Raw genomic sequence first — 72,089 nt, 5'->3', positions numbered from 1 at the left:
GCTTAAGCGCGGCATTACATCTTTCCTTCCTCTTGAAATTGTCACTCCGTAATCCCTTGGCAAAGAGTAATGCAGCTAGATTAGTGGGCCAGCCGAGATTTTGGAGCGATCGTCAGAAGGCCCACAATGAGATTGCTGGACCATCTTGCTCACAGCACAAGTCGAAGTGCATTTGTTCATTTGGAGTATGTGTTTTGATGCTATATGTGTGTGATCTTATGGTGGCTTTGAAATGTGTTGATGATTAGAGCACAAAACACTTGGGGATTTAATAACAGTGAACAGGCTCTGTCCATCTGGGACAGCGAGGAGGGGGGCTGATTAATCCGTAGCTCCGTGCTGTATGAGGGATATTAAGAATGGACAGTTGAAAAAGGACCTGTCTAAATCTACAATGAGAGAACCGTTTCTATTTCGCACGAAAACAGCTTACAGCTGGAAATATGATTGATTTGATTGCCTCCCGCCCTTCAAATGGTAATTTCCTCAACCCACATGAGATGCCTTTTCAGAATATAAACAAGATTAGATTAGCTCAACACCTCAGCAGAAAATCTCATTCAAAATACTAACGTAATCGCCTGTTAATTCGCTTTTCAACTGCCTTTATCACCTGTCAGCATCTTTATCAGAGTAAGACAGTCGAGAGGTAAATGATGCTAATGTTTAGTACAAATTAAATATATTATAAAATCGACAGTGGGAATCATTTTGACTGTCATCACTAACTTGCCTGTTAGTCATTGGAACTAATTTCAGCCTGTTTTGATTTCAATGTGATTTGAAAAATTATACATAATGATTTTAACTGCTTTTTAAATAACAGGGTACGTTTTTAACCTGTTCGTCATCTTTAGAACATGCTTACTTTGCATTGTAGCATCTGAACTGTTAAATATGCATGTACAAATTGGGATTTAATTTTCTGTTATTCTTTTAGGTTATTTATTATAACTGTATTATAACTCTATTTTAATCAGTTTTCATATTTTCAAATTTGTTTTCATTTTAAATAAAAAGCCAAAACATTTCAATTATTTTAATTAATAATGATGCATTTTGGTTTAAAGTAAAGGTAATTAAATTAAATAAGCAATAAAATAAAAAGTAAATGTAATAAAAGTAAAAAGGTGCCATAGAATAAACATCTCAATATGCCTAGCATAGCTAAATAATAAGAGTTCAGTACATGGAAATTGCATGCCGTTAGCCTCGAACACAATTGTTTTCTCATTCTCATGTAAATCCCATAAGAGTAAAATCATGGTGGAAAAACCAACCCAGGCTCATTCTGAAAACATACCGCTATACATTTCTGGAGAGTGTCAAATATGTCCCAGGAACTACATTTTTTCCGCTGTGTACACTTTTTGAGATCTTAAATTTCTCTCACAAGTGCCATTCGTGCCTGCTGTTCTCGTGTAAATCCACCAGAGGCTGCTGTCGACCGATTGACTGGCTGACTGACTGACCGAACAATCAACTGACCCGTCCACCCACCAACCGATAGTTTTACAAAGCCCTCGTCTGATTTTTACCAACTTTTCAGATTTTACCACATTCTCACCCTATTATTTACTTGTTTATTTTATGTTTTGGCTTCTGTTTTTGTCTTACCTGCTTTCTGAAACTAGCAGAGTGAAAGATTTCTGAAACTTCGAGTCCGTTCTTCGGACTCAATCCCTGTTATTGTGGCCAACTCCTCTCTGCGTCTCAAGTCCGCCAACATACATGGCAAGCAACTGGACAAACTGGTAACAGCAGGAAAGCCATCCATATGGAGGTAAGCAGTCAGCAGCTAAGCAGGAAAAGTTACGGCGTCATACCGTCCCGTAGTGTTTTTTTAAAGACAACGTACTTCTGGCTACATAAACGTACTTTGTATAGGGCAACATTTTCAGAATGAGCCTATGTTGCGAAAAACAGGACAATTGGAATGGAACAGACAGTGACGTTCCATATGGGGTCTTTAATATGCACATTACAGGCAGCTTGTATTTATGTGGGACTTTCTTTTGAAAACATGACGGATTTTAAGGAAGTGTAAAGGAGCAGTCATGTGAGTGTGAAGCAGGCAACCGTGCATGATTATGTCAGAACGCAAAAACGCAAAATATACAGTCACTCACTATCCTTCGGCTTAGACCCTCATTTATCAGGAGTGATCAATGATATAAATTATATAATGGTAGAGACTTTTACTTAATGCCACCCTGAAGAGGCATGAGATCATTTTAATTGTATCTTTTCTTAGTGTAACGTGTATATTGTGAAATGTGCTGCATAAATTTGTTATGAGGCAACAGACACACATCCACTTTTGTAATACGGCAACAAATACATGTAAACTGCTTAGTATTAGTGTTTAATGCACACTTATGCGCTCTGTCATATCACTCAGCTCTTACTGTGATTTTTATATTCATAGCTCATTAATATTCTCAACCCTTCCAAAAATGGTCAAAACCAATAATATAATTTTAGGGACTAATTCTTAGGGTCTGAAATGGACCTGTAAAATGGTTTCTACGTAATTTTTGTATATTGAACTCCTTCTATGTAGTTTTCAATGCATTCTATGGCACCTTTATTACATTATACTTAATGCATTCATTCATCTATGTTAACAAATTTTTATTATTCCAAAGTTATTTTTGGTCGATTGCATTTAAGAATGCCCAAGCACAAACTTTTACGTCCTTCTTGAACTCTAGAGCCTGTGTTTGTCTCTTTCACTCTTGTTTCCCCATGACAGCAGCCTTATAAATGCAACATGACAAAGTCTATTGAGAAGCACGTCTAATAAATTTTTCCCCCTGCTGTAGTGATGTTGCCCTGGGTCCTGGGGATCTGCTCTCTTGCTGAGGGTGGAAATCACATTCGGCAGTGGCGGAGACGGGTCAAACCCCTGATTCTCCATGCTCAGCAAGAGCACTCGGGACTACTCTTTTAGGCCTCAATGACTCACATTCGGATCCTCAGGGAATAGATACTTTACAGCTCATCTCTTAACTCACCCGCCTTACAGGACATGCAAATAGGACGCCCTTGAAGTTTCAACATTCATTAAAAGAAATTCAGACATTTGCATTCGGAAACATGGAGATGCGAGACTTGGATGTGACAAGAAGTCATCACCATAATTATGAATGTTATACAAACTGCCGTTTGCTCCATGCACATGCTTTTTTTTTTTTTTTTTGAAATGTTGAAGGCATTGCATGACATATCTGGGCTGCTTATTATTTTGCATTGCGCCCATTGCTCCTTGACTCTGTCTTGGGTGGTATAAGGTATAAGCCTGAGCCAATATGCTGTTACTGATTTAAAGCGGATTATCGTTTGCTGTCCTAAGCCTCAGTGAAATCCTTTAAAATATTCATATTGGCAGACCTGGATTAGAAAACGAAACAACAGAACATTTTTTATAGCTTTGTAGATTGGTTATATATATTTTTATTCGATGCATAAAAATTTTCTTGTGAGCTTCCTTACAATCCCTTCATGATTCTTTTTTTGGTTAATGTGTGATGGAGTGTGTGTTGTATTCATGCTAGATTAGATAGTGGTCAACGCACCATAAACATATGCTGAGTAATTGGCTGGTAAAATAGAACATATGTGCTATCCGTTCGTCCTCCGTCACCACATTTATACTCATTTTCATTTTACAGCTATAATCTCTGATAATGGAAATGGCAAAAATGATGTTTTCTATATCTGTCTGGCTTACTGGAGTACATAGAAAGAAGCTTATATCATTGAAATTAAATTAAAAAATCTAAGAATATTTTTGTATTTTATCATTGTTCACAGCAAGAAGGTCGCTGGTTCGAGTCCCGGCTGGGTCAAGTGGCATTTCTGTGTGGAGTTTGCATGTTCTCCCCAATGGTGCCTCCAGAAAATTTTCTTAGGGGTGGCACACAAAAAATAATGAATTCAGGTAGTGCTGTCGCCTCACAGCAAGAAGGTTGCTGGTTCTGGTAGTACCTAGAATAGCAAAGTCGAGTAAAGGAGGTCGAGCCTTCTCATTTATAGCTCCTAAACTCTGGAATAGCCTTCCTGATAACATCCAAGGCTCAGACACACTCTCCCAATTCAAAACTAGATTAAAGACCTATCTGTTTAGTAAAGCATACACTTAGTGCACCACTTAGCGGGTCTCCACACAGGTTTCTGCATCTTGTTTATATACACTATGAACAGCAGCTACGCTAATTGTTCTCTTTATTCTTCATTGCCACCAGGGGATACTCTTCCCAAGTCACTGATTCGATCCAAGACCAACGAAGAGATGATCCCAAGGTTTTCATATCCTGGACCAGGCCGTATCCTGAGCAGCTACTGTGGTGGTCATGGAGGAGTGGAGAACATGAGACTGATTCCTGTGACGCTCCAGGGACAGACGAGTCTTTGCTGAGGCCAGCCTCCAGCCTCCGCCGCTGAGACTGCAGCTCTGCGCATGACGTTGGGCCAGCGGAGAAATTAAAATGGTCGTGCCCAACTGAGTCTGGTTTCTCTCAAGGTTTTTTTTCTTCACTTTCGCCAATTATTGAAGTTTTTTTCCCTCTCCGCTGTCGCCACTGGCTTGCATGATTCGAGATCTGTAGAGCTGCGCATCGTTGGATTTGCTCTTCAGTATTTGGACTCTCAGTAGTGATTTTTAAATCACACTGAACTGAGCTAAACTGAACTGAACTTAAACACTACAAACTGAACTACACTGTTCCTATTTACTGTGACCTTTTATGCGAAGCTGCTTTGACACAATCTACATTGTAAAAGCGCTATACAAATAAAGGTGAATTGAATTGAAAAAAAAAGTTTGCATGTTCTCCCTGTTCGCGTGGGTTTCCTCCGGGTGCTCCGGTTTCCCCCACAGTCCAAAGACATGCGGTACAGGTGAATTGGGTAAGCTAAATTGTTTGTAGTGTACGAGTGGGGGTGAGTGTGTATGGATGTTTCCCAGAGATGGGTTGCAGCTGAAAGGGCATCCGCTGCGTAAAACATGTGCTGGATAAGTTGGCGGTTCATTCCGCTGTGGCAACCCCGGATTATTAAAAGGACCAAAGCCGAAAAGAAAATAAATGAATGTAATGTTATATTTTTGTTATATTTTAAGTTACTTTTTAAAATACTTTTATTGTACAGCATACAGTATATGCCATGTCTAAAATGAATGAAGATTAAGGAATTAATTAATAAAACAAACAAATACAACTCTAGCACACAATAATAACTGTATACACACACACTCACTATACAGATCCTAATAATATTATTAATCCATGTTCCTTTTTGAGCCACATTATTATTAATACTGCTTCTTCTATTGATGTACCTTAAGGTAAGTAATAAATTGCCATTGCTGTCCATTGCTGTCTTATTGGGGAGGGGGAGGGGCAGTGAATCAGCTATGTCAGTGGCACCAATCAATCAACAATATTTTAGTGGCTGCTATTAATATATTTATTTATTGAAATATTGTGAATTTACGTAAGTACATTTAAATTTATAATATCAACAGCAAAATTATATTGGGGTGGTCCAAGGGTAGCCAGAGTTTACACAGCCACCCCTTGGGAACATCCCTGGTTCTCCCCGTGTTCGTGTGGGTTTCCCCCGGGTGCTCCAGTTTCCCCCACAGTCCAAAGACATGCGCTATAGTTAAATTGAATAAACTAAATTGATCGTAGTATATGAGTGTGAATGAGTGTGTATGGATGTTTCCCAGTACAAGGTTGCAGCTGGAGGGGCATCTGCTGTGTAAAACATATGCTGGATAAATTGGCGGTTCATTCCCCTGTAGCAACCCCTGATTAAAAATGGGACTAAGCCGAAAATGAATAAATAAATGAATAAATTTGGTGGTTCATTCCACTGTCGGGTGATCCCTGATGAATAAATGGACTAAGCTGAAAGAAAACCAATGAATGAATGATTGTCCATGCAATATAAAAAAAAAAATGTTGTTAAATTACTCGTAATATACCATCTGAAGCCCATATTGGACATTTTTTGAACCTGTAACCATTGCCTTCCATGGTAAGAAAAACAAATACTATTAAAGTCAATGGTTCCGACATTTTTTAAAATATCTTTTTTTATGTTCAACAGAAGAAAGAAACTCAAACTGGTCTGTAACAAAGTGAAGGTTTATTAAAAGATGACAGAATTTTCAGTGAACTATCCTTTAAGGCAATGGTCTCAATTCCTGGGGGGCCGCAGCTCTGCATAGTTTAGCTCCAACCACCTCCAACTCACACCTGCTTAATAGTCACTAGTAGTCGTGAACACCTTGATTAGTTGGATCAGCTGTGTTTGATTAGAGTTGGAGCAAAACTGTGCAGAGCTGCAGCCCTCCAGGAATTGAGTTTGAGATCTATGCTTTAATGTCTAATGGAGTGAAAGAAACTGATCATCATCATTATTTAACATTATTAATATTTTTAACCCACAGCATTTGCAAATGCTCTTGTGTATTAATTGCCTGTATATTTAGTTGTTGCTGTTTTGACTTTCAACAAGTTCATTTGCATTTTATGAATCATAATGTCTGCTAAAAATATACTGTGCAAAAAAAAAAAGAAAGCTGCATTACGCTTATTGTTTTGAGGTTCAAGAACCCTCTTTTGTTTTTGACCCATGCATCCATGACAAACATTTATTTTTTATCACAAGAACGTATAGCTCTATCTGTGTTTAGCTGAATATTTGCACTTTTCCATTTTTTTATTTCCATTTTTTTCATATTTTTTACACATACTGTATGAGCACTTGTAGATTTATTCACGCTGACTTGAGCAAGACTTTCTGCATTGTCAGCAGTCAACTGGAATGTGCATCAGCCATGTCAAAGAATACATTTAGGTCATGTCAGGATTTCATCAGTTAGTATTCAGCTGCTGGGTGTGTGTATGTGTATAAATGTGTGCCATTTTTAGAGTTCAGCATCATGCCTGTAAGCACACTCATCACATTCCTGCAAATTCAAATTATTAAGTGGTTCTGGTCTCTCTATCTTTTTTTTTTGTCAGTTGTATAGTACATTTTTTGTATTTCCTCTGATGTTGTGAAATGTCTCAGCATCTTGTGAGCAAACCAATAACAATTTCACATCATTCAAGGCTGCTCCTAAACGCTGAGTCATAAATGTGCCTAAACAATAAGTTTATTCGGTCCTCCCACTAACAGGGCCACTAATGAGGCATCATCAGGCCCGAAGGAATTCCTATTGTGTTTGGGGAGTTGTTGGAGTCAACAGGAAGGGGGTTTGCTTTGTTAAAGTGTGACCAGGATTCATGGGGTGCTTGTCTGATGACTGAACGTGGTATGTGGCTTTTGACCTTAGGGCTTGACATTTAATGCATAGCTAACTGTTTTAGGTTATCACAACAGACCTTGTTCACAAGTTCTGTCTAATCCAAAGGCCTCAATCTACTAATTCATCGGGCCCAGTTTGACAGTTTTGTACATGCCCTTAAGTGTTAATAGTTTATAATTAAACACAGCCTGTAATTTTTTTTTCTTTACTTTCTGCATTTAAGCGAAATCTCTGGCCATTAGTCAATGGTCTTAAAACTATTAAACACCCATTGTTGTCTTAGAACAATAAAAAAAACTTCTGTTAAATACAGTGTATACAATTATATACAGTGCACACACACACACACACACACACACATATATATATATATATATATATATATATATATATATATATATATATATATATATATATATATATATATATATATATATATTCATTATTAAAATTTTAAGTAGAAACCATAATAATTGTATTATTATCATTTATTTATTTTATAATTGATTATTTATACTATTATTATTATTTCTTAGTATTACATTAGCATTTACAGTTAACTTTAATAATGATAATAATAAATAATAATAATATTAATAATAATTAATTAATTAATTAATTAATTAATTATGCAATACTGTATATATGCAACCCAAAATCGGTGACTCATTGCAAGCCCTGTACCCTTAAAAAACCCAATAGACAACAAACAAATGTAGCTAACTGTATAAGTGGTCCAATATCCTGGCAGATAATACATTTGTGGTGTTAAACATTTGCTTTTTTGTTTCACAACGTTCAAACCCTGATAAACTGATTCGTTTTTGGAGTTTACTAGTCCTTCCTTGACAGTGGTGTAGTGGTAGAAAATAATTCAACTTGCTGTCCATAATGTAAGGCTCAAATACTCAAGTTTCCCTCCCTGGGATAAATAATTTAATATTCAGTAGACATACTATAAAATAAAGGATGCCAGAGAACAATTGTTATGAGCCTAGCAACTGCTGTCAAGACTAAATAAACATGTTCCTCCCAAACTTTCAGAACTCTTAAATTCAAGCAATAATTAACAATTACAAATAAATTTAAAATAAGAATATTTCTGATGTGCAGACTAACACATTTTCCTTTATTTTGGAATCCATGCTGTTTTTATAACAAGAAGTCATATCTGTAATTCTTTTATCAGTAGTCAAAAAGTGTTAAAGCATCACAGAGCAAAAGAAGTCAGGCAGGGTCTTGAGGGGGTTTTGATTCTCAGCAGAAAAATATACAGACTGTAAAACTTCACTATGAAATGGCAGGCTTCATGCCCACAACATCTACATAAGGGTCAACAGATTTAAGACACAAAGCCAGAGTCTTTGAAACATGAACCAAAAAAGCTTTTTCTCAATCTCACATCACAGGTTCAGGTTTCTGAAGGTTTAAAGGGATAGTTCACCTCCCAAAAAAAGACAGCAAACTGTCATATAGCGAACTCACCCTCATGTTGTTCCAGACCCATATACAGTATGACTGTCTTTGTTCAGCAGGACACAAAAGGAGATGTACGAATGACAGCCTACAGTCACTATTCACTTTCATTGTATGGAGGAAAAAAAAGATGAAAGTGAGCGATGACTAAGGCTTTCTGTCCCTAATATTCTGCCTAACTTGTCTGTTTGAGTTCCTCTGAAAAGAAAGTCATACAAGTTTAAAATAGCAGGCAAGTTTTTGAACTCAGACATTCAATTATATTGTATACGTGGAAAATTAAGTTAATATTGCTGAATTAAGGAATGTATATTTATTTATTTCTTCTTCTTCTTTTTATTATTATTATTATTAGTATTATTATTGTTAGTAGTAGTAGTAGTAGTAGTAGTAGTAGTAGTAGTATTGAACCAACCAATGCTTTAACGCAGTGGTTCTCAAAGTGGGGGTCAGGACCCACCGGGGGGTCACGTGACAATGAGGGGGTTAGTGATTTCCAAAATCAAATTAGTTTCATTAAACCATTAGAATTACTATATTTTATCCATAACCTACAGAAGAAGAAAAAATGTGGGTAATAGTTACATTAATAAAACAACATGCAAGTAAAAAGCCATGATTGTTATTTTTGAGCCTTTCGATTTTTTTGCAAATGCTGGGGTGATTACGTTATATTGAAGACAAAGCAATATAGTGAGATTGATTTTATGGCAGCAGATTGATTTTATGGCACCATGTTAAACTTTCTGACACCTTTAGGATACTAAAGGTACATTAAAAATAAATACAGGTCACAGCTGAAGATGGAGGGTGATCTCCAAATGATTTTCTCCGAAATTAAAAGAAAAATAGACTTGGGCCTATTGTGTGCAAGTTTTATTATAAACACCTCAGAGGATACTGGGGGTTGTGAGTCACTGGCATTGCTATTTTGGGGGTCGCAGGCTAAAAAGTTTGGGAACCTCTGCTTTAAAGTATAATAGGGGAGTGTGGGGCATAAAGTAACGCGGGGTAAAATGTAACGCAGAGTTTTAAGGTATTTGCTCAGGGTTAACCATGGCATGCTTCCGAGGTTTACACCATAGTGTTGGCAGACGTCTTCCTGCCAATTATTGAAAAAGTTTGATGTAATTTGGATGAGAAACAAAGGAGAAACCATTTTTGCAGCATAAAAGTATTTTTATTATAGTCCATTTTTTTTTATTTTAAAAAAATCTGTGAAAGTATGTATGTGAAATCCTATATTGTTGTGATAACAGTCTTCTAGGCTAAAAGATGGAACAATTTTAAAAACACACAGTGACTGCTAGCCAGTTTTGATGAAAACACGACACAGCAGAGCTAGTTGTAACAGGGTGTTACAATTAAGCCACACACTGTTGGACACCAACTAAACTAACAAAATAATTTTTGAATTTTGAGTGTAATGTTAAAAACTTTTTAAATAAAATGTTTTTAATAGACAATATTTTTTAATAGACAAAAATATATATATATATATTATTGCTAATACTACAAATAAATGCATATAATTGTTATGAAGCGGACAGGAGACAGAGGTAAGGAAACGTTAGGGTGTTTATTAAATGACAACAAGGAGCACATGAAGGATAGCCAGGAGGATCAGGAATGATGTTGGGGTCTTTTCCTCCGTGGCTGGGTAACAGGAATACACGAGGATGGACAGCACACACCAGATACAGCTGACAGAGGATGACACAGACTTGGAAGGACTGGAAGACAGGACGATTCGGGAGGACCAGGAAGACTAGGAGGAATACAAAGAGAACAGGTAAGTAAATCGTTTGTTTTAGCTGAGGATGACTACGCTGAGTGGTCGCTCAGTTGTCCGCTTTCGTCGAGACGAGCCCGGACAATGAGCGACTGGAGTGCTGTGCTTTTATCTGGTGCTCGTGAATGTGATGCAGCTGTGTGCTCATTAGAAGTCAGGTGATGGTGATCTTCGTGAGTGGGGGTCGTGAGAGCCTGACCAATCCATGACAGTACCCCCCTCCCCAGGGCCCGCTCCTGAGGGCCGACACCTCCGACGCCGTGGTGGTCTCCCTCTGCCTCTAGGCGCTGGGAACTCAGGGTGGCTCTCATGAAACTCCACCATGAGACTAGGATCGAGAATATCAGCTCTGGGAACCCATGTCCTTTCTTCGGGGCCGTACCCTTCCCAGTCCACCAGGTACTCCAACTGGCCACCACGACGTCGGGAACGCAAGATCTCCTTCACTGCGTAGACGGCTCCTTCTTCTAGGAGCAGTGGAGGAGGGGGTTCCTCTTCGTGGTCAGGCTCTGTGGAGGGAAGAACAGGATCGTGATAGGGTTTCAGGAGTGATACGTGGAATGTAGGGTGAATACGGTAGTGAGAGGGTAATTGTAGTTTGTAGGTGACGGGGTTAACCTGTTCCACGATGGTGAAGGGACCAACAAATCGGGGACTTAACTTGCGAGAGGGCAGTCGCATGCGTATGTCCCGGGTGGATAGCCACACCTTTTGTCCGGGTGTGTATCTGGGTTCTTCAGACCTTCTCCTATCGGCGGTTACCTTGCTTCGACGGACTGCCCTCTGCAGATGTTGATGAGCCTCGTCCCAGACTCTCTCGCTCTCCCGGAACCAGTGATCCACTGCGGGGACATCAGATGGTTCGCCATCCCAGGGAAAGAGCGGTGGTTGGAAGCCCAGGACGCACTGGAATGGCGTGAGTCCGGTGGAGGGTTGCCGCAGTGAATTTTGGGCATATTCTGCCCAGCCCAAATACTGGCTCCAGGAGTTCTGGTGACCACTGCAGAAGGTCCTCAGGAACCGTCCCACCTCCTGAATCTTCCTCTCTGTCTGCCCGTTGGTTTGGGGATGATATCCAGAAGAGAGGCTGACGGCCACACCTAGGAGCTTGAAGAAGGCTTTCCATAGACGTGAGATGAACTGTGGACCTCTGTCCGACACAATATCTTCTGGAATACCAAATGACCTGAAGACTTGATTAAAGATATTGTCGGCAGTTTCAAAGGCTGTGGGAAGACCTTTCAGAGGGATTAGTTTGACAAACTTTGAGAATCTATCTACTATGACTAGAATACAGGTATTACCTTCTGACGAAGGGAGGTCAGTGATAAAGTCCACTCCTAGGTGTGACCAGGGACGGTTCGGAATCGGCAAGGGATGGAGCTTTCCAGCGGGTAGATGACGTGGGCTCTTGGATTGGGCACAGTCCTTACAGCCCTGAACATATTGCCTCACATCCCTTGCCATGTTTGGCCACCAGAATCGTTGGGATACTAGCGAGAGAGTATTGTTGATCCCTGGATGTCCAGTGCCTAGCGAGGTATGTAAGGAGTGGATCAGATCTACCCGGTGTTCAGGTGGTATGAACTGCCGATGAGGAGGGCATCCCGGCGGAGCAGGGGCTTCCGGAGTGGCAACGACTGGAGGAGCGTTCCAGGTGATCGGACAAATGGAGATGTGTTCGGGAAGAATCTTCGTTGGGAGTTCTTCATGATCGTGATGCTCGTGTAAACGAGAGAGAGCGTCTGCTCTTAGATTCTTGGGTCCTGGACGATAGGAAATGGAGAAATCAAAACGTGAGAAGAAAAGTGACCATCTGGCTTGACGTGGACATAGTCTCTTGGCCTCTTTGATGTATTGGAGGTTTTTGTGATCTGTGATCACCTGGAACGGATGTTTGGCTCCCTCCAACCAGTGACGCCACTCCTCCAAGGCTAGCTTGATTGCTAGAAGCTCCCTGTCTCCTATGCTGTAATTCTGCTCCGCCGGGCTCAACTTCCGAGAGAAATAGGCACAGGGATGCAGTCGGGGCGGTGTATCATGATGTTGAGATAATACTGCCCCGACGCCGGTGGTGGATGCGTCCACTTCCACCACGAAAGGAAGATTTGGGTCAGGATGAGTCAGGAGTGGGGCCCTTGTGAACTCCTTCTTAAGAAGGCGGAAGGCTGCGGCTGCTTCTTTGGTCCACTCCAGTCCTTTGGGTTTACCCTTGAGGAGATTAGTGAGAGGTGATGTAATCCTGCTGTAGTCCTTGATAAACCGTCTATAAAAGTTAGCAAACCCAAGAAACCTCTGGAGCTCCTTAATGGAAGTGGGTTCTGACCAGGATAGAACAGCCTCAATTTTCTTCCCATCCATACGTATACCGGTTTGGTCAATGATGTATCCCAAGAAATGAATCGACTTCTGGTGGAATGAGCATTTCTCCGCTTTGAGGTAGAGGTGATGTTCTCTCAATGTGTGTAGGACCTCCGCAACGTGTTGGCGATGTTCGGCCTCACTCCGGGAGTAAATGAGGATGTCATCTATGTACACTATTACACAGTGGTGAAGAAACTCCCGGAGGACTTCATGAATGAAGTTTTGGAATACGGAGGGGGCGTTGACCAGACCGTAAGGCATGACCTCATATTCATAGTGGCCAGTAGGGGTCACGAATGCTGTCTTCCATTGGTCCCCCTCACGTATTCTTATCAGATTATACGCGCTGCGGAGGTCCAATTTAGTGAAGACTTTAGCTTCTCGGAGCTGTTCCAAAGCGGCTGGTACCAGAGGAAGGGGATATCGGTATTTTACTGTACCGTTATTTAGGACCCTGTAGTCGATGCATGGACGCAGCCCTCCGTCCTTCTTGGCCACAAAGAAGAAGCTTGAGGCGGCTGGTGATTTTGAGTGACGTATGTACCCCTGACTCAGAGCCTCCCTTATGTAATCTTCCATTGCCTGATTCTCTGGAAGCGAGAGCGGGTAGATCCTACCTCTTGGCAACTGGGCATCTGGAACTAGGTCGATCGCGCAGTCCCATGGCCGATGCGGCGGTAGCTGGGAAGCTCTCTTGGGGCAGAAGACATCATGAAAGGAGCTGTACTCCTTAGGAATATGGATAGACTGCTTCTCAGGAGGGCTCTCGACCGATGTTGCAAACAAAGAAATGGGGTTCCGACCTTGAAGAGGGAGATTTGGAAAACAGGCAGGTGTACATCCAGATCCCCATTTCTTTATCTCTCCTGTGCCCCAAGAGATGATGGGATCGTGCTTCACCAGCCACGGGCGCCCTAGAATGATGTCCATATTTGCACCCTCCAGAACCAGAAATTGAATCCTCTCTTGATGTAACAACCCCACTTGAAGAAGGATGTCTTCGCATTGTCGATGGATACGGGTCGAAGATCGAGTGCACTGGGTTATCGGTTGTATCTGGTATATATGCGAGGACGCCTCAGTACGGAGGTGGAGTTGACGACAGAGGGATTGGGAGATGAAGTTCCCTGCTGACCCGGAGTCGATGAGGGCTGTGACAAGGAGAGAAATAGAGGCAGTAGTTATTTGTACGGTGGTAGTAAGTGGTTTACATTGTTCAATATTCGTACTGAATACACTCACTGAAGTCCGAATGGGACGAAGGGGACACTCCATACGGGTGTGTCCACTGACACCGCAGTATAGACACAGACCCCGGGTCAGCCTCCTCTGTCGTTCCGCTGATGTCAGTCTTCCAGACTCTATTATCATGGGTTCTGGTTCTGGAGAGGCTGTTGACTCAGGCGATTGGAGGAGTGCAGACGAGGGGGTGATGGTGTCCTGTTGATAGGAACGGAGACGATCGGAACATCGGAGAGAATGTTGGATGAATCTCTCCAGACCCATTGTATCATCTAATGTGGCCAGTTGGATTCGGAGAGTGGGTTCCAAGCCGAGCCGGTACGTGGTCAACAACGATCTCTCATTCCATCCACTTGCAGCTGCTAGAGTGCGAAACCGGAGAGCATATTCCTGTGTAGATAGAGTACCTTGCTTTAGATGATACAGCTGCTCTCCAGCGGCTACTTCCCCATCAGAACGTCCAAACACCTCTTTGAAATACTCCGTGAAGGTAGTGATGGAATTCATGACCGGCCCGGCTTGGTTCCAGATCGTCTCAGCCCATTTAAGTGCAGGTCCAGAGAGTAGAGATACGATGTAGGCGATCTTCGACTTATCTGTGGGATATAGAGAAGGTTGCATTTCGAATATGAGGGAACATTGTAACAGAAAACCATTGCACTCCCCCGCTCCGCCTGAGTAGGGCGCTGGTCGGGCCATGGGACTGGAAGGAAGGGCCGAAGAAGAAACTGTGGAGGCGGAAGTGCTCGGTGCTGGTGGTGCGTTGGAAAGTGGAGCTGGTGGCTGTAGAATCCGCTTCAACTGGTCCACCAGCTCTTGAAGGTGATCGGGGGTGCTCATGTTGTCGTCGTTATGGGTCCGGGCTTCTGTTATGAAGCGGACAGGAGACAGAGGTAAGGAAACGTTAGGGTGTTTATTAAATGACAACAAGGAGCACATGAAGGATAGCCAGGAGGATCAGGAATGATGTTGGGGTCTTTTCCTCCGTGGCTGGGTAACAGGAATACACGAGGATGGACAGCACACACCAGATACAGCTGACAGAGGATGACACAGACTTGGAAGGACTGGAAGACAGGACGATTCGGGAGGACCAGGAAGACTAGGAGGAATACAAAGAGAACAGGTAAGTAAATCGTTTGTTTTAGCTGAGGATGACTACGCTGAGTGGTCGCTCAGTTGTCCGCTTTCGTCGAGACGAGCCCGGACAATGAGCGACTGGAGTGCTGTGCTTTTATCTGGTGCTCGTGAATGTGATGCAGCTGTGTGCTCATTAGAAGTCAGGTGATGGTGATCTTCGTGAGTGGGGGTCGTGAGAGCCTGACCAATCCATGACAATAATAATGGATAATACTGTATATAAATCCAAATGTTTTTATCCAATAAATAAATAAATAAACATACTGTGCTATGTAGAATAAAAAATAAATTGAGCTAAGTACTGGGCAAATATAGCTACGATTCAAAGTAAACTTGATTTTAATTAATTGTGTAAAATCTGCCTTTTCAAGCAACTGTTACTACTAACCGTCTGTCTGTTACAACTTGCCCCGCACGTGGGGTAAATAGTAAAATTTTTACTCCTGGCATTTTTGGCAATACTGCACAGAAACAGTACTGTAGGTCCAACGATCATACAACCAGTGCTCATTTGTAGAAGAGGCTTGTGTGTTGTTGGTAAAAACAAATGGTTTGTCTAACCCCATTACTTTGTTCATTATTTGGCCAAAATCAAAAAGTGTTACTTTGTGCCCCGCTCTCCCCTAACAGATGTACAGTAAACAATTGACAGTGGATTTTATGTTTTATTTTCCAGTATAACAGATGTGATAATGTCTCTGACCAAACACAAAAGACGTACTTTGTACGGCCCGTTTGTTGAATTTAAGTTACATTGCATCTACACGCCAACTAATTCTTATTGGATTATAAGTAGACTGTTAGGTCGGGTTAGGGTTAGTGTAAGTTGACGTACTTGTAAAGTTTCTTATAGTGAGTTAAATGTCTATTGAAGGACTGTTAAATGTCAGTATTAACAGATATTAAGCAGACAGTCTACTAAGACTCAAATGGACCATTTTTTTCATAATCGTATAGCTTTGATATTTTCTTAATGAATCATTGTAAACATAAGCAGCTTCAAGTAAAACAAGCTTGTATTAAGTTGTATTATTTACGTGTTTTTGTTTTCCTATTCTTTCCTTCTTTCCCCAATGGACAAAATAAACTAAAAAAATAAACATTTGATCCTCTTCAGCGCCACGTGAACTCAAAAAGTTCATTTTTTTTTAACTTCATTATTATTTTTAAATCAGCCTTTTCCTCTTCCGCCAAAAATAGATTTGTGACAAACTAAATCAAAGTGAAGAGTTAATAGTACTGACCCAAATCTCCGCACAGACGCGGCGATATCAACTAACGCAGGCTTAATTTTCAAACTACTTTCGCATCCCTTAATGTTTATGATATGATCCCTCTCTGTCACCGGGTGACAGCCAATCAGCGGCTCTGTCGCTCAGACCGCACGAGATTTCAGAGAGAAGGGGTGAGAGAGAGAGAGAGAGAGAGAGAGAGAGAGAGAGAGATGATGATGCTGCGCGCTCAGGGGAGGAGAGAGAGAAAGAGAGAGAGAGACGCAGTCTTCACAGTACAGTGTCTTCACAACGCTCAGCGGATACACATCGACTCCAGGACTACTCTTGACTCCTCATCATTGAGGTGAGTGCGGGAAATTATCCGGGCTTCATTTTTGCGTTTAATTGAACATATCTGTATTGAACGTGCACGCGCTTCATTTGACCCCTAGACTGCGCTTATTTGCCGAAGACTGACTTTTGTGGATGTGCGCGAGGATGAAGGCTGTCACAATTGGCCCGGATACTTTTTTCGTCAACTATTACGCAACATTTTAGTGTTTAATAATGATAAATATTTGTGTAATTTCTACGATATTATATACGTGTTTACGTGATAGTCAGTGCGCATGAGTTTTGTAAAGCTCGTTATAATATTGTTTGCGACAGTTTGTTTATTGTTGTTAATATTCGGATGCAAAACGTTAATATCCTTTGTTGAAGAAAAGTTTGGGCTACTGTGGTTGTCTATTAGCTGCATGCACTACTGTTAAAATTGTCTTTTTATATTTCTGTAGTCTTCATTTAACTTGTCTGAATAATAACTTTTCATTGATTATATTTATCCAGTGCTGTTGTGTGGTTTCAATTTGAATCACCGGTAAATAAATTCAAAGCGGTGAAAGGGCAACGAATGTATCCCTGCGGGTTGTGAAGTGATTGTTTTTTACAGAATTTAGTGTAGCAATTAATTTTTTTTCTTTCAGTTTCAGAGGGTTGACATTTTATGCTGTGTACTCTGTGTCCATCTGTTGTGTGGAGTGGCAGAATGTATCATGTCCTTAGTAATTTCCATTTCAAGGCCTTGTATTTTTCATAGATTATAATACCGAACAGTAGTTGAACTGTATTTTTCTAGAATTGTATTTTTCTGCATGTTTGTGCAGCATGCATATTTTTATGAGAACTTGTTATATCAGAGCTTAAGACAGTGAGGTTCTGGTTTGCTCTGTTGTCCCAGAATACCCCTTATTTAGTCAAAATTGTTAAAAAGAAAATTAAATATGAATAATATAAGTAAGCTTATACACAATTGTGAAAAAATTTATAATTTAATTAAAAAAATTATGTTAGCTAATAAGATTTAAAAATATATATAAATAACCTAAAAAATAATGAATAATAATTGCTAGATATCATTCATTGCATATACAGTCTATATAATACATTATTAAAAAAAATCCTCATTCAAAAATCTCAGATGACAAAAAAAGTAATGCACAAGTCATGGAAATTCAGTGATCAAAAGGTGTGGGAACATGTTCAGACCGTAGCTCTGTTTGAGTCCTTTCATGTTGGGCACCTGTAGATTTCTGGGTGGACTGATTAAAGTTGTTCTATATTATGTAAATTATTCATAAATTCCAGTACATCTCATTCTAATTTTATTCCGAGGAAAAGTCACTAGCAAGCTTTTTTTATTTAAATGTGTGAGATGGTATTTTAATTTGTCTGTGTTATTGTTGTGTTATATGAATACTAAAAGATATTAATATTAGTTCTTTCCAGTCCTCGCAGGGATGCAGTTTTTAATCCTGCAATTTGCTGGATTTGACAGACTGTAATATATCTTAGTCTGATAAATACTGGTTAAACAATGTTTTCTTCTGTAGATACTGCATGGTTGTACTTTGCTTAGATTTTAGGCCATGAATCTTACTTCTTATATATTCTGCTTGTTGATAATTCTAATAATAATGTTAGGACTTTTTTTAAGAAACGATGACAAAACTGATGGATGGCTGGGTTATTCAAGTCGATGTTTGTTAATAGCATACTGGAAGGCAAAATAAGCAAGTTTCAGTTCTTCTTTATGCATTAAATGTGGTTGTTTATGGATTCTGAACACTGAACCCTGATCCATCATTTTCTAACATTGATGCAAAACATGGGCCTTCCAAGAGATAATGGGAAACCAATGTGTCTACTGCATACAAAATGATAAAACGCAAACTTATCACTTGAATGTTAGTGTTTTTGTCAAAAAAATGCTTTAAAATCCATTTCTGCACTGATTGTAAAACCACGCGACCTTTGACTTCCGTTGAAATTTCCTGACAACAAGCACATCACAGCTGCATGGAGAATAAAGTGCATATTTGTTGTTTGTTGTTATTATCATGGGCATTTTAATTAAATCTCAGATACTCTTTTTATTTAGTTATTTAAACAAAAAAGCATTTTAATAGCAGTTGTCTTTGTGATGTTACATTCAAACAAACCACTTTTTAAAATAAGACGTTCCAGCAAACAATAGACTTGCTTTTTTTAATTAAATGTTTTGCACTTTGACTTAATCGTCTTAATAGTTTGAGAGTTCTCTCAGAGTGTGCGGATGCCTGTATGCAAATGTTTCAGTAGGCTCTGTATGATAATTAGATCAGAGCTATCTGTCACCTGACACGACAATGGCCCTGCAAAAAGCTGTGTTTGCTCACAGGAGATGAAGCAGGATAACATTGATTAGCACATGCACGTGATTAATTTGACTCCAGAGTGACTGGTGAATCTCCATTATGCTTCTACAGTACCTCAATAACGGAACACCTCGCTGCAAAATTAGGTGCTTCAAACAAAACATTCACAAAAAGTGCAACTATAGTTTAAGCCTATTTCCCAAGATATGGGCAATTTGCTGTTCTGATGTGCAGAACACTTCCAAAATCAATAGAACAGTGTTTATCTACACCCGCTTTAGTCCAATACGAGGCCATTGATTTTCTTTACCAATTCATCGTCCGCTATCTGTTTTCGGTTTCCTGGCTTGTTCGTGTTTCGTTCTTGTTGTTTGCTAATTCGTACGGATGGGAATGGAGCAGGTGAACAGCGTCTCGAGTGAATCTTTAAATGGGCCCACAAAGGAAAATGTGTTCAGTTTCCTGCCTAAGATAATAAGTTTACGTCTCGCAGCAGGGCGTTGTTATTTTCTTTTCATCTGCACATTCCTATAGGAAACAGCATCGGCGTATGAAAGCCCTGGACATCCTCCATAGCATTACTCCTCACATCAGTCAGTGTGTAAGATGACAGGGCAGATCACAGAGAGTTCGAGTTGGAGGGAATTTGGAGGGAAAAATAGCATTGATGATGAAAAACAAACTTGAAACGGAATTCGCTATGCACAATGAATATTTCTGCCATTCAGGCTGATGCTTTAGAATAAATAAGGATCGCTTGCTGTCTTTGTGCTGAGTGCGGTGTGAAAAAAGAATGCTGATGACAGAGACACCATGCTGGCGGTCCTGCCTGGCCTGCGTTTATGTAAGATGATTTATTTAGTCAGCACATGACTGCTCTGGATGTGACCTGTGACTCTCCTCGTCTTAATCACAGTGACCCTGCTGAATTAGGTTGAATTTAGTTCTACTCGGAATCTTCTGTGTGCAATAAGAAGGGTGTGGCACTTTATGAAGCAAGCATTTACGATGCTTATTTATCCTTCTGGTCATCAACAATAAAGAGATATAGCTCATGCTAATTTATTCTGTTCATTTACTTGCCCTTAGGCCATTCATGATGTAGAACATAAATAATTATAATTAGCTGAAATCGTTGACCTTGATGATTCATTAAATGTACATCAGTGCCTACCACAACTTCCAGAGTCAAAAAGACATGTATGTGGACCTGGACCACAAAGCTAGTCTTATGTTGCACTGGGATGCTAATACCTTATATTGGTCAAAATGATGGATTTTTATTGTGTACTAATTACCAAAAATCATTAGAATATTAAGTAAAGATCATCTTCATAGGGTTATTTTGCAAATGCCCTACAGTAAATATATCAAATCTCATTTTCTGATCAGAAATATGCATCGCTAAGAAATTAATTTAGCCAATTTTCTCAGTATTTAGATTTTTTTGAACCTTTAGTTTCCAGATATTCAAATAGTTGTATCTCAGCCTAAATTTGTTCTATCCTCAAATAGCAATAGAAAGCTTAGTTTTGTATAAATCTCAATTTCAAAAATGGACACTTATGACTGCTTTTGTGAAGGTTCAAATGTACAGCAAACTACTCTAAATCCAACCCAGGCTTATTCTGATTACGTACCTCTATATACATTTCTGGAGAGAGCAAAATACGTTTCAGGAGCTACGTTTTTTTGCAGTTTTTGTTTTCGCGAATCCACCAGAGGCCGATGTGTACGCCTTTTCAGATCTCTAATTTCTCTCGCGAGTGCCATTCGCGCATGCTGTTCTCACGCAAATCCACCAGAGGCCGCCGTTGACTGACTGACTCAGCAACCGACTGATTCCCCCACCCTCCCCTTTCCCTAAACCCAGTGTTTTTAAAAGCAATCCAGAAAAAGAAAAGCCCTTATGGCAGCCTGATTTTTACCACGTTTTTAGAATTTACCACATTCTCACCCTTTTATTTACGTTTATTTATTTTTTTTAATTTTGTTTTTGTTCTTAGCTGCTTTTTTTTTCTTGCTGCTGACTCACAGTCAACTCTGCGTCTCAAGTCCGCCAACGTACTTGTCCAGCAAACAGACAAACTGGTAACAGCAGAAAAGCTGTCCATACGGAGGTAAGCGGTCAGCTGGAAAGCGATAAAAGGAACAGCATCATGCCGCCCAGTAGCGTTCGTTTTAAAAATGAAGTGCAGCCTTACGTAATCTCCAGAAATGTATATAGGGCTACGTTTTCAGAATGAGCCTATGTTGTGTAAATCAGTACCTATTGCTGTTAATGAAATTCAAAGTGTTATGAAGGTGTTACAAAGCAGAAAATTTCTGTGCATGAAAATGAACTACAGCATTTTTACAATTAAAGCGATATTTCACCTACTTACTTACCCTCATATGGTTACAAAACCTTTTTTGTTGTTGTATTTTTCTGTTGAACACAACAAGATATTTAATTCTCTATTAATAAGGTTGTGAATACTGTTCAGTTTCTGGCACACAGTGATCCTGTCATTGCATAAGACCTCAATGTATCATCAGCCATGAGTATTAAGTTTGTATATGTTTTTGACTCTCAGATTGCCAGTACTTTTAAGAAATTGGAAGAACCACTGTTTCAGCTAAAAACATCTTTAATGTTCTACTGTAGAAAAGTCACCTACATTTTTGGGTGGCCTGAGGGTGATTAAATTAACAGTTAATTTAAATTTCTGGGTGAACTATCCCTTTTAAGATTCCAATATGAAGGCTTTGATTAGAAACATGCCTATTACCACTGAAACACACCAAAGGCTCTATTTTTGGAAATCGTCCTCTTAGTTTTGGCGTGTGTTTGAAGTGACTTTTCATTCATGTTTGCAGTCACTTGCTCAGCTCGGCTGTCTCTACTGATGTGATTTGCTCTGGCTTGTACATGTCGAAGCAGAGTTTCTCCACCTACTGTATCTCGTCAAACCCGTTCCATCATTTTTATATATTTAAGACATCTCTAACTGTCTCCAGATGTCTACCATGTTGCTCTAGAAGGGAACAAGTCCCATGTGGATGGAAATTTGTGTGCGGCTAATTATCTAGTGGCTTGTGTTTGAAATACAGCCCATTGAGCGCTACACAGCTCTCTGTGTATTGATGTATCTCCTTCAGCATAGCCTCTTGTAATAGTCTAGATTTGCATAACTGAGGAGCTTCCTCCCTTTGGAAGTTGAAGTTGTGTCCACAATATGTGGCGGTACCTAATTACTCACTAGAGCTGAGTTGTCAAAAATTGGCTATCTGCGCGGCCAGCATCCAATCACGTAGTCCACTTTCAGGCACAATAATAGGCCTAATGTCATTAATGTTCCTCTCAGTTGTCATGGTTCTTCCAATTGATTGCTTTCTCTTATTACGTTCGAGTCAGTCCAAAATGAGGCAGAATGTGCTACAGCTCTCCAATTTTCAAACCCGCCCTGGACGTGTGTGATATGAATTACACCAGCACCGAAAATGTCCATTCTGTTGAGGAATCACAGTTGTCTCGGAGCTAGATTGGTCAGACAATCTAGCCTGGATATTTTCCGCTGTTGACATCTCGCACTGAAACTGCGATACTGATATATTTACCCTTGGAAAAACAAACTATCACACAAGCAGCACGGCCCAAAAGCAAATAGTTATTACCTGGAAGACGACACAGTCAGAATGTGGTCACAGAAAGGGCACAAGCCCCAAGAGCAGGGTGCAAGAAATACAAATTACACGGATTACTGTATTGATGATGTATTTTATGGCAAATGAGGAATTGGTTGTTAGGAAAAGGATAAAAAAAAAGTGCAAGAAGGTGATGTATCTTGGTGCTGTAGTTTTAAATTGATAATAATTACCTGACTTTAACAAACAATGGACAGTCTTTATTAGCTGACGTTAATAAACAGTAATAAATATTGCATTAAAGCGCGTTGATGTTGATAAATAAATAGTAATTAATTATTGGAATTAAAGGTTTATACATTAAAGCGTATATACATTTTTCACATTACTTTTACTTTTTAATATTACTTTTACCATCATAATTCCCTCAAAGTTAATAAACTGTTAAATGTAATCTTGTTCTTTTTCATATATACAATATTCACACATTCACTTGTACCAGATTGCAGTTTAGACAAACTTTTGGATTTCAATATCACCAGTGGTGGAAAGACTACTGAAAAGTCTTACTCAAGTAAAAGTACCATTACCCCCTCAAAATGTAGTGCATGTAGAGTAAAAGTATCTGTTGCGAATATTACTCAAAGTTTGAGTAAAAAGTAGCACTTTTAAAAGTACTCAAGAGTTGTGTGTAGTGAGTATTATACTGTGAAATTATGATGCGTTTACATGCAATTTATGTGTGTATGTGTGTGAAAACGTAACATTCTGTAGTGCATTTAGTGATTGTGTAAGGCCATTTCAGACATCATACATCCGTCATCCAGTTTAAACAGTCTCTGGATCATTGCATGTGATGATTTAGAATGTCTTCTTGGACACTTTTAATGCATACAAATGGTTAGCAGCATTTACATAGTGCCCATGTCTTGAGGTATTTCAGTATAATGAAATTTAGTTTTTATGTTTGCTTTGATTTGACAGGAATCACAGGACTGATTGTTCTACTTTAGCCAATCCTATAGACAAGAAAAAATACAGTAGTGACTGCAGGTTGAAGGAAAATAATGGAGTAAAAGTACTGATACAGCACTAAAAATGTACTCAATGGAAAGTAAAAGTACACATTTTTAAAACTGCACTGTAAATTACAATTTCTGAGAACAACTACTCAATCACAAATTTGAGTATTTTTAATTTGTTACTTTACACCACTGAATATCACCCATTTGTTGCTTAGTGCCTCTACAATAAAAACAAATAAATGAATAATAAAGTAAACAAATAAAATAAAAATGACTTATATACGCGGTGACAAATCCAGTGCTGTCAGAGCTTTTCTGATCAACATCCAGGAAAAGAAAATACAAAAAGAAAAATCTGTTTTTTAATCAACATTCTTTAACCTTTGTTCGCTGCTTGCCTTCGGCATACAGTATACGGTGGCTTTTAATTCAAAGAGTTTTCTGCTTGCCTCAATGGACTTATTTATTTGTGGTCACAGAGCGCTGGTATAGTTAATGTCAATAAATGTCATTATCGATTATTTCCGTTGATATATGTTTTTTTCCCCCTTCCTTGTCATGCGGGGGCCTGAACTATAATATCAACAAAGATGCAGAATCAAATGTCAGAGTATTCTGTGATTGCAATCAAGATGACATGGTGTGACCTTTTAAAATGGAAGCATTGTTACCGTGATTGTAAAAATCCTGTCTTTAAGGCGTCTTCAACAAAGGGTTATAAGCAAAAAAAACAACAACAGCAACACAATGAATTACGACCCAGTCAGGAACTGTTCCATTTAGATACCTTCATGTAAATCCCGGCCGTAAATTGAAATGCTGTCTGGGGGTTAAACAACACAACTCTCCTGTGTTTACCAAGGTAAAGGTGCCACACTTACGAGATATTGTGAGTCTGAGGATGAGTTAATGTCATTGTCAGGCTGTAAAAGGGCCTTCAGGGTAGAACGCGCAATAAATATCAACTATGATCCGAGAAACAGTCTCTTCGACTTTGACAGCCTCTGCAAACTCTATTAGCGCAGTGTTTGTGATTTGCGTATTTGTCAGTCGTGGAAGTGACAAGTAAACAAGCACGCACGTAAACGCGCACGCACAAAAGCATCCAGACGCGGAGACATTTGCATTGCAATGGGAGCTGCATTCCGGGGTTGAATCACAATGCTGAAGGGAGGCTGCTGTCTCGTAGGCTCCCGCCGAGCTCTTTAAACAGGCCGTAAAAACTGCGGTTCCCACAGCTTCTCCTCTGCCTCATGAGGGGGACCCTAAACAAACACCCCACAATGCTGTTACGGGATTACAGGGGAAGCTTTCCAGCTCCACTGTAAACGCCAGGGCCACACTGACACAAAGGTTAACAGGTGTTTTGTGCTATCTATTTGAACAGTCGCACCAAATTGACAAAGGAAGGGCAAGCTGCAGTCTATCACGCGACGCTCTCATGAGCAAATGAATGCTGTGCGGCTAAATAGAGATTTGAGGCACATTTGATTTTAGCAGGTTTGCCTAAATTGCTTTAATTCACCACACAGTACGGTCTGCTCTAGGCAATTTGTGTGGCGGAAAAAAAAGAAAACACACGCTTTCACCATCATTATGGCCGACCAGGAAAAGCAGATTCTAAGTCAGTGGCACAACATTGCTTCCAGATCACATTATGGCTTCTCTCGTTACGTAATTAAGAGGACCCATCTGGTACGGGCAGCGCTCCCTGACACTAATTGTGTTGGTGTGCACATGGCCGTCCCATTGAGCAAAAAAAAGACCTCCAACATTTGAATCCATTATCTCCTACTGTTCAGATTAAGGAGCACATGTTGGTGGGGAGATTATGGTGGAGGGTCGGTGGGCGCTCGTGTCTTGTCGGGTTATGGCTTGAGGATTAGGTCTACGGTTTGGTTAAGCACTTCCAGCAATCTAGTCACATGCTGGGAATATGTTACAATATGCTGTGTGTTAACAAGTCACTGCTTTTGTATTCGTGTGCTTTGGGATAATCGGTTTTGACTGATATACTGTACATGTTTTTCATACTTTTTTTTACTTAATCAGTAAGGGGTTCTTTAACAAAGGGTCTATTTAGCAAGTCACAGCTGTTGGCATGCAGCTTAAAGTGTGATTTGGATAAATTGTCAGCTTTTTATAAAAAGAAAAGCTATTTATTCTGAAAAAGAGAAAATGAAAATAAAATATCATTAGTGATATGACTAGACACATATACTACCAAAACTACTAGTATTTTTATTACTAATATTGAAAAATATTATTGTTATACTATGACACTACTACTACTACTACTAATAATAATAATAATAATAATAATGATGATGATGATGATCATGAAAATAATAATATTTATTATTATTATTATTATTATTGCAGATTATTAATATGCAGTGTATTTTAAATATGATAATAATAATTAATAACAATAACAATAATAATAGTTACTCTGAAAATATATTTTATTATAAATACAATGAAAATAAAGCAGTGATTAATATTATTATTATTATTATTATTATTAATATTATTATTATTATTATTATTATTATTATTATGTTTTAGATTATTGATATGCAATGTACTTTAAATATGATAATAATAAAAATGATAATAGTTACACTGAAAATAGATTTTATTATACATAAAATGAAATTAAAGCAGTAATACAGATTATTATTATTATTATTATTATTATTATTATTATTATTATTATTATTATTATTTTATACTTTCGGATCAAGTCTACCTAAGAAATCTTTCAAAAAATGCTCCTAGATGGGCGTGGAACACAGTTGGCTCACAAAATGAGATACAAACCATGAGGAGACCCATAATCTTATAGTTTACAAAGTTAAAATGCAAAAAAAAACACATTAATTTAATGCCATGCTACATATGTTATTCGTAATTTAATATACACATAACCACAATTTGTTCTACATGTTTATTTCAACCACTAGCCCTGCCGGTAATTCAGAGAATTTTAAACATGTGCGAACACAGCAGCAGGGATATAGATGATGTATGATGTAAGATTTCTGAATGGTAACAAACTCAACTGATAAAAGACAAAGTCCGCCATCCTCCAATTGTCGTACAGCTCTCTTGACAAAAATGCTTGCTCCAAACCAACAGCTTTGCTGTATCGCCTGACATTTTCGCGAGGAAAAACATGCAACAAACCCTGTGAATCATGGAAACTAACACATAACATTACGACCTTTCATGAACAGCTAAATACTACTTGCCATGCGCGGAACCTGCGGTCTCACCCAGTCATTGCGTCTTACAGCTTGGCAGGTCTGCCTTGCCTTCGAAAAGCATGTGCATGCAGTCATGAATGATTAAGAAGCAGGGTCTTCTCATATAAGAAAACTCCGCTATAAATAATAATGAGAAATAGATTCGTGCTACGTCTTCGATTTTGATCCCGCCCCCAAAATGATTTTAAACCCGGAAGATGAAATTAGCTGAATAAGCTCAAAATTATCCAGTTTTCCCCACAATTAAAGGTGACAGATGCTAACATTGTCTTAACTGACACACACAAATCTGTTAAAATTTCAAAAAAGTACTCCAGGATGTCTAGAACTTTTAATAATAATAATAATAATAAATAAAAAGAATAAATGCATATGAAAATCGCAAAAATGAAACTGATTAAATTTTATTTTTGACTTTCTGTCATCGGATACTTCTATAAGCATTAATCAATCAATCAGTATTGATTATCTGGTGCTTTCATTTGAAAAAACAGCCCACAATTTACCTCCTGCTCATTGATTTATTTCACATCTTAGCCTTTTTTGCCATCAGGTAAACGAGTTGCTGCATTTAAACCTCGAGTGATGTGTATAAATAGCCTTGGCAAATGTAGGGTAGGTCAGATATGGGAAAAAACGTGTGTCTAAAATGAATAAATCAATCATCGCTTACAGCCGAGCTTGAGTGTTGCAGGATAAGTGATACCTTAGCATTCGAAAACCCAGCTGTCTAGACAGCCCTTTTCCCCCCAAACAGACAAATCGATATATATTGATTACCCACTATGCCCTGGGGAATGACACGGATACGCTGCTTGGCAGGCAAGTGCACTGAACGGACCGAAGAGGAGCTCGAATGTGTTTAAGTGTGCCACCCTGACTGAATTTGTGTTCACCTGATCTCGACTTTACCTCTCATGCACTGTTGCTCGGTGCTAGCAAGAGAACCGCAATCAAACATGGCACATGTCTCCTACCATTTGCTCGAGCAAGATGAGTACTAGCTGGAGAGTTTTCTTCTTAGCGGGGAAAAAAAAAGAAATAAATAGAAAACACTAAGATGTGATGTAGCCAGAAGCTACATGAGGATTTCTTCTGCGACCACCGGATATAAATAAATAAAGGAAGAAATAAACATACACAACGACAGATTTGCACGTCTCAAATATTTCATGAGATGCGATATATCATGTACCTCCGCTATGCAAACAAGAGTGACCTATTTAAGAGCCATGGCGTCTAGTCTTTCTAGTTAATGGGTGGTGGTCCGGTGCCTTATTCATTTTAATAGAGAGCCCGGAGACAGTGTGTGGCATTAGCCAGCTCTGTTTCTCTCTGCTCTGCTGGTCTGTGTTCCTGCAGCAAGACTTGTTACCTGTCGCCTCCCTCCTCGCTGCCCGTGGCTGACATTCTCCTTCTCTCACTCCTAATTGCCCCTGTGGGACTTATCAGGGCTGCTGTGGCTGTCTGCAGTGTGGCGGAGCTTTCAGCGAGGGGCCGCGTTTGGGGCCCCGCCTTTCTCTCTCTTTTTCTCTCTCTCTCTCTATGTCGTCTGAGCGAGCGACTGACTCCCCGCGTCCTCCACAGGTGTCGCCGGTCTTCCTCTGCCTCCTTCACCTGTCAGCCTCCGCCTCGCTGGCACTCCCAAAGGGCTGCTTTAAGGGGACTGTGTCTTTGAAAGAAAAATAAAAACAAAAAAAGAAAAAAAAATGGGACATCTGATGTCTCAAGGTCAGACTGCATGGTATATTGGCTGATCTGAAAATAACAATGGATAACGTTCAGACAGACGCGAAGTGAGGTGCCATCGAGGTTAATTTGTTTTGTCTGTGTTTCTGGATGGCAGACAACTGTGGCGCTGTTTGTGGCAGGTACCCCGGTGAGTTAATTACTTTATCGTTGCATTAATTGAAACATGAAAAATGTAAACATGCTAGTGTAGCAGTGGAGGTTTAAAGGTGAGCTGTGTAATTTATTCCATGTCAGTTGATTTTGCTGGAAATTGTGAAGTTACGCTGCGGCAGTATCAAAACAAAGCCACAAGTGCTTGATGCTGTATAGTAACATTGAATAAACCAGAAGGAGAGTTTAGGGGCTGGACTGTGTGTGTTGTGACCAATCACTGACAGTGAGAGTGTTCATTTGGTAGTTGGGTTAGGTAGTGCAGATGTCACAAAAATTTCTTGACACACTTATAGACTATTTTGAGGGATGTAAACAAACACAACGGTCCCAAGGTATTTCCTGTTTTACATTTTCAATTTCTATAGCTTCCGAGAGTCCAGAAAGAGCCAAATATTGATAAATAACTTTATGACAGCTGTAAGTTTTGATTGAAACATTAAGTTATGATTGAATTGCCTTCTTGTTAAGAAGGTTGCTGATTCGAGCCCCGGTTGGGTCAGTTGGCATTTCTGTGTGGAGTTTGCATGTTCTCCCCGTGGGTTTCGTCCAGGTGCTCCAGTTTCCCCCACAGTCCAAAGTCATCTGTAGGTCAGGGCTAGGTGAATTGGATAGATGTATCCCAGTGATGGGCTGCAGCTTGAAGGGCATCCACTTCGTAAAAACATATGCTGGATAAGTTGGTGGTCCATTCCACTGTGGCGACCCCAGATTAATAAAGGGACTAAGCCAAAAAGAAAATGAATGAATGAAATGTTCATGGGCCAATTATATGACCACATTGAAATGGTCTATAACATATATTGTTTTTCCCCATATTTCCACATGATAAGATTATATGAGGAGAATATATCACATTTCTTATGTTATCACATTACATTTTTTTTTTACAAAACCAATGCTTTACGAACCAAAACCTTTCATTTTTTATAATTTATTTGAATATTTAATTATCATACACTACAGTTCAAATGTTATGGGTCAATAGGATTTTAAAATAATTTAAAATAAGCTTCTCCTGCTCACCAAAGCTGCATTTATTTCATAAAAAATACAGTACAAATTGTGAAATGTTATTGCACTATAAAATAACTGATCAAAAGTAGTTTATAATTTAATTTAATAATTTATTCTAGGGATTTTAAAGATGATTTTTTTTAGCTTCAGTACTCCAGTCTTCAGAAATCACTCTAATATTAATTTATTTCTCATTCTCTGCATATTTTGTTAATTTGTTGATATCAATATATTACATATTTTGTACATCTAAAATGCTTTGGCAATACTGTACAAAATGTCATGCCAATAAAGCAACCTGAACTTGAATAAGAGATAGAGAAGATGAAGACATGAGCACATGAGGGCTCCTGAATAGCATAAAAGAGAAATAGTGGACTTTTTTTTATTTCAACAGTCTTTTTTTAGCTTTAACTCATTAAAAAGAAAAAAAATGAAAACACATAATAAATAATAATAATAATAAAATAATTAAAGTAATAATAAAGTGTTGAAATTGTATGTGCTGTGGATAAAAGCTGTGTTTCTTTCCAGCCACCACCGCAAGTATTTCATACCTGTGAAAAGCACTATATATTTAATATTACCATAATAGACCATAATAAATTAAAAGTGTAACTAGACGTACACCTCTATTCTGCATATACAGAGTTATAAAAATGTATTTAGACTTTTAGTTACACTTATATAATGACTAATTATGATTAATACCAATAAAAATGATTTTATAAAAACAATGGAGGTGTGTACGGTAAACAAAGACAGAGTTTTGTGTATGTGTGTGTGTGTGTGTGTGTGTGTGTGTAAGTGACCCATTTTCAGCTCCAATCATGACTTTTCAAAGTACAAGACCGATACAGAGAGTCTGCAGTGTTGTGGTTCAGTTTGTATCAAAATGACACAACGGTGAGCCTGTAAAATGAAGTGCTGTGTGAAACCATAGTGTCCCATTGAGTTCTCTTAGGTTTGTGCTTATATTTAAAGACAGCGGGGGAATTTTCATCCTTCACTATCCATCTCCCTCCCAGCAGGATGGACTTGTAAATGAACGAGCAGACATTTTGTGCTGGAAACTGTGTCTGTTCACTCTGACACACCATGTAACAAAACTGCTTTAGATCCAGCTGAGTTCCCCCGGCAGGACTGTGTCAAGGGATTTGCCAGGTCACAGAGCTGAGCAAAATGGCTGCCTGAGTTTGACTAATGTGCTCCAGGAGCCCGCTCTCTTTGCCCAGGAGTTTTGGCCAGCTGAAATTCATTAAAGAGCAGCATCCATAAACTACAATTGCTGGACCCATAACGGGATCGCATCCGTTTGTCCTAAAATACACACGCAATATCATGCACACACTTATATTTATACATACGTAGAGCTCCCATGATAATTTCAAGCTCATTGACTTTGACAGCAAATCAATATCCTGCGCTATCTATTGTTACTTAATTCAATTAAGCCAATTCATAAAGCCGAACATAATGGAGCTAATGGAAAGCGCAATTAGGGGAATAGCGGCACCATTTAAGTCACGCATGGAACTACCAAAGTCAATTCAGCATAGCAATTGTGCATACCCATCTAAATCGCTGGCCCTCGACCGGATGAAGGGTGATGTTGACCTGATGCATTTTTACACTGACAGAGAGAGCTGCGCGAACGTCGCAAGTAATATTGTAAATCAAAAAAACCAGAGGTACTTAAATGCAATTCATTGAGAGGCCCGCGTTTCCCCTTCGCCACTTTGCGCAATCACATTTGCAATCTGCTTGATAAAGTGCGAGAGGGAGCGAGGGCAGGCGTTCAGTCGCAGACAAAGCCGCAGATTGATGTGGAAACAGGAAACGTGCTGATTGCTGATTATTATGTGGTGGCAGGATGCTTTTGTCTCTCAGACTGTCATTCCAGCAGGTCAGTTCAGAGCCAGCAGGCTATTGTGACCGCGCATGCTGATAAAAACCCAACACTCTTTGGTTGTCGAAATTTTTTTTTTTTTTGGTGTTGGGGCTGAATTCAATAGCGCCGTGAGTGTTTAGATCTTTAAAGTGAGGCATTTAGAGAGCATGCGTATTGATTCATTGATTACAGATTTGTGAGCGCTCGCCCATTGGCCTGCTTTGCAGTATTTTAAGAGCTGGAGGTTAATGGTTTGGTGGAAAAAAAAAGCCTCTCTGCCTTTTTCTTTTCTTTTCTTTTTTCGAGACCGCTACAGCACTTCCAATGGCCTCTGGTTTTATACTTCGTGAATGTGGGACGCCAATTATATAGATATCAGAGCTTGGGCCTCAAGACTTGCAGTTGAATTGGTATCTTATGGAGAATGTTTCAGAGATATCTTTAATAAGGGGATGGCTGTCGTATGATACGGCTGCTCAAGTTGCCTTTAATTAGGAAGGGAAGCATTCCCAGCAGCCCTGGGATAACACTCTGAGACTTTGCCCAATAACTGATTGTTTTTCAATTTCTTTCTCTCTCTTATTACAGGTAGTGTGTGGCTCGCTGGCAGCAGGAAGGGACTATGAGGGTGGCTGCCGCCTGCTCTGCAGAGCTCTGTAACTTTGGCAGATAGGATCATTATCCCCCTGTAAGACACCCTAAGAGCGGAAAAGATGAGGACTTGGATTGTACTTCTTCTGTGGGCATGTGCACACATCAGTGTGAATGCAATTGCCCTTTCAAGAGGGCCGGTTCGAAGGAAAAGCAAAGAAATTGAAGGACGGCAAGACAAAGGGTTGCTGAGACGTTCAAAGCGAGGATGGATGTGGAAACAGTTTTTTCTGCAGGAGGAATACACCGGATCCGAGCACCAGTATATTGGCAAGGTAAGAGATTATGCTTCTATTCCAGGTTTCGTGTGCAATGCTGGAGCAATGCTGAAGGAGTCGATTGCAGAGATAGATTTGGTTTCATCACTCCTCCTGATTCTGTCTTCGGAGGTTAATAAATAGAGAATGATCAAAACTGTGGCTGTGTCATATGTAGAGATCTCCAGCGCAGAGCCTGCTGGATTTGAGATAAGGAGCAGGGTGAAATCTGACCTCCCCGGTATACCTCACACTTCATCTGAATCTCTGAGTTGAAGAGGATCAAAGATTAGAATAAAATATAACAGCTGGATGCTGTTGCTTATAGCCAAGGATCTCAAACTGCGGCCCTCTGGTAAAGACACGACTCTGAATTTACAATGCTGAAAGACAGACAGAGATACATACTTTACAGGCGACACGGTGGCGCAGTGGGTTGCACATTCGCCTCACAGCAAGTTGGTCGCTGATTCGAGCCTCCACTGGGTCCGTTAGCGTTTCTATGTGGAATTTGTATGTTCTCCCCGTGTTCGTGTGGGTGCTCCGGTTTCCCCCACAAGTCCAAAGACATGCGCTATAGGTGAATTGGGTAAACTAAATTGTACGTAGTGTGTGTGTGTGTGTGTGTGTGTGTGTGTGTGTGTGTGTGTGTGTGTGTGTGTGTGTGTGTGTGTGTGTGTGTGTGTGTGTGTGTGTGAATGAGTGTGTGAATGAGTGTGTATGGATGTCTCCCAGTGATAGGTTGCAGCTGGAAGGGCATCCGCTGTGTAAAACATGTGCTGGATGAGTTAGCGGTTCATTTTGCTGTGGCAAAGATTAATAAACGGACTAAGCCAAAAAAAATTAATGAATGACATACTTTACAATTTACATGCAATGATAAATATTACATTCAAAATTGTCATTATTAGTTTAGTAATGTATAACAAATAATGGGCTTTATTTTAATGATCTAGGCGCAAAGTCTAAAGTGCAGGGCATGTCAGAATCCACTTTTGATATTTTAAGGATGGAAAAATACGGTTTGCGCTGCGGCGCATGGTCTAACAGGGTTGTGCTTATTTTCTTAATGAGTTCTGGGTGTGTTTTAAACATTAAACCAATCAGTCTCATCTTCCATTCCCTTCAAGAGTCAGTTGTGCCGTGCCATGGTGCATTTGCTATTTTCATGGCGGACTTTGTAAGTGGAAAAACTGAACGCTTCACTAGCGAGTTAAGCAGACCATCTGCAGCTCATAAAGAATGAGCCTTCTCCATTCACATACGTTTACTCTTTACTTTACTTGTTTACTTTCGTGGATAAGAAAACGGTGAAAACTCACTCCAATGAAGACATCCGTTAGCCTACATATTTAATTTAATTTGTTAAGCGCAAAGATTTGATTCAAAACTAATTCTAAATTCAGTTCTAATTTCCAGCAAACTAAAAAATAAACAACAATAACGAAGTGTCATCAAACAACTGAGATATATCTAAAAACCCATCCTATTCTTAATTGGTCTTCAAAACCCGACATGTGGACAAATCTAAACTAGTTTTTATTCAAAAAATATAAATATCCATATAATGAGTAGTATTGATAATAATAATATTATACAAAAGCAAATTGTCATGAATAAACTGAAAAAAGCCCCCCGAGATGAAGAAGGCATGGAGACAGTAGTTTTTATAATTATTTTAAAAATAATATTTTTGAAATATTTGAATCCTTTAATTTTTTTTATATTTGTAAAGATATTTGTGTATTGCTGTATATCCTGTGTCTATTAAGCAGTGTATATGCATTTAAGCCACACAAGTAACACGCTCTGCGCTGGACTTTTAACCTGCTTTCAGCTGGTCAGTTTTGCAGTCTACTTTATTTCCTCAAAATAGCAATGCGCCAATAATGTGCCTTAACACACCTCCATTCTCGACCGGAACACCTATGAGTTCATAATGTGGCGCAAATGGATTTGCTATTTAATCAACGTGGTGCAAAACATGAAAACTAGAGTTGCGCTGGTCTGAAAATAGCAACAAATCGCACCAAACACGTCTTGTACCTTATTGCGCAGGGTGTATGATAGGACCCATAATCTAAATGCTTTAAAAATGGCAAAATACTGTAAACATAAAAACTATCAAATCCACCAATATACCCATATAGTACAGCTATTTGTATTGTTGATTATTGCATTCATTTATTTAATTAATTAAAGAGCGAAAACCAATTATGTAAAGAATGCTGAAAAGTACAGTGGTTTTACACACACAAAAAAAACACTGTAATAGCAAATCTCTCTCAGAAAATATTTCACATCAGTACTGTTTTTAGTATATTTCATAATATTCCCCAAAGTGATGTTTAATGGACTGATAATTTGTTAACAAAATTTTAAACATAATAATTTTAATAACTAATTTCTTATGACTAATTTCTTATTTGGCAGGACAATAGTTTTCAGCTTAAAGTGTAATTTAAAAGCTTGACTAGGTTAAACAGATTTACTAGACAATAGGGCATTGAACATCAATGGTTTGTTCTGTAGCCAATCAAAAAAAGCATCAGTTAAGCATCAGTTGGAAAATATTTGAAAGAGAATTACAGTTTTGCAGGACGGCTATAATTTTGCCTTGAACTACCTTACCAATCCCAAAGTGAACATTATTTTTCACTATACTTTTACTGTATAATTCAAAACAGTATTAAAATCGCTCATGATTAAATTGTAAAATATGTACATTAATAACTGCGGTGACATTGAACTACTATCGATGCTGTTCTGCATAAAGTTAGTCGAGGGACCATTAAGGAGTCTTAATAAAATATGACTTTTATTTACACAGTTGCACGCTAGAGAAGGGAATTCATCAGGTGAAACAGTATGTTCTGATTTGATCAAATGTGATACTTGGCTTGAAAAGTCTGAAACCCCACTGGCTTAGAGACTCGAAAGCTTTGCAAAGGATCACCAACTAGTGGATTATTCATGTGGGATGTTGTAAGCGCAGAATTCACAAAGCCCTCATTGTTGTTATGGACATTTTGTGTCTGGATCATGTAGCAGTCAATGTGGAGTAGAATCTGCCATTTCGAAAATGTTCAGAGGGAAAAATCACGAAGAGCAAAAGAGCCATTGTGTTTGAATGGTCTTTTGTGTTTTACTACTCTATTTTACTGTAACAAAGCGGCTCATTCAAGTGGAAAGAAGTGTCAAATCACTCACTCGCTCCTCTATCAGATGTCATTGTGGAAGCTAATCACATCACACCTTCAGCTTTAAAATGCGATGTTCCTATCAGTCAATTCAATCGCTTTTCATAACAATATCACAAATTCAGAACTGCACATACAAGCAGTACAAAAGTTTGCTTTACCTGAAAAAAAAAAATCTTTAAAAAAACATGTGGCAGCATCACAGATCGTAATAGACAAGCTTTTACCTTGATTGCACATTCAGCGTGTTGTACTTTCCTCTGATATGCCATCAGAATTCAATTCCACGAGGACTCATTTTCACATATTTACCATGGAGTACCTGCCTATTGCTGCATTCCCCTGTAGTATTTCTTCATTGTTTTATTCCTTTAAAATCAAGGGATATTGAATACATTGAGAACGCAATACATATTCATGAGCCCTATCAGAGCGGAGGTGCTGATGAAATGCTTGAATTGCTTCCTCTCAACAGCTTCACTCAGATATGGATAGAGGAGATGGCACGGTGATGTACGTCCTCACAGGTGAAGGCGCCGGCACCATCTTTGTCATTGACGCCAACTCAGGAGATCTACACGCTACCAGGAGCCTGGACAGAGAGGAGAAGCCTTCCTACTCGCTCAGAGCTCAGGCTGTCAACAGGAAGACCGGCATCCCGCTGGAGCCAGAGACAGAGTTCATTGTGAAGCTGCATGACATCAATGACAATGAGCCCAAGTTTGACAAGGAGGTCTATACAGCGTCCGTACCTGAGGGGTCTCACATTGGTAAGATTTGAAAAGCTTCTGGAATAAGCTTTAAAGGTCTTGTGAGGACCAGTGAATTTAGAAATGTTATAAAACAATATTTGTTTAATGTAGAATTACAGTTGTTTTTACTGCATCATGTTTTTTTAGGAATAGAGTTACAAGTCTGATTTGTTTGCTCTTCCTCATGGCATCCTAAAACTGTGTTATTTATTTTCCACAAAAATAATGTTTCCTTGCCATTGAGTTAGTTGATACTGCAACTTTGAAGCTTCAGAAAGAGGCAAATTATGTATTTTACACTGTAAACACTGACTTTCAGAATCTATAGTAACTTACTGACAGCAGTTCGCCAGTAACTTACTGTAAATAAATGACAGCAAAATACTGTATTTACATTTACAGCACAGTTTATCTTGCATTATATATATATATATATATATATATATATATATATATATATATATATATATATATATATATATATATACAATTATTAGTATTATCCCCCCTAAAATATTAGCCCCCCTGTTTATTTTTTCCCCCAATTTCTGTTTTATGGATTTTCTTCAACACATTTCTAAACATAATAGTTTTAATAACTAATAATTCTATTAACTGATTTATTTTATCTTTACCATGATGACAGAAAATAATATTTGACTAGATATTTTTCAAGACACTTCTATACAGCTTAAAGTGACATTTAAAAGCTTAACTAAGTTAATTAGGTTAACTAGGCAGGTTTAGGGTAACCAGGCAAGTTAGACTAATTAGACTATCAGAAAAAAAATGAAATCTAGCTTAAAGGGGCTAATAATTTTGACCTTAAAATGTTCTTTAAAAAAGTAAAAACTGCTTTTATTCTAGCCAAAATAAAACAAATAACACATTCTCCAGTAGAAAAAATATTATCAGACATACTGTGAAAATTTCCTTGCTCTGTTAAACTTATTGGGAAATATTTAAAAAAGAAAAAACTTCTAAAAAGGAGGGGCTAATAATTCTGACTTCAACTGTATATACATATATATATATATATAGAGAGAGAGAGAGAGAGAGAGAGAGAGAGATTTACAGTATTGTACTTTATATAATATAATGTAAAATAATATACAGTAATTTTCACAATGCAACTTTAAAATACGGTAATATACTGCATAACTGTTTTACAGTAAATTTCAAGTTCATATTACAGTTAAATTCTGTGTAATTTACAAAAAATGTTAACAGTGTAACAAAAATATTACAAAAGTGCATTGTTGGGGTGGGGGCTAAAATTAGTCATTTTATTATGATTTTTGTAGTCATGTTTTATATATTTTTTCAGATATCTGTAAAATAAAAATGAAACATTTACAAACCGTAATTTCCTCTTCCAACTCTCTTTTAATTAAAAGGTCTAAAATCAATAGTTATAATATCAAAGCAAAGAAAGTCTATTTAGAAAGTTGTGACATTTAATGTTACATGCACCAAAAAAGGGAAGCATTTTCTTTCTCGGTAGGTTTATTCACTAGTACAAATTTCTAAATATCCAAAAATCAAGACACAATTGAGATTGAGTCTTGTTAAGTTCATGTTTAGAATAAGAACAATTGTCTTTTATGAAAATGACTTAATTTCTGTTTAATGCAGTTGATTTTTCTGAGCCCGTTGGCAGACATTTGTTGTTTTAGTTAGTTATTTCTGTATTCTGTCTTTTAAACCTCAAGCTATGTTTGATAAAATGAACTAAAAGCAAATAGATCAGTAAGACGTTGTATTCTAAAACGTTCAATTGTTACTTAGTTTTTATCCCTTTACATTTACAAGTATAGATATATTGTTTTCCCTTTAAAATATGTAAAAAAATATATATTTCAGTCTTTAAAGGGCCATGAACCCCATCCTCCCCCCGCCCCCCTGGGTCAGCAGGGTATCTCAGGGTGCCTCTAGTTTGAAAAAGTCAGGAAAGGGGGTGAGCCAGCTTTGGGAGTTTCGAGTGGTGAAAAAGGGAAGGATTTGCATGAAAAGGGGAGTTTCATTACATGCACAACAGCTAATTTTCACACCAGCAACACAAACACAGATTCAGGGGAGATAGACAGTGATTCAGAGAGCAGCATTTACACTGGATCTGAGAGCTGTGTGGAAGTGGAGGATTTTCAGTCCATAATATTGTAGTGATATTACTGTAAACAAAGTAAATTATTTTGACTAAGGTCTCTATTCAGAAACTGAAAGAGTACTGCTGACGATACTACCTAACTTTGATCATACATTTACCAAATCCGTAGAGACAGGACAGTCAACACCAACTGGAACCGCGTCTTTATTTAAAAGAAGATGAGTGGCAAATCCGGATTTCACCGTTCCCAAATTCGAAAAGCTCTCGGGTTAAAAATGTTCCTTACAAACATATTTTGTCGCATGCTAGTAGACCACTGTAATCCACACATGTGAGTCCACACTCTAGCTGTGCTCTCATCGCCGGAAAATGGAAACAACACCTTCATTGCGGCACATTTATAAACGCAACACTGACAACCCATGTGCCTGAACAATTCTTCTACTACTTGTTTGAGTTATGGTTGCAACATAACATGGCGTCTCTCTGAACACTGTAACAGGTAAAAAGAGTCTTCGAAGCTATATCATGCATATTAATTAAGTTGCATCTTGTTCACAATAGAGCGCGTTGATTGGTTCAAACCAAGTATTTCTCATGAATTAATGAACAGATGTGCTGAAAACTCAATGACGTCACTTTGTACTGGCCGGTACAGACAGCCAATCTCCACACTGGATATTAAACAATGATCAACGTGACGTTGCTTTTAAAAATCTATTCATACCAGAAAAAAACAATGCAAAAACAACTAGATTTCACTTGTTAGCTAAATATATGTGTCCTAATAGTGTTTTTAGCAACATGGGACATATATATGACTGTCAACATCTCAAAAAAATGTGTTTTGGTGTTTCGTGACCCTTTAAAAAGTCATACAATTGCCCATATATAAACTTTAAAAACTATGAAATATTTTAAACATGATTTATTAGCATGTTTTAAATATAAGAGTTATAAGAACAGAAATAATAATAATAAGTATATAAAACTAATTGAAAATGAGTCTGAAAGTCTTTCGGTGTTGCTTCTAGTTTCTTTGTAATTAAGTGAAATGTTTCTAAGCCACTTTTTCCCCAGTACAGTCATTATTGAATCAGCATGTTGAACTTATAACTTAGTCCAATTTGTGAATGAATCATTCAGACATTCACCTTTTTGCTAACTGAAATGAGGTCAGCTGTCTTTCTTTTAGTCTTTTTTTTTCTTCTGTACTTTCATTAGCCATGGGCAAGAGCAAATAAGCACATACTTCATATTTCCTCAGTTTGTTTTGAGTGTAAATTGAAAGTCATAACACGCTGTCATATTTTTTGGTTAAGCAATTGAACTCTTCCTTGAACTAACTTCTTGTTTTTCAGGCACCTTTGTCACTCAAGTTACCGCCCAGGATGCAGATGATGAAATGTTCGGCTACAGTGCTAAGCTAGCATACAGCATCAAAGAGGGCCATCCATACTTCTCAGTAGAGCCAAATACAGGTCAGTCCATGCTAAACGCTTACAGTATATCACAGACAGAGATGGCGAAACAGACGGAGAGAGCGTTTGCATCTATATAATTTGATATGGGCCGAGGTTTGCACTGCAGCTCTGTCGTTCAAGCATTTTAGCCGAGTAAATTCGCCCAGTGAGTTTAATCATTGCTAATGTGTGCGCTGGAACATTTCCCGCAGAGGTCTTTGTTTAAACAAAAGAGAAATAGAAACACAAAAGCTCCCATGGCAGATTAGTGTCCAGCTTAACACTGATATGCTTTAGCCCAGATGGGACACGAACGATGATGTCCATGAGCACATGAAATCCTAAGACCGAAAAAAGGGATATTCATTAGAGGTGGGGGTTAATCGGGGAGCAGTTGTGCCATTCGGTGCAGCACAGCAGCAGCAGCAGGGTCAGGATTCTTCTCTATGTGATTTACTGGGTTTATCTTTTAGCCTTTTTTTGGGTGTAAACAAGACATCAGGCATAGTCGTGTTGAAAGTGGATGTGAATCACTGGTTGTAAACCTCTTTTCTTCCGTAATGTGACGTAACAAGATGTTCCGTGAGGAAAAGTGTAGGATGGGATTTGATTTTTTATGCAGGGCAAATTTAATGGGTCATGAAAAGTAGGTGGTGTAATCAGAAAGTGAGTTTTATATCACATAATTGGTCAACCTTACCAATTACATTAGCTTATATATTCTGTTGATGTTAGAGGAAAAAGTTAAAAGTATAATAACAATAATAACAACAACAACAACAACAATAATAATAATAATAATAATAATTATTATTATTGTAATTATTATAATAATAATAATAATTATTATTATTATTATTATTAATAATAATAATAATTAATAGTTAATAGTTTATAATTAATTGATAAACACTCAGAATGATTGGTCAGATATACTTTTTTTATTATGCACAATGGTGTGTGTGAGTGTAATGCATTTACCGGTTGTTTTAATATTTGTATATTATGCATATATAAATATAATATAATATAATATAAAAATGTAATTATTTGTAATAAAAGACTTCATTACATATTAAACATACTAAAATGCATTTTAAAAAATATGTAATCAAATATTCATTGACTTTTTAGATTTATTTAAGGCTGGATTGAATTTCAAATTGTTATTAATTTTTAAGATGGTATTAAATATTGATTATTAATCATTTATTACAATTTCAAAGTTGAATATCATTTAAAATGCATGTTTTGCATACGCATATATGTTATTAATTTAGAAGATGTTATTAATGATTGATTATTACTTATTACGGTTTTAAAAATGAACATAATTTAAAAGGTATATTCTGCATATGTATGTCATTATGTATATTACATCCCTTGATGTGGAAAAAAAGTAGTAGCAAGCCAAGCAAGTCCAATACCGCCTTTCTCAGAAATTGCTTTATATCACATTTCCAATTGCTTTAGCTTGTAAAACACCAGTTTTAATAATCCAAGGTCTTGTTTCTTCTGAACCTGCAGCGATCTCTCAATCAGCAGCTGCCGCCTGTAATAATCTCTGCGGCAAAATGTCAGTCTCAATGCATGTACGCAATTAGTTCTGCACTGTTCAAACACAACAGAGACTCAGCTGCCACTGCACTCTGCTGTCGTCCATTTCCTAGAGTAAAGAACTTGGCCGGACTGAATGTTAACGAATTAAAATAAGGCATCTTTCCCCCAGGAATAATCCGGACTGCTTTGGGACCTACCGATATGGATAGAGAGCAAAGGGAGCACTACCAAGTGGTGATCGAAGCCAAGGACATGGCCGGCCAGAAGGGAGGCTTAATAGGCTCCACCACAGTCAACATTAGCCTCAGTGATATCAACGATAACGCCCCACACTTCAAGCAGGGTGAGCATGCATTCAGTAGATACTAATATAAATACTGTATGTAAATATCACCAGACTGATGTTTGCACAAGACTTTGGTTCTATAATTCCAATAGTTTCCCATTAAGCTCAGTTGTATAATGAATAACATTAATACAAAGACTTCAAATAACAATGAAAGATACACGTTTTTATCATTGTGCGAAGCAAAAATGGTTTGGGGCAAAGCTTAAGCAACTGCGTGAGGTCTGTGTGTTAATCCTGATTAAATGGACAGAGTGGGCTCAGCTCACTTACTCTTTTGTGTTTCCGCTAATATAATCTATTCTTTTAGCCTGCATGCAAATAGAAAACGCTCAGAGTTTCTGCCATGTCTATGTGAGTAATGCAGAATACAAGCACAGAGTGGATTTATAGCAGGCAGTACAATATCATTCTAGCTCCCGCATTTATTACAGTAAAGAGAACACCTAGAGCATCTGAAAAAAGCTCTAAAAGCCATTTTAATTGGCTACTGTGTTAGATGCAGGGATCAGATATGCATATTTACCAATGCAAATTGTAGTAATAATAATAAAAAAAGAAGATTTGAATGCTGCAAACTCTTCTTTTAGGTTCATTTGAAAGTGTAAATCATCTCCAGTTGTGGTATACCTGAGGCCACAATTCAATGGGCAATTTGTAATGAATATACATGTTTATAGTAATGGCAACCTCTTAAAGCCACAGTATGTAATTTTCACCGCTTGAGGGCACATATTCAAAATATATACCACAGTTCCAGTGTTTGTTGTATATTTTGATGAAAAAACTAACATATTGTGCCTTCAGGTATAACCTCTTGGGTAGACATTATGAAAATAAAGTATTTATCCTCAATCTTCATCCATTCAAAATTTTGGTCAAGTCATGGGTAGTGTGTCCTGATTTCTCAGAGTGGAAAACAGGACGGGTATTCGGGACAATTTTACATATCATTTGCCATTTTTTTGGATGCTCAATTGCTCTCTTGGGTAAAATGCAAAGTGTTATGTGACATATACTGTAATTTATTCACGTATAGCAGATAAAATACTGCTTCAGTGATTATTTGAGATGTGAAACTTTTCTGGAAGTTTTAGTTTCTTCAAAACTTGTGATGTTTAGTCATGTTTATATCCTGCTATTGCTTTTGCGCTTTTTTTTGTCATGGACACTCATGGGAGATGGTGCAGGTCCTGACTTCATTAACTACAACTTCATAAACTGGACTTGCACAGTTTTATTTTACCAGAACTTGTATATTAAGCTGCTTTGAAGCAATCTGCATTGTAAAAGTGCCACAGAAATAAAGATGAATTAAATTAAATTAAATTAAATTAAATTAAATTTAATTTAATTTAATTTAATTTAATTTAATTTAATTTAATTTAATTTAATTTAATTTAATTTAATTTAATTTAATTTAATTTAATTTAATTTAATTTAATTTAATTTAATTTAATTTAATTAACTACAACCTAATCAATATAGAAATGCAACTGGATACTAATTTTGCTCTTCAAAATATGACACGATTGGATAACATTGATTCAAGTACTACTAGCACTGAGTAATAAAGAAGTTTTAGGACAACTGAAATACGGGATAAAACATGACTTTTCAATATAAGGCAGGATATACGGGACCAACCCAGGAAATGTTAAAAACTTGGTCACCCTAGTCATGAAGATTTTGACTAGCGCATTGGACAAAGGGAAGAACCAGTGGTGTACTGCAGATCTTCTCTCAAATAAAAAGGAGATTGCGGATATATCGAGAATTCACTGTTACTGGCACAAACACTGACATTAACATTATGTTCTCCAGGAATATATCAGTTCAGCGTTCCAGAACTCACCAAGGTAGGATCATCAGTTGGCAGGATCGAGGCTGAAGATGCCGACATCGGCAGAAATGCAGAGATGTCCTACAGCATTACTGGCGGAGACAGTCTGGATGTGTTTGACATCAGCACTGACAGGAACACCCAAGAAGGCATACTAACTGTAAAGAAGGTACATATGATTTTTCTGTTGTGCACTGAATTTGAAAATAGAATTTTCACCCATGCAAGGCTGAAACGCTTGTTTTTTGAATTAAACTAGAATGAAATCCAAAGTATACTTTAGTTTTTTGGGCATACACTAGGGTATGCAAACAGTGAGCGTGATGCAAATTTCATTATCAGCTCAGTATGTGTGTACGGTACACGCACAGCCTGATGTTTATAAACACACATACAATATTCATGCAACTCACACATTTGCTTGGAACTGTTTTAGCCTCTCTTAGTTTGTCCACACTGTGTAAACACAAAACCAAGCTGTTGTTTCACAGCTGGAAAAGAAATGTACTGTAGGAGATTAAAAAGTAATGGCAAAAACTGTGAGTGTGAAGGCATTAAAACACATCCCCAGCTGTTTTTAAACAAGTATGAAAAGATGTTTTACAAATCTAACTATTTTATAGCAGTACAAAGGCCTTTTAGGATGTTTTTAAATGGATTATTGTCACATTCTGGTCAGAATTTTTTTTTTTCACAAGCTGAACCCACATGAAAGTCTGTATAAAGTTGTCATTATTTAAAAACCAAAAAACTTTCAGTGAGAAATCGTGTTGGATGCAATGGATCTGTATTTTCTTTTCACTTACAGTAGTTGCATCTACAGTTAGATATAACAGCACAAATAAGATAATATATTTAGTATTGTTGTATAGTATACAACAATGTATATCAGAGGTGTGTATATCAGGGGTGCCCAAACTTTTATTATGATGGACCAGAATCCAAGCTTGTTTGAGAGCTGTGAGCCGAAAGTAAATATACTGTATTACATTATATAATATACTGTATTTCCATGGCTAATTGCCTAATTTATTTCATAATATTTTAACTAATATAACATAATATTTACTAATACATTAAAATTAATGAACTTGAATTAACAAATTTCCATTTTTAAAACAATGGAGTTCAATTCCAAATACACTAGTAATGCTGAACCTGCATTTGCCTTGATTTGCACACTGATGTCTTCTGCTTTGTCCCCAATTTATTAAGTGACAGTATGTACCTTTTTTAAAATCTTCATCTTCATTCATTTACAACATTTAATTGAAACTTTTAATTTCAGTTAGATTTTTTGTAGCTCAATAATAAAACAAACAAACAAAAGGTTACATTAAAATAGAAATGAGAATCTCTGTTAAAGGCTTTGTCCAATCCTTCCCAATCATTTTCCCTTCTGCTGGCCAAATCAAAGCACACAAATGGCCAACTTTGGCCCACAGCCCTAGTTTGGGCATCTCTGTTCTATACAGTATATATACTAGGGATGCATATGTTTTCAACATTGCAAAATAAACACAAAAACACAAGTTGTGACCTCTTTTTCATTATAAACCTTTGCATAGCATCGCATATACCTTGATTCAGAACAAATAAAATAATAATTCAACAGCAAAATTAAATTTTTTATAGATTTTGTATGTAGAAAAAAGTTAATCAGCTCCAAACCATAGACTGTGAAAGATATGGACGTAGTATGCGCTTAGTATGTGTTCTGACCATGTGCTTGACTGTTTACTATATTAATAAAGTGTTTAGTCTTTTAAAAACACTGTTGTAATACATTTAGCCACTAAGCATTGTTCTTATGATGCTTTTCTACAGGAGGAAAACGCTAATAACTTAAAAATACTTTAAATATAGTCTGTGTTAGTAAATGCAAGGCTATTGATAAAATCCAGGTATAACACAGTATGACAACGTTTCAGATGACTGTTCTAGAGCCTACAGCTAATCAATCTGTCAGATTCAGGAGTGATTCAAATTCTAAAGAAAATTATGAATGATAAATAATTATAAGTAAAACAAATACATTTATAGATATGATATATAAGTATATAATTTTATTCACCTGGGAAATGGAGGCCACGTGAATGTTTGTGAGCACAATTAGGTGCACACAGAATGCCATATTATCTGATAATTGTGGGAAATAATTCCAAAAGGCAACTGACTGTAAAGTCACATAAAACAAAACAAAAATACGACGTATATGCCGAGTTCAGCGGCTAATAAGCCGGAATCAGCTGAGGTGACAAGACAGCGACCAGTGAAACCCAGCTGTCACTCAAGTGGTCACGCCCTTAAATATGCAGACTTAATATAACTTAAAATAAATTAAACGGATGAGTTATAAAAAAAAAAAATTCACCCCCTCACGGTTGTTGTGAAGGGTAATATTAACTATATGCACCAAAACCATCTTTTGTACCAGGCTGTAAACATGTTTTTATCAGCTGTAAAACTAGACAATTTAGCATTGCAGTCAGTGAACATCTGAATTTCCTGGAGCCGGCCCCCAAAAGCGAGTCGATGAATTGCAGTTTCAGTTACTTCAATATTGGCTTCACGAGGGAGAGCGGGAGGTTGCCGCTTGCTCCAAACACAGTGACTTTAAGGCACCTGCTAATGTAATTCTCCAATTCTATAATTCGACAACTTATAAATACAGCACATACTTTTCAGGAGGACTTGAACACTATTTATAATTTGAACATGTATTGTAGGCATAAATCTAAATGAACACATTTAAGTTCATTTACAATGCATTGGCCTAAGTGTGTATTTTAATTCCTGTGAATGTTTTTCATTGCAGCATTTGGACTATGAGAAGAAGAAATCATACACTCTTCAGATTGAGGTTAAAAACACACACCCATACTCGCACTATATGAGCCAGGACACCAAAGACAAGGCGACCATCAGGATCAGTGTTGAGGATGTGGATGAGCCCCCTCAGTTTGAGAAAATCAGCTATATTTTGGAGGTGAAAGAGGACGCGGCCGTGGGCACCATGATCGGATCAGTTAGTGCCGTGGATCCTGACATGCGCCGCAGCCCGGTCAAGTAAGAGCTTTGCTTTAAAATTATCCCGTCACAATGTTTCCATCATCTATTGCCATAAATCTCTTTAAACGCACATTGCCCACAATAGCTAGGCTGGAGCTTGCAAACATCTGCCCGCTTTCTCCGGTGACCTTTTGTTATCTATAAAACCCTGATTAATCTGCCTGAAGCTCTGCCGATATGAGCTCAGATGATGTTTCTAACCACACACATATGACATATTCACATATCGCATGTGTGTTTTGAATTGTTTTTGAGTAACACTTTCAAATAATGGTCTATTAATTAATGCCGGAGCATGTATTTACTAGTGTGAACCAAGCATGAACAATCTTTTTAATCATAGTTCAACATTTACTAATACATTATTAAAGTAATAACTATCTATCACAATCTAACACAACTATCCAAAGTTGTGCTTGTTAACATTAGTCACAAGAACTAACAATTTTAACCTCATTTCAACTTTAATTTCATAAATTAAACGTGAAGAAAGACTAATAAATATTGTAATAAATGTATTCTTCATTGTTTGTTATTAAATATATTATCTAACATTAATCAATTTACCACTATTTGAAAGTGTTACCTGTTTTTTGCACTACTTGATATGTCCACAGGGTGTAAAAAGGAAACCCCAGGCCATCGTATTACAGTTAGAAAAAAAATGTAGAATTAGAAACAACAACGAATTACTGAACACAGCAAAAACAAAGCAGAGCTGTGTGTGTGAGGGCATTAATACACTGTAAAACAATTATATGATAAATTAGTCATGACAGCATATGTTTTCAGTTTCTTAGTATTATTGTAACTTATTAAACTAAGTTAATCATGTTTTACTTTAATCTTATAAGTTACGCAAGCTGTGTTAAGTCAGTTTAACATCATAAAAGTTCAATGGACTCTGAAGGTTCATTTGATTGAGCTTAAAATTTTAAGGCAACCAGGATTTTTACGATGTAGATATTCACAACCCTTAAAAAATGATTACACTTTATTTTAAGGTACAATTTATTAACAAATACAAGACTTTTAGCTTAATAAACTACTAATTTGCTACTTAATAGTTAGTAAGGTAGTAGTTTGATTTAGGTTTTGGGTTGGATTAGGGATTAGTAAGGTCATACTTATTAGTTTAAGTACTAATAAACTAATAGAGAGGTAATAAGCCAATATAATTGGGAATTGGTATAATATTATACAATTATATCCCAATAAAATTGGGAATTGGTACCTTAACTACAGTGTTAAAAAAAAGATAGACATTAAATACATTTTCATCACTCACACTATCATGTGATGTCAGAAAAATTATATTTATGAGCTGATTGTACATTAACCACCCCAATAAATTGTGGAAAATATTTAGCTTTCAGTGCAAAACATCTTCCATATCTGCATTTTAAATGTATTCAAATATTATTTTGGTTTACACTTTATTTTGAGGTCTTCTCATTACACGTTGCATCTACTTACTATAGTAATTACAGTTAGGGTGTTTTCACACCTAGACTTTTCCGGAACCTAGTGCGTTTCCCCAGTTAGCGTGGTTCCTTTGGCAAATGTGAAACCAGCAATTGCTCTTAGTTCCACGCCAAAACAATCGGTCCGAGATCGCCTGAATGAGGTGGTCTCGGCTCAATTGAAACAAACTGTGGAGCAGATCAATTGTAGTGAGAAAGCTATACGATCTGAACCAGGCTACTGTATGTCACAGTGTATTATGGATATGTAGTAGGCATACATGGCTAAATGAAGAGAGAGTTATGAGTAGGGTGGGATGTCTTTCCTACCGGTAAATGTGAGTTTCATGTTAAATACGACAGTGAAAGCATGCTACTATTAACAAGAGCTTTTTCATTAGGAAAATTGACAGAACTGCTGTCTTGGTCTATCTGTTATTTCTCTCTATAATGTAAAGCTTGTAATCCATGATTCTAGCCAATGGCTATGTATGAGAAAGTCTTAATTGGTGACTATGTCTGTGGGTGTCACCATTCAAAATCAAAGTGCAGCTTTTCACTTATAATGTATTATAATTATGACCAATGTGAGGAGAGTTTACTCACACGTGACTTCTTTTAGCTATTTTGGTTCATTTAGAAACTTTGAAAAAAATTATCACTTTTAACTAGGTGCTCAGCCAAAACGCAAAAAGTGCAAAGTATATATTCTATATAAATATATTGGTGTTGCCACCTTTTGAATTTACCATTTAGAAACTTTGCCATGTGAAAGTGATCCACACCAATAACAAAGAGCAACATAGTAACAATTTAAATCCCCATTTCTGAACAAAACAATCGATCTACAGGTGTAAAAACACCCTTAATCAATTAATAACATATCCTAATCCACATTTTAACCCTAATCATGTAGTAAGTACATGTCAATAATAAATACTAAGCAGTAGCTAAAATAATAGTTACACTGTAACAACACTCAAAACATATTTTTGCTGTTTGTTCAAAGTACTTATTTAAAATGAGGTAAAACAACACAATTTTAGAGATTTTTTTTAGGGAAACTTAATTGTATTATGTTCAATCTACTTATAATCTCCACTTGTTATGTCAATCCACTTAAATATGTATAACCTGATTGATTTGTATCTGGACACCCCTGCATTGACCATGAACTACGACCATTATTTTTCATCATTTACAATAAAATAAAGTTGAATCTCCAAAATGTGTTACCATTATACAATTAGGACGGCTTGCAAACATCTGCCCGCTTCTCAAGGTGACCTTTTTGTTATCCGCAGAAACCTTGATTAATCTTTCCAAAGCTCTGGCGATGTGAGCTCAGATGGACTGCTTCCTTAGAGCGTGCTTATTAAATTCACATTTAATTCAAGAGGTCCTTCAATCGCAGCATCTTTATGAGATAATTGTAATAAACTACAATTATGAGAATAAATGAGCATATTATCACTGTCCAAAGCGCCCTAATGATAAAGCTGATGCGGCAGGCTCAGGAGGACAATAAATGGATGTTTTTCCCTCCGGAGACCACAGTAAATAAGGACGCCGAATGGAAGCGCAATTAAAAAGCCCTCCGCAGCAGAGAACAGGACTTCAGGGCTGGTAATTATCAGGGACATCAGAAGCACGAGCAACACTGTCGCTCTGAACATCAGGAGGCTAATTAGGAAATTGAACAATCCCACTGATTGATTGCATTTGAAAGAGCAATATTGTGATCTTCTGGTGAAAGAAGAACAAATGGGAGAGCTGGCCATGTGTGGGCTTTGGGCAGTGAGATTTCATGCAGCGCATCAAGCCTTCTCGAGTGTCTCGTGCTTTAAAGGATCAGTTGTATTAGCGTTTGTGCGAGCCAGTCATAGGGAGGCGCTTTTGTTACATGTTACAAGCTAATTAGAATTTGAAATTGTTAAAGTAGTCAATGCGATGCTTTGGGAAAAGTATGCTATGCTACAAAAAGAAAGAAAGCTCTTTGTATGATTCAGATGATGTCTTTTATATTTAATTTGACCAGATCTGTGTTTGGTTTTAAAATAACGAGCGCTTTTGAATAAAATACAGTGTGTACAAAAACACAGATTAATTCAGTTGCTTGTACTCTTACTGTAAAGAACTTTTTGAAACCCTTTTAAGAGATAGTTTACCCAAAAAAATGGAAATTTCATCACCATTTTCTCACACTCATTCATTCATTCATTCATTTTCCTTCAGATTAGTCCCTTATTTATCAGGGGCCGCCACAGCGGAATAAACCGCCAACTATTAAGGCATATGCCCTGCCATCCGCAACCCAGTACTGGGAAACACCCATACACTCCCCATTCATACACATACTCATAGACTACGGCCAATTTCATTCATTCATTCATTCATTCATTCATTCATTCATTCATTCGTTCATTCGTTCATTCATTCAGTTTCTTTTCGGCTTAGTCCCTTTGTTCATCAGGGGTCACCACATCGGAATGAACCACCAACTTACCGCCAGCATATGTTTCACGCAGCAGATGCCCTTTCAACCACAACCCATCACTGGGAGACACCCATACACTCTCATTCACACACACACACACTTTAGCCTACCCAATTCACCTATACAGCATGTCTTTGGACTTGTGGGGGAAACCGGAGCACCCGGAGGAAACCCACGTGAACAGGGAGAGAACATGCACGCAGAAATGCCAACTGGACAAGCCAGGACTCAAACAGTGACCTTCTCACTGTTAAGTGACAGTGCTAGCCATTGGGCCACCATGCTGCCCTTTCTCACACTCATGGTTTTATAATTGTATGATTTTCTTTCTTCTAAAATAAAAGAGATGTTCTGAAGAATGTTGGAAACTTCCAGCTTTGACATACTATGGAAGTCAAAAGCTTCTGGTTTTCCAACATTCTTCAAGGTATCTTCTTTGTGTTAAATGGAAGAAAGAAACTCGAACAGGTTTGGAACAAGAAGAATGATGAGTGAGCAAATTATTTAATAGAGATTTGAATCACAAAATGCAATTGCTATTCAATTTATTATCAAATAATAAAATTAACGTTTTTTTTTTTGTAAAATTTTATTTGCAAACAGCATTTTAAAATGACAGTGGAATCTGGAATAAAGCCCTTTTCACAATTTCAGTTTTTTTTCTGATGATAAACAAAAAAAAGAGGGTGATGTGGTAGCGCAGCGGGTAGCACGTTCGCCTCACAGCAAGAAGGTTGCTGGTTCAAGCCTCGGCTAGGTCAGTTAGGCCGATTTTTCTGCGTGGAGTTTGCATGTTCTCCCCGTGTTCACGTGGGTTTCCTCCAAGTCCAAATAAAAAGCTAAAATTGATCGTAGTGTGTGTAAATGAATGTGTATGGATGTTTTCCAGTGATGGGTTGAGGCTGGTAGGGCATCCACTGCATAAATATGCTGGATAAGTTGGCGGTTCATTCTGCTGTGGCGACACCAGATTAATAAAGGGACTAAGCCGAAAAGAAAATTAATGAACGAATAAACAAAAGAAACATTCGTTCATTTATTTTTCTTTGGCTTAGTCCCTTTATTCATCCGGGGTCACTACAGCGGAATGAACCACCAACTTATCCAGCATATGTTTTACACAGCGGATGCCCTTCCAGCTGCATGCAACCCAGTACTGGGAAACACAAAAGAAACATTGATCAGAATACAATCCTGCTTTAAACAGAGTGAACATTGCGCAAGTTTATTATAAACAGAATTGTACCATCTGCTGGTGTGGATGCAATTAGTTATTATTGAATAAATAAACAAATAGAGTTATTGTTATAGTCTTATTTCTTTATTTTTAAATTTTTGTTGTGAATGTGCCTTAAATCCTAATTTGATAGATTAGACAACTGACATGGAACAACTAGAAACTAGTTATAATCAACTAAAAAATTCCAAAGATTTTTGCTCAGCCGCTCGATTTAGTTTGATGAGGAACCATCTGAACAATTCACTAGAATAAATTAGACTTTTGAGAGTGAAAGGGGCAAGTATAGCAGCGTCGATCTGATTATTCTTCCCTACAAAGACAAAACAAAAGAGTGTCTATTTTTCCCTCTGCATTTATAATGATTTTCACACCCAATTTTCTCTTAGAATACAGTAGTCATGGGAGCCAAACTTTTAAGCCAAAGCAATTTCAATCAAAATATGTAAATACTTTGTTTTCCATTTTGACACATCACATGAAAACCAGCCATGTATTGTTGTGTCATTCCAAACACTGCTTAGTTTGGTTCACTCAAAAAAAAGAAAATTTGCCATTCATTTACTCAGCCTCAGGGGCTCCAAGGTGACTTTTTTGTTTTCAGTATTGAAGAAGATTTTTTTAGCTAAAACTTTGGTCCTTGGTGATTCATAATGCAATTCAATGGCTACCGGCACATAGTCAAAACAACGTACAGGCGAATTTTTTTAAATAAAAAAATATGAAGAAGAAAGATCAGCACATGAAAAGAGAAAAGACTGCTTGAAAGTTATTCTAATTGGTTCTTCGGATTCTCAATTAATATGCACTTTCATTTAAATGTTCATTTGTGCATTTGTTTATTCAGCCATAGTATTGCCTATATTACTATATTATATTATGCCTGTATTACATTTTTAAATAAATGTTAAGATTTTTATGAACTATGAATTATGAACATGCTCATGCCAGTAAGCTTGTTTGTGGCCTCATATTATTTGTAACACTGTAAGCTATGACATCGACTTGCTTTTGAATACAAAGATGCCATTTTCGACCGTAAGTAACATAGTAAACAATGTAAACAGCAGGTCTCCGGAAGAAACGGTGACATAAACAAGTGAATAACCATTCATAATTCAACACTATTGTGTCGGTGGACTAAATATTTTCGATGGGATGTTGTTCTGAGGACTCTTGCCTTTCAAAATAAACCCTGATGTACAGCAATGAATGCATGTGTCTCCTGTTACGATGATATGTACTCCTTATCTAATAGGTGTTTTCTGTACAACTTACACACGTTTAGCAAATACACTCTTTATAAGCTTCCCATTGAAAAACTACTAGCTACAATGGCTGATTGAGGGTTGTGGCTTTAGACTGATGTGTAGTGTGTGAAGATTACGCATGTTCTTTTTGATGTGATCTATTCCTAAACACTGAAATGTAAAAAAAAAAAAAAAAACATCCATGCATTCATGTCCTGACATTGGCTAAGAGGTTTCAAAGGTAATAATACTGTAAACATTGTAAAATGTTCTTGCACGGACCGATTATTTCATCATCATCACCATTTAGTTTGTTTATTTCATTCAATCATCCATTCATCCATTCAATCATTCATTAATATTTTCGCTCTCAAAGTTCCACTGCGGATTTTGGATGACCAGAGGTTAAAACATCAACAATTATGTTTACACTAGAATATTACCATTATTACCAAAAATTAACAGTGTTGCAAAAGGACTTTAAGTGCAGCAAGCTGAGCTGAATGCTTTGAATTGCAGGTATTCTATCGACCGCCACACAGACGTGGACCGTATTTTTGGGATCTACGCTGGGAATGGCTCTATATTCCTGCAGAAACCTCTGGATCGAGAGGAATTTGCCTGGCACAACATCTCGGTGATCGCCAGCGAGTTCAGTAAGTAACTCCAGCCGCAGCACATTTGGAGCAAATTTACTTTGCTAAGCTCAAGTCATCCAGCATTAAATTTCCCCAGTAGATTTCCACATTTTCATTTAGCGTGACAGCTCATATTGACTAAATATATTAGTTTACTTTTTTTAAATTAGAGAGCCAGTTTCCTCCTGTGACTCCAATAATATGAGCTTCTATCATCTCAAATAGTCAACTGCCATCATCTGCCACATCTTTTTAAGGGCACTTAGACAATCCGGAGCAGACCAGCCGTGTGCCTGTGTATATCCGTGTGCTGGATGTTAATGATAACCCACCTGTGCTGGCATCTTTCTATGAGACCTTCGTCTGTGAAAACGCCAAAGCCGGTCAGGTAAGGAGCATTTTTTTGTAAAACTAGTCAAAAGTTTGGGATCCGTAAGATTGTTTGAAGGTTACTGAATGAAGCATAGGCGGCACAGTGGCTCAGTGGTTAGCACTGTCGCCTCACAGCAAGAAGGTCGCTGGTTTGAGTCCCGACTGGCTCCGTTGGCATTTCTGTGTGAAGTTTGCATGTTCTTCCCATGCTTGCGTGGGTTTCCCACAGGTGCTCCGGTTTCCCTCACAGTCCAAAGACATGCAGTACAGGTGAATTAAATTAACTAAATTGGCCAGATTATGTGTGTATGTCAGAGTGTATGGGGGTTTCCCAGTACTGGGTTGCAGCTGGAAGGGCATCCGCTGTGTAAAACATATCCTGGATAAGTTGGTGGTTCATTCCACTGTGGCGACCCCTAATGGATAAAGGGACTAAGCTGAAAGAAAGTGAATGAATGAAGCATCTTCTGTTAACCAATGCTGCATTCATTTGATAATAATAATAATAATAATAATAATAATAATAAAAACATAAAGTAATATTATGAAATATATGGTGAGATAGTGTGTTATATTTATGTTAATATATTTTAAAGTGTAAGTTATTCCTATTATAAAAAGCTTTTTAGCATCATTAACCCCCTTAGACCCCTTTTTTAACCCTGAATTATGTTCCAAGTAATCAAGTAAGTCCAAATGTAAAAGTATGTTTTCACAGTTCTTGAGGCTTCTATAAATGAGACCAAATTATAATATTAAAAATTCAAAACCCTGCAAATATATATTTATATTTTGTCCATTTCAATGGACATCAGGCCAGAACAGTTCTTCCTGAACATTATACCAACACAAAATACAAAAAAAAAAAAAAACCATACATGATTGCTGGTATATTCTTAAATTTTATTTTCAAACTCATTAAGATTGTAACATTTTTACTTTAATTTTGAGGTTTTTGTTGTATAGATTGCACCTTGTTTATAAAAACTTTATCTTCATCTTCCTCTTCACTCCACATAATGTCCACATCTGAGATATTTCCAACTGCCATATGCTCAGGAACTTTGAAATCTGCATAATCTGCATATGAAATTGTTTCAGCAACTGAATTAGTACGTCGATATATATCCCTCCTTTTTACATACGATCTATGAAATATTGGCAAACATATCAATAAATCTGAATTAAAATCTGAGTTGTGGCAAATTTGCCCTTTTCGGCTTATTTGAGTAGAAAGTTTCTAATAACTTTTTTTAATCAGGCCTTGATTAATTGCTAACTCTTTTTTAATAATATTAAATGTAAATATATCACTGTTTATGCAAAAAATATGAAGCAGAAAAACAGATTTCAACATTGATAATCAGAAACAGAACTCTTGTGACACTGAATAAATAAATGAATGCATGCATGAATGAATGAATGAATGGAACTCTCTTTCAAAACTCAGGAATCAGTTACATTTAAAAGATATTCATACAACTTACTTATTTTGATTTGAAATAACATTTCACAATACTAGTTTTTATTGCATTTTTTTTCCATTCAAACCAATGCAGCCATGGCAAACAGAAGATACTTTCAAAAACATCCAAAAAAAGTTGATTCCAAACATTTGACCAATACTGTATAGCTTTCCTATTTTATCTGCCACATTGTCAATGTCGATGTAAGATAAGCGAAAAGAAGTGTGGATTTAAAGCAGGGGCGTCTGTTAAACAGTGTGTGACCTCTGCCGGACTGAGATAGAGATCGGTGATGAGTATTTCTCCTTCATGGATTAGACGGCAGAGCCTTTTTCTGTCAGGCTTGATGAGATTATGTGTCATGGTGGATGACAGGAGCTGTCACATATCACAGGCACTTCATAATAACTGTCCACCTCTCCTCCATTTCCCTGACTCTTCAGTGTCCGTCATCACCCACATCACTGACCAGCCCACCCGCTCTTCAACCCGCTGTTTGCCAGAGGCTTTAGCTAGTTGCCGCTAAAAGATGTTAATGATGGACATGGGTTTATATTTTTGGCCATTTATACAAAAAATTGAATAGGATTTTAAAAGTGAGTTTATTGAGTATATACTGTAGTCTATTAGTTTATGTTGGAGAAGTCTTGCAGGTTCAAAAATGGAATATAATTAATTTAGGGAGGATTGCTGTTAAAAAAAGAACTGCTTTAAAAAATAATAAATTATGGTACCGACAGGTCATGGAATTTCTGGAATATTGTGGAATTTTAAAAGGTATATTTGAAACCATTTAAAGTCTGCATTTCTGTTCATCATAGGGCATAGAACTTTAGCTTTTCAGTCAGTGAAAGTCAGGAAGAGTCAGAGAGTTTGACATTTGGCTAAGCGTGGGAACCCCGAATAATACAAATTAAAAGTTTTAGTTGAATAAAACAAACAATATATATTGCTAAGCATACTGTATATGAGTACACCCCTTCACAAATCTCTCAGTTAAATGTATATTTTCGATAGGATGCTTTACAATATTATATTTGTGCATATACATGAAGCCAAACTGAAGCCAAATCTTATCTAACAAAATAACTTTCAAAAATTAGTAGCCAAAATTAAATAAAAAATCAACAGTAGCAAAATTTAGTAGCAAAAATTAAATCAAAAATCAAGAGAAACTAAAAATATATACAATTTTGTTGAAATTATTATTACATATATTTTTGCAATATTTTACACGAGTTTAAATGTAAAGATTTTTTTTTGTAATCTTTCCATTTCTAAAGATGCTCTGTGACTAAATATTATATTTTAAGAAATGTATCTGTTTAATAAATCTGTTTTGTTCAAATGCACCAATATATATTACCCATATTCACTGAGAAATGGACCAAAATGTTCATTTTAAAAATGGGGTGTACTCAGTTATGCTAAGCACTGTATATACATTATCTGTAACATTTACTTACACATTTGTATATTTACATTTAGTGTATTCCATGTATTAAAATAACTAAAATTATATTAAAATAAAAATAACAATTGCCATTGCTCAAAAATTTTATTGAAAATAATTTAATATAGATTTAAATATAGATTTAAATTTAATATAGAAAATAAAATGAAATGAAAAATGCAACAAAAAAATGTGTTGAAAATATATAATATAAGTGATAAAAACATAAAATTACTAGAACAAGCTAATGAGTTAATGAAAACAGAAATGATTGTGACTTGAGATACTATTATTAAAACTAAAACCAAAATTTGTTGTAAAATTTAATCTCAAAAAAAAAAAAAATTCAATAGCTTTAAGAAACGTTACCATTACTATTGCTTTAATAGGATACTTGGTCTACTAAAATAGATATTTAAAAAAAATGATATAGATATATTTAACAATAACTAACCAAAAATCCAATTACCAATATTTAAACTAGTGATATTCCAACACATTTTTATAAAAATTTGAAGAAATATTCTCTGAAAACAGCATATTTAATCTTCCACAATTTTTACTGGAACAAGTGCATGTGTCATCTGCTACATCTATCAAGCATCCACCCATATCTACGAACTGATTACATCTATATAAAAGAAAAATGACGAAAACAAAATGTGTAACAGAGCTATTTCTTGCAAGGTGAAACCAAGCAACTCTTAAATAGAATTTCATTTATTAGCTAATCTTTCCACGACGGTAGTATGAGATGAGTCTGGGATTCTGGTTCTGTTCAGCAGTTCTATTCTAACAGACTGCAGTAAAGCCCAGAGGAAAGGGCAGGCAGCCAGAAACACACGAAATCTGGCTGGTCCGCAAGCCTGGTAAAGAAAAAAAAAAAAACATGAAGCACACAATAGATGATTACATTTTTGTCACAGCGTGTTGCCAGCACACCCTTGAGAGTTGCATTTAAACTAAAATTGCCCTTGGTGACAACTAAAGATAACCATGAGCCTCTATCACTGAGCCAACATCTTCCCTCGCTGTAAACATGCTTATAGTGTTTACATGTAAACACTTGTAGGGCCTGTAAGGTGATATTGCGATTGTGTCTGTTCTGTTACACAGTTCTGTCTCTGTATTTTCAATAAAATAGATGAATATGCTTTGGTGATGTAATAAGGAATGGAAAGAATATATACTGTGAATTTTAATGTTTTAGATAATAACTTAATCACATAATTACTGTAATGTTAAAACAGCAATGTGACTCTTGAGATATATACTGTATAGAAAAAGTAACATGGAATGAATGAATGAATGAATGAATCCAACCAATTAGAATGTCATCACTCGATTGAATGGGCTATATCAGTGGATATCACCTGATAGCTATGGGCCAGTAGGGGTCTTCTGCACCAACTGGTAGACTCAGAAGGCTGTCCACATGGTTAATCAGCTAAGATCACATTCGGCTGTAGCCGGAAGTTAACGAGAATTATTTAAATTATTTATTAAATTTCCCATTAAAAGTATTTTATTAACATCTACCCCAACCCCATCCCTAAACCCAACCGTCACAGTAATGTAAAACAGTTATGTAAAAACAGATCTGGACCTGGAGTCTTCTATATTAGTATAGCTGATTAACCATGTGGATGGGTGATAACAGCCTTTTGAGCCTACCAGTAGGCGCAGAAGGCCTCTACTGGCCCATATCGATCAGCTGATAACCACAGAAAATGCACATTCAATTGAGTGATAAAACTGAAAGTGGGTGATGAATGAATGAATCCATCAATCAATCAATCAATCAATCAATCAATCAATCAATCAAATCAATCAATCAATCAATGGAGTGAATGATCCTATTTCCATGTAACTAATTACTGCTTATGTAATTAATTTTTGAACTGAAATGCACTTCAATCTGACTATCGTAGGAGCTTTTTGTTGTTTTATACATACCATTACTTTGAGTTTGGCCAAAAATTTGATAAAAAAAAATAATAATAAAGTGATTTAATAGAATAAGTGTTTTAAAAATGTCAGGTTTTGATCATTAAAGTTGACAAAAATGGCAACTTCATCTTAAAAAATTAAAAATATAAAATATAAAAAACTTGTTAAATATATAGCAATGATATTAGAAACAAATACGATTTTAATATAATATAATATAATATAATATAATATAATATAATATAATATAATGTAATATACATTAATTTTCCTTTGGCTTAGTCCCTTTGATCATCATGGGTCGCCATAGCGGAATGAACCACCACATTATCTGTGTGCTTTACGCAGCGGGTGCCCTTCCAGCCACAACCCAGTACTGGGAAACATTCATACAGACTAATTCACACACATACAGTACACTTCAGCCAATTTAGTTTATTCAATTCACCTATAGCGCATGTCTTTGGACTGTGGGGGAAACCGGAGCAAACTCCACATGGAAATGGCAACTGGCCCAGCTGGGACTTGAACCAGATACCTTTTTGGTGTGAGGTGACACTGCTAACCACTAAGCCACCATGTCGCCCATAATATAATATAATATAATATAATATAATATAATATAATATAATATAATATAATATAATATAATATAATATAATATAATATAATATAATATAATATAATATAATATAATATAAATGTATATATAAAAAGTATATATATATATATATATATATATATATATATATATATATATATATATATATATATCAATTTGTGTAAGCGAACTGCTATTTTATTTATTAACTACTAAATTATTAATATTTATTTATTTATTTTGATGATGCATTTGAATAAGTTCATAGAAATGTCATTTGATATATGTGTCTGTCATCATAACTCCCTCTCTTCTTTTGCCACAGAAAATCCAGACAATAAGTGCGGTGGATCCAGACGAGCCGGTCGGTGGTCATCGCTTCTTGTTCTCCTTAGCGCCAGAGAGCTCAGTGCGAGCAAACTTCTCGGTGCGAGATAATGGAGGTGGGTGAACTCTCACATCGTCTGGCCTTCTAACTAGCCCACTGTCTCTCTTCATGAAAACAGACCAATCAAAGTGCACAGATCTGTAGGACACATGGCCTCTTTGTGTCTGCCTGTTTAAACCGAGCCGCCTCGTCCTCCAATATCCGTAGCTTTAGGTCAGCCGAGAGGCCAGTTTTCCTCCATTCCTAATAAACTGAGCGCTCCACTCTCCACAGATAACACTGCTGGGATCTTCACCCGCCGCAGCGGTTTTGGCCGAATGCACAAGAGCACTCATCTGGTGGCTGTGGTGATCTCAGATGGACACTTTCCAATGCAGAGCAGCACCGGGACGCTTACAATTCGGGTGTGCACGTGCGACCGGGATGGCAATATGGAAATGTGCAATGCTGAAGCGCTGACCAGCTCCGCGGGGCTCAGCACAGGGGCGCTGGTGGCCATCTTGCTCTGCATTCTCATCCTGCTTTGTAAGTAGCCTTTCACTTTTGTCATTTGACTTGAAATGTCCTTTAAAATGGCCTGACATGTGCAGCTTAGGCATAATTTTAACTGAAACATAAAGATAGAGCAGAGCGTATGATACAGCTCTCCTTTATTTTAACAGCCAATAGCGTTTTGTTGTTAAAGCACATGCAACTCATGACAGACACAAAGCAGTGGTGAGTTTAGGTGCTTTCAACTTGAACTACGGCTGCAGCCAGTGAGCAATGAGATTAGCCGAGAGCAGGTGGGGTGGAGTTGAAAACGGAGCCGTCAAGCTGGACACTTCTGGGCTTAAAGTTGCAGCAGTCATGATGACTGATCACATGGCATCATCATCATTTATTTATTTTTTATTTATAACAACAAAAGATTAACAGTATAAATAATACAGAATACAATCTCTACAAACTAGTTCATTTTCAAACAACAAGGGAATTATGAATTAAATATATTACAAACTAAAATATATAAAAAATGAGAGAAATAAGGGGAAACGAGAGGGTAATATAAACATAAAAACGAATAGGCCCATTAAATAGAATGTAAAATAAACAAGGGGTTTTGATTAAGTCTTAAACGGAAGATTATTTTGGATAATGAAAGCATTTTAATAAAAGCACTTTAATCTAAAATGATTGAACAAAAGGACCAAAATAAATGAGCTACATTTTGAGTAGAGATTTCCCAGAAAGAGCAAGATAAATTAATGGCACTTTTAAAATGTGTGCATAAACGGCTAGACAGGAAATAAAATATTTTATAATCATAAATAATTTTATAATTATTCATTAAAATAGTTCTTTAACTTAATTTGTCAAGAGACTTTTAGGGTGGCAGAATCAATGATGATCATCATTTTATTACAAGTCTGTAAGACTTATTTGAGTTAATATTTAGGTTATTCACTAAAATATATCATTTAAATCGTTCATGGAGCTGAATGCAGTAAATAGTCTGTATAAAATGGTAAGAAATAAACCTATGCAAATAATATAATGCCTTTATAAACAAGTTATTTAACAAAAGATGATTACTGCACTAAAATATTTGTAGTATTTTAATAAGCATGATATACAAGATAGAGATGCCACAAAAAGTTAATTGTTTGATTTGAAATTTGTGAGAGGGAATTTGTCCAATAATAAACCTGAAACACCTTTTTCAGCTGTGAGCTGACATGTAGTAAAGTAAGGATTGCATTCAGAAAGATCAGGAAATGGGTTTTAGTTTTAATACAATCTAACAGACACCTCCGGCTCACTCTTTCTGTTTGTTGTCAAAACTGACAGTTGGAGGGGTGTGGTTAAGTATGTTGGCCACGCCCAATTTAACTGAAAAAAACAGCATTTTCAGATTTTAATTTTAAATTACAAGGGTAAACTTTTTTTTAAAGACGTATACTGATGAATTTTTCACCCCAAAACTTGCAATGTGAGCTAACAAAATAATATGGTTAGTTTCTTTTGTACTTTAAAGGTGCCATAGAATGCATTGATACAATATGTTTCTAACAGTATGTGTCTTAGGTACTGTAAGTTCAACAGTTCTACAGAAATGGTTTTACAGGTCCATTTTCAACTCTAGGAATTAACCCTAATATGATTTGATTGATTTTGGTACCCTATTTGAAAGGGTCATGATTATTAATGAGCTCTGCTATGTCAGTGCCTGATGGTCACAGGCATATACAAGCACATACAGCGTGATGTACTCACCTGCTGAATAAACATACTTATTTTAACAACTTTTAATCGTACTATATTTTAACAACTTAAGTAGTTGTTAAAAAGTGAAGTTAATTTCCCTGCAATTGTAAGTTTTTTTTGTAGTTATGACATATGTGATCTTTTTAACTTAATATGTTATAATTATGACTTAGCTTTGTTAGTGTTTTAAATTAGAGTTCCAACCTATGTCTTACTTTTGTCTTACTTTTCTCTAAATTTGTTTTTACCTCTTAACTAAGACTACAAACATTTCTAGACTAGTATTTTAAAATGTCAGCATTTTCAACTATTGTCATAATTTAGACCACCAAAATAATGGCTACATGGATATTCTGAATTTCTAATTTCAGAATTGTACATTGTTTATCATAATAATGATCACAATTATGACTTTAATATAGTTTATCTCATTGTGGCTTTCCCCTTATTTATATGTAAATTTCAAATTTTGATATAAGAATAATTAACTTTAACTTCATAATTTTAAGTTTGACTTAGTAATTTTGCCCTTTACCCTAGAAGGTATCTAATCTATATTTATGTCACCAGAAAAACTATTTTGAAATATGGACCCTTTTCACATTTCCAGGTTTCTCAGTAGCGATAGTCATCGTAGTTGCGTAAACTAGAGTGCAGTGAATGGGCAAAAGGGAAATGGGAAAAAATAAGTTTTTTACAATCCTATTTGCTGAAGTAATAAAAGAAATACTCCACAATGGTGTTATCAAGACATGAATAAGCAAATAAAACGGTGTGAGAATAATAACGGCAGCCAGAAAAGAAAACAAATCAAATTTACTGTCCTGCCCATAGATGCTGCATTACAAACACCTCATACAAGCAGTAATTCGTTTTTTGTAATTTGATGCAAATATGATGAAATATATACATAAATACATATCGTCGCCTTGGAATTATAAGGTTCTATCTGCGTTGTAAATAATTTTGAGATATTGAGCTTCAAAGTTTTTGCATTCCATATAGCTAACAGTATGTGTGTAACAGTTTTCTTTCAAACATCAACATGACAGAGACCCTAAATGTACTCTGAAAGTAAATGATCAAAATTATCTTTTTATTTGCAAATGGGGTTAAAAAGCAGGGCAAATGCACATAGAACCTGCTTAAAAAGTCATTTTCTACTTGGAATTATGAGGTTCTATCTGGCAGATCATTAATTGAAACATTACTTTTCAAGAAATACAATCAGTCTGCTTATTAATTTAATAATAAAAAAAATGGTGTAACTATGTTGATGTTTGAGAAAGTAAAATGTTTGTTTTCTATAACAATTATTTAATGATTTAGGTTGAATAGTTTTTCTTGTTCAAATTAAGCACACAGTACAAGGCTGTGCTAAATATTTTGTCCAGTGCAGATGTTAATTGTATGTAATTCATATGGTAATATTTATTGTTGTAAATAAGACTCCACAAATTAAATTCATTATTTGCCCTTCAAATTTAAAGACCTTTACATTCTACAAATTTAAAGAAGAAAACAATGAGCAAATGAGTTGTTTGACAAAGTTTAATAAACACTGAAACATGTTTCACTGACTATATATACACAAATATAAATATTTCCCATTTAATATACGACTTCTTTTTTAACATTATATTTGTTTTATTTGGGCTAGAATAAAAGCAGTTTTAAATTTTTAAAAACCATTTTAAGGTCAAAATTATTAATCCCTTTAAACTATTTTTTTTCCGATAGTCTACAGAACAAACAATCGTTATACAATAACTTGCCTAATTACCCTAACCCCCCTAGTTAACCTAATTAACCTAGTTAAGCCTTTAAATGTCACGTTGAGCTGTACAGAAGTGTCTTGAAAAAGAGCTAGTAAAATATTATTTACTGTCATCATGGCAAAGATAAAATAAATCAGTGATTAGAAATGAGTTATTAAAGCAATTGTGTTGAGAAATGTGTTAAAAAAATCTTCTCTCCGTTAAGCAGAAATTATGTGCTGTATAAATTAATAAGTACTAAATTAATATGTTTACATATGTTTGTTACCTAATTACACAATTTTTACAATATACATGTTAGACTAACAAAAGAAACATTTAAACCGACTTTATGCCTCTTTAGATTGAATCTGAAGAAATATTTATCCGTATATCCTGCATTTTGCATTCTGACATGCTGTGAACCGATGAGGCATTTGTTGTCATGCATGCCTGCTTGAGAATGGAGTATACGCACACAGACTTGCAGTTTTCAGTCAGCCAGCTCAAGCGCTTCCGGTGAACTGTCATGCCATTACAAATTCACCATGTTTAAAATCTTGTTTCACTGGTTGACCGAGATACGATATAAAGTGGTTATCAGACCTGACTAGAAGCACTGCATTAAATTACATTGTTCTGTACCATGTTTTTAAAATATGGAAATTTATTTTATCCCAGTATTTTCAGTGGAGTTTCTGTGCTAGACTGCGGCTACTGATGGCGCCTGCATTTAAACGGTCTTTCATCTCGTTTTTTACACTTGAACATCTAAACGAACGCTTAAATCTATTTAACTGATTATATTTTAATGACATTACAACATTGATGCTATAAAAGAAACCTTATGAAATTCAAAATAGTCTCATTAACCTTTCACTGGAAGTTTATCAGTGGCTGAAAAACTGTGTATATATAGCCCATTGCTTACTCTTCCTTAAAGACTGACCCCTTTTTAAAATAAGAGTCCCACATACATAGTAAGTAAAATACAAACTTAAAAATAAGGGGAACATAAATTCTATTACAACTCACAATCGTAAGCTTGCAACAATATACATTTAGTTTATTTTGAGAGGAGATTTCTGAGGGAAATACAAGCTTTATGTTCATCTTTGCATCATGTCACAATTGGATGAAGAAGGGCTTATGACTAGTAGATGGTGAACCATTTATAGCCTTTTCTCACACTAGCTGGAATAATGTTTACTTAAATGCTTCTTTATATGAAATTTGCATGGTTTGACAATTAGAGATGAGATTGGACAAATTGAAATCTGCAGTTAACACTAATACACACTAAATAAAAGTAGTCATGCACTGCTAAAGATAGCTATCAGCCTCTATCACTAAGCCTACATCTTAGTTTCCTGTAAAAATGCTAACAATTTTAGAAGAATATTAAAATGCAATAATAATTTGTTATATAAGATATAGAATTAGCAATATATAATATATATATATATCTGCTAAACAATCATTGAATTTAATTACCTCTGGAAGCTCAGTGTGGTTTATTTTTAAATGTATCCCGCAAATCTGAGTGCTTGATTAAAATGTTGTTCCAGGAACATGTTTACTTCGTTAAACCAAGTTCTGTCGGTGACTGACAGCCACTCACACTCATTAAAACATCAGATTCATCCATGAGGAGCAATAACGATGGACAAGCAATGTAAAAATAATCATTCTGCAAAAAACTACTGTCGTTGGTTTCAAACAAAGAAGGTGACCAAGAGGCAATGCAGCTTTAACAATCAAATTACATCTCCTGCGTCCATCTGTCTGATGACGGCTTCCTCCATCTGTCCGTCCACTGTGAATCTGACTGTTTGCCTTTCAAGCCCTTTGTTTGTGAGACTTTTCACTTCATTTTCCCACCTGTCTTCCTGTCAGTTAGCGCTTTTGTCTGCACTGCCATTTGATTAATTACGATTCCAGTGGTCTGAAGTGTGCCTGCCTGATCTGCATGTCAAATCATTTGCAATTAAAGGGGGGAAAAGGAAAATAAAGGAAAAACAATTTCTGACAAGCTCAGATGGCTGAACTGATAAACCTCACGTGTTGGTTCTGCAATCAGAAACTGAGTAACAAGGGCTAGATTTCAATTAAACTCAATTAGTTTCCAGCCTTGATTTAATTCAACAAGAAAAACTCCAGTTCTAGACTTATATTTAATTGAAACACTTGTGTCTTTGTATAACTAACATGCTTGCGTAATTGATCACATTATTATTATTCGAACTGCATTCGAAAAGCTTGGTCATTTTATGTATTCGAATTGCAGTAGAAAAGTTTGCTTTTTGGAGTTTTGCTAAATGTTAACACCGGCTAGCTTTCACCTGTGAACTGCGCACGGTGACTCTTTTAGTGACCTGAGATCTTCAGCAGGTGTCACCCACAGGGTAAAAGCATGCATCATGTAGAAAACTGCCTACTTCACTGAAGGGAGAGATCACTGATAAAAGCAACCAAATGGCATTAGAGGGGAGGATGGGTTTACTAAAAAGAAAATTGGGCAGGGGGATAGTGTGGTTTATTTGCACACAATCTGGTTGTATGCTTACTTATAATGCTCTTCAACATAATTTGATGATTTGTTCAATATATTTTACCATCATCATTATGTAATTTTTAATAATGATGTTGATGTATAGATTGATGGAGGATACATATAATGTAGAATGAATGAATGAATGAATGATTTGTTGGATGGATGGATGGATGGATGGATGGATGGATGGATGGATGGATGGATGGATAAATGGATGGATAGATAAATGGATGGATGGAAAGACAAATGGATGTATTGAGGGGTAAATTTGTATTAGACAGACATACAGTATAGATGGATAAATGGATGAATGAATGAATCGAAATGTGGATGGAGGGAGGGAAGGAGAAATGGATGGATAGATAGATGGATCGATGGACGACACAAACAGAATATGGATGTTGGATGGATTTATGGATGGAGACTACATGGACATATACTGTAGAAATTAATGATTTGTTGGATGGATTGATAAATGGATGGATGGATGGATGGATGGATGGATAAACCGATGGATGTAAAGACGAATGTATTGAGTGGTAAATTAAAATTAGATAGACATATAGATGGATAAATGGATGAATGAATGAATCGAAATGGGGATGGATGGCTGGATGACACAGACGGATTTGGACGGATATGGATGTTGGATGGATTTATGGATGGAGGATACATGGACATATACTGTAGAAATTAATGATTTGTTGGATGGATGCATGGATAAATGAATAAATAAATGGATGGATAAATAGATGGAAGGAAAGACAAATGATGTTTGGAGGGGTAAATTGAGATTATACAGATATATAGATAGATAACCAAATAAATGAAAGCATCATATGGATGGATAGATGGATGGGTGGATGCATGACAGTCAGACAGTATGTGGAAGTTGGATGGATTTATGGATGTAGTATATATAGACATACACATTTGTTGGATGAATAGACGGATGGACGAATAGATGGATAGATAAATGAATGGATGGAAAGACAAATGGGTGTATTGAGGGGTATATTGAGATTAAATGAACATAAAGATGAATAAATAAATGAATCAAAATGTGGATCAATAGATTGATGGATAAATAGAAATGCATGATTTGTTGGATGGATGGATGGATGGATGGATGGATGGATGGATGGATGGATGGATGGATGGATGGATGGATGGATGGAAAGACAAATGGATGTATTGAGGTGTAAATAGATTAGACGAACATATAGATGGATAAATGAAAGAATCAAAATATAGATGGCTGGATGGATGAATGACAGACAGACAGACAGACAGACAGACAGATAGACAGACAATATGGATATTGGATGGATTTATGGATGGAAGGAGAATACATGGACATATACTGTGGAAATGAATGATTTGTTGTATGGATAGATAGACGGATGGATAGATGGATGGAAAAATGAATGGATAAATAGATGGATGGAAAGACAAATGGATGTATTGGGTGTAAATTGAGATTAGAAGGACATATAGATGAATAAATGGATGAATAATGAATGAATGATTTAAAATGTGCATGATTGATGGATGGATAGAAATGCCTGATTTGTTGGATAGATGGAAAGATGGCTAGACAGAAAATGTAGTTCATTCCTGTGATATCAGCAGCATGTTCAGCAGGAAACACAAATAAATAAATAAATAAATAAATAAATAAATAAATAAAGAAAGAAAGAAAGAAAGAAAGAAAGAAAGAAAGAACTGTTGTAATGCTAAACCTATTTTCTTTTTTTTAATTATGTCTCATGAATGTTTTCCTTCTCTTGTACCATAGTGATCGTGGTGCTGTTTGCTGCCCTGAAACGACAGAAGAAGAAGGAGCCGCTGATCATCTCTAAGGAGGACGTGCGGGACAATGTTGTCAGCTACAATGATGAGGGTGGCGGCGAGGAGGACACGCAGGCCTTCGACATCGGAGCTCTTCGCCATCCGGAAGTAATGGAGGACAGCAAACTGCGGCGGGACATCCTTCCATCTGAGTCGCTGTACCCCCCGCCACCGCTCCGCAGGACCATTGTGCCGGCCCGAGAAAACGCAGACGTACGGGACTTTATCAACCAGCGTGTGGAGGAGAATGACGGCAACCCTACAGCTCCTCCTTATGACTCTCTGGCCACCTACGCCTATGAAGGTAATGGATCGGTGGCAGAGTCTCTCAGCTCGCTGGGGTCCGTGTCTTCAGAAGGGGAGCAGGACTATAACTACCTCAGCGAGTGGGGGCCGCGCTTCAGGAAGCTAGCAGACATGTATGGCGGAGAGGACAGCGATTGGGACTCCTAACGGACAGACTGTGGAGCCAGACTCATTTGCTGATCTGCCTCTACCTAAAGACTGGAGTGGCAGAATGAGGCAGCCTAATTTCTTTTACAAAGTGCCCTTTTATCCTTCTCTTTGTCCTACAATCAGGCAGCCGGTTTCTCTGTCCTGATTGGCTGTGAATTTTCTCAGAAGAGGAGATGAACTTCATGCTACTCGAGGAGGACGTAGACGTATATGCACGCGCCTCTCATCGGAAAGATCATCTGCGGTGACATCTTCCTGCATAATCCCAGATTGTTCTGGAGATGTCTGCAACCAGAGAAGCTGATGCTTCAGATAAGACAGATTTATCAGTTGACTGTGAGCCTGTGAAACACTTGAAGTGAACTTGAGCAGGTCACCGACTAAAGGCTGAGTACTTAATACGAGTAATGAAACCACCGCCAAACTTACTTCAGCCTGTGGACTCGTCATCACACCTCAGCGTATAGCAGAGAGCTCACAATCAAACATCATAGGAGTTGTCTAATAACTGGGAGGAATTTACCATTTATCCATTTGCATAATTTTACTAATCTACTTACGCACTCATGAAAAGATGTGTTGTCCTGTTACCGGAATCAAGACGGATTGTATGAAGCCCATCTAGAAAATGGGTCAGAAGATGTGCACTGGTTTTCATCATCCACATGAAAATAATAAGGAAAAAAAAAAACCCTAGAAGCTTTCAACTATCTGCTGTGTGATTGGGCCTAAATGTGTTTCGCGTCCTTTAGCAGACTCGGTTGAACTCAGAACTGCTTAGTATGACTTTCTTCTGGAGAGAAACACTTTCACACTGTCTCTTAATGACATGCTGCAAAATTTACATTCCATATTATTACCTTTATACATTGTATGCGCTAGTTTTACTTTCTCTCTCTCTCTCTCTATTCATCCAGATGAGACCTTGAGGTGAACTGCAATAGAGTCAAGCCAACCAAAAGAGAACGAAACTTTAACATCTATACAGAATTGAAGCTTCGGTCTGTGGGTCGAGCAATCAAAAGCGAAATTGCTAATTAATCACAGTTTGAAGCTGCAGTTCGTACTTTTTGCTCTGACAACCTTCTGCCTTTAATAGCGAGCGTCAAATAAGTAGGAAAGTAATAAAAGCCTAACTGATTTATTCCTCGGCTGAATGTTAACCACAACAGTGTTGTATTGAGGTGTGAGTCAAATCTTCAAGTAAATCACTCCGCAATGACTGCGCCCTCTCTTCAAACCACAAAATGAGCCTGAGATTGCTTTCACCTCTTCGGTTAGGAGGGGGTGAGTCAGTCCTGAATGAAGCTCCAGCAGGTAAATATTTGTATTTTAGAAGCAGGATTTTTATTCTTTGTCAGTGATATGCTGTAAAAAAAAAAGCGACGGAGAAGAAAAAAAAAAAAGACGGTTACTCATGCTGTAAAAACTTGGTTTAATGAACAGTGCTTTGTACCAGTGGCTTGGGAGAGTAGATTATGTCCATGTACTACTTTGCTTTATATCTTGTGAAATTTTGTACCAAATATTTATATACCACAATGATGACTAAATATTCTTGAAATATGTACATTCGGTATTATTGTTTCCGTGTTTTGAAAGTGTTCAACTGTAAATGTGAGCTGGTTGCAGTTCATTTGATGATGTGCAAATGAAATCAAACTTTCATTCAAATAAATGTTCTTTTTTGCAGAAAGAAAACAAGCAATTCTTTACACAGCTAGAAATGTTTATAAATGGATCATGTTAAGCTTGTGACTTGTCACACACAGTACAAATTGTATGTATTTATTCATAATAGCAAATTACTGTTGGTTTGCCCATTTGTAAGCTGCTAAATCACAGAACTCAAGAAAATTAGCCGAATCAGTTAAATCAATAAATAATTCAATAAATAAAGAAAGAAATACAATTTAGTATATTAACCAATTCCTCCATTTATAGCAGACAATAAGTATTGAAAACGCCACCGTTTTTCTCTGAAAATATATTTGTAAAGGTGCCGTTCACTTGAAATTTTCACCAGATGTTGATAGCAACCAAATAAAACCATATCTGCAAAGAAAACAAATATAATTACTTTACAAATTAAGTTATGCGTAATAAAGTGAAATGACACAGGGAAATAATAAATATATAATAAATAAATATATAAAAATCTAAATAAATAAATAATAAATATATATTGAACACATGAAGGAAGCAAGGTGTTGAAAGGCAGTGAAAGCCCAGACAGCAGCTGAAATCTCTCAGTAGTTCTTCAGCAACCCTCTGCCCTTTGTCACTGTAAATGAATATTAGCTGCTTCAGTCCAACATCTACGGATGACGAAGATGAAACCAGGGTGGACATTTCAGCAAGACAATGGTCCAAAACACAGCCAAGGAAACTCTCAAATGCTTTCAAAGAAAGAAAATCAAGCTGAAGAATGGCCCAGCCAATCACCTGATCCGAATCCAATAGAAAATTCTAAATAAAGACCAGATTTGATAGATAAGACCCACAGAACCATCAAGAATTTTGCACTATGTTGAATTCTGTGAAAAAACCTCACACCTGAGCAATTCATGTGACTTCAGTCTGCATAAGTGAGGCGTCTAAGCTGCCATCATTTCAAAAACCTTTTATATAAAGTATTAAATACATTTTCAGCAGTTAAGTACTTTCTCCTTGTATCAT

The 72,089-nt window shown here is 36.9% G+C and overlaps 1 protein-coding gene across 1 annotated transcript; it reads left to right on the top strand.

Annotated features, from left to right (window-relative positions):
* Positions 1–16,827: 16,827 nt before the first annotated feature.
* Positions 16,828–71,114, top strand: cdh6 (cadherin 6). Its single transcript, XM_056476585.1, has 12 exons — positions 16,828–16,916; positions 32,568–32,905; positions 36,563–36,857; positions 40,308–40,427; positions 42,139–42,312; positions 44,140–44,327; positions 46,977–47,227; positions 54,197–54,333; positions 54,573–54,703; positions 60,483–60,600; positions 60,819–61,070; positions 68,902–71,114. The coding sequence occupies exons 2-12, from the start codon at positions 32,693–32,695 to the stop codon at positions 69,405–69,407; spliced, it is 2,385 nt and encodes a 794-aa protein (XP_056332560.1). The 5' UTR covers positions 16,828–16,916; positions 32,568–32,692; the 3' UTR covers positions 69,408–71,114.
* The last annotated feature ends 975 nt before the right edge of the window (positions 71,115–72,089 follow it).

The sequence above is a fragment of the Danio aesculapii genome, chromosome 2, assembly GCF_903798145.1.
Source record: "Danio aesculapii chromosome 2, fDanAes4.1, whole genome shotgun sequence".
In the NCBI taxonomy this organism is placed as follows: Eukaryota; Metazoa; Chordata; class Actinopteri; order Cypriniformes; family Danionidae; genus Danio; species Danio aesculapii.
The sequence above is the reverse complement of the archived record's forward strand: the minus strand, read 5'-3'. Positions and strand labels throughout refer to the sequence as shown.

Coding starts and splice junctions, on each gene's coding strand:
- cdh6 (XM_056476585.1), top strand. CDS start 32,693: ATGAGGACTTGGATTGTACTTCTTCTGTGGGCATGTGCACACATCAGT. Junction 40,428..42,138: donor CTCAGTAGAGCCAAATACAG/GTCAGTCCATGC, acceptor TCTTTCCCCCAG/GAATAATCCGGACTGCTTTG. Junction 54,334..54,572: donor GGTGATCGCCAGCGAGTTCA/GTAAGTAACTCC, acceptor CATCTTTTTAAG/GGCACTTAGACAATCCGGAG.